The sequence below is a fragment of the Carassius auratus genome, chromosome 31 (assembly GCF_003368295.1).
Source record: "Carassius auratus strain Wakin chromosome 31, ASM336829v1, whole genome shotgun sequence".
In the NCBI taxonomy this organism is placed as follows: domain Eukaryota; kingdom Metazoa; phylum Chordata; class Actinopteri; order Cypriniformes; family Cyprinidae; genus Carassius; species Carassius auratus.
Genome location: NC_039273.1, coordinates 17,457,076 through 17,511,341, shown reverse-complemented (window position 1 = coordinate 17,511,341; position 54,266 = coordinate 17,457,076). Strand labels below are relative to the sequence as shown.

Below are 54,266 nucleotides of genomic sequence, written 5' to 3'. Positions count from 1 at the left end.
AATCTCATGTTAATCTTGATTAGCTATAGAGTAGAACTGCATCCTTCATATCTCCAAAAAGTCTTTAGTTTTATCATATTTATAAAAGAAAAATACAGCTTTCTGATTCTCTCTAGAAAAAGCCGAGCTCCTGGAGGCGTGCCGTGGGCGGAGCTATAATACTGATGTTTCGTGTTGTTTTTTCAGTTGTACTTACATGAATGGGGTCTTTTATCACTGGGATCGCTCCATGCTGTAATAGCTAATGATGTGCAAATCCGTTATCGACCTGGGCCTTGTTTATAAAACATTCATCACTAAAATGACCAGAACACACAAACGCACTTGCTACATTCTGTTGCTGCCCCGCAAAAACAAACTGCATCCACTGTTCATGTAACGCTGGGTTCTTTGGGAAGCTGAACATGGTAAACTTTCCCTCTCATTCAAAAACACACTTATTTGGAGACATTCTCGAACAAATCCTATGCAGCGCATCCAACGATTTCCTGATGAAGCGCATGGATGTACACGGTCTCGCTCTCCTCTGGTCGACATGTACGTGGGCAGACTGGGCACGCTTTTCCGAGAGAAATGCTCATATAAGGAGTTCCACAATCATCTACGTCATTAAATCCACAGTTGAAAAAACCAGCCGAAACTTGTACCAACCCGGAAGTAGGATTTTCGGCACAGAAATTCTCTGTCATTCTTCCAAATTATTTTTTTTAATTTGGCCATGTTTAGCATGAGAATTAATCTCTTTAACACTCTGAACAACTCTGAATACATGAAACACCATTGTAGCCCCCCTTTAAATGTTATGTCAATTAGCACTGCATTATTCATATACTATATTTATTACCTAGAAATGACATGATAGTACTTACAGCAAAAGTGGGATGCCTTTATCCATATTAGGGATTTCTTGCTTGTCATTAGTTACTATTCTACTGGGCCGTTTTGGACATCTTGTTGTCCTGGTCTCTGCTGACATTCAGGGCTGTAGAGGTCTGGTCTGGATACAGACTGGAACTGGTGGCTACGGTGACCTCTGAATAAGAAAGAAACAGACTAATATTAGCAGAGATATTTAGCATAATAGGTCCCCAATTTAAGCCCCAGGTTGAGCCGGAAGGCCTTTTTTATTAATTTTGTATATTCTCTTTGTATGTTTTTGACTTCAGGTTTCACAGTGCAAAGTCTAGCAGGTTAGATGAATTTGAGAATATGGATTGCCCTTCTTCGTGAATGTGTGTCTTTGTTTGTTAGTTCTTTGATTGACTGGTTACCTGTCAAGGGTTTATCCCTGCCTTCGGCCTGAGGCACTGGAATGTACTCCCGTGACCCTACATAGGGGAAACGATTATAGAAGGAACAGGCCAGTGAGCATCAGGGACCTTCTGGGAAAGGGTTTGAGTGATCATCAGATATTTAAGGTGGTTTTGACATTTTTAGAGGTTAAAGGACTAGACCACAGGATTTAATGTTTGAGGATGAGGATCTTGATGTTTCAGCCCATCTCAGGAGTTGAGAAGCCCAGTGTGGAAGCTGGAGAAACTGAACACGCAGCGCCAGCTGAAGCTTGCATGGACTCTGATCCTCTGGACGGGTAGGGCATAACAAAAGTTTTTTTTTGTTTTTTTGTTTTCTGATAGCAATACAGATTCATCACTCATGTGCGCAAGATATACAGCAGGTGGCGGTAATACTCCTAAGGAGTGAACGGCCATTGAACAAAGAAGAAAAAGAAGAAGAAGCAGATGACCCGGAAATGTAATTGACACGACACGAACTTGTTGTATACGGTCATGTTTAGTTGACGTTTTGCGCCGTAAGCTATTGTTGCAACAAATTAATTAAAACTATAAGCAGTATTTACAAGTAAACGGTTAAAAATAATCACATATCACAAATGACTTTATGCCAATTTGAGAGTGATAAAACGAAACAGTCGCTCGTGCAGAAGCTCACAGAGGGGATAATCGCTCGTGCAGTAGTGTAGTGAAGCAGGTAAGAGCCACTATCCACAACAGCCTAAACTACTGCTTTCAGTTAGATTGTTAAAAATGTCCAGAATGTGTGGCAATACTGGCATTATCAGCACACGCAGCTACAAACTGTGGTTAGCATGAAAATATGAATACATTTAAACCATATTCTGTTGATTTTATACGGATTTGGAGGTGTCGCAGTGAAATGAAAGCTTATTTATGTTTCAAGGAGCGTCAGTGAGCCCACCTATAATCCGAACAGGCTGCTTTCTTCAGTTAAAACATGACAGTATATCACTTACAGTCTATTAGAATACAGTATGTTAATACGGGAGTTATAATGTGCATGTCTGTGTTGTAGAAATGGAGTCCCAGCAGGAAGTGAACCCTGTATTCCTGCAGCAGCTCAGAGAGTTGGACATACCCGAGGAGGCCGCCAAGCAGGTACACAGCACTTTACAAAATACCATAAACCTGCTTACAATGAATGAAGTGGCAGGTCCACTCTACAGTGTTTATTTCTCAAAGTATATATAAAAATAAAGTGCACCCATTTTGAGAACCAGAACTGTTTGTTTACTCCTTATTGTTTGACGTATATTGATGAGTAAGTTAATTTTGCTATGCTAGCAGAATCTGACATGCATTAAAGCTGTTCATGTTATGTCATGGTTTTTGGCATGAGATGTTTTTATTGATCTTTTACAGGCACTCTTGCACACTCAAAATGTGTCTGCGGAGGAGGCTGCAATGTATTACTTCAACAAACTAGAGAACGAGGTACATTTCAAGTAGTTTAATGTTATGTTGAAAACAGCTTTGTCTGTAGGGCTTCTTCGATATGACAAACCACTGAATTAGGAGAGTTAATTCTGCAATTAAATGTTGTTACCATGACTGAAACTGTGCGATGTGTACATGGCAACTGGTTCTCTCAACAGCAAGAAAAAAACTTATTCAAACAGTGAATAGATTATATACAGATAGTAAGCAAAGAATCCCTGAAGCTATCACTCACGTGTTCTGTGCTCTCATGATAACTCCTGTTCATAATCAGTGAAGCTGTCTACACTACACATTAAAGTGTTTAAGCATCGATATCGCGATGTACAAATCCACAATAGTCACATCGCAGGATGTGTGATGTAGGCTGTCGTAGTTGATCCGTTATTCATTAACTGTACGGGCAGCTGCTCTCCGGCCCTTGACGTATGTGATTCATGGATTAATTGCACATCTTAACCATCACAGAGTGAAAGTTTATCATTTGCATGTGTTTTTAAGTCCTGTCATTTTAACAGGGCAGAGAGAGAGAGCGAGCGCGAGAGAGAGTGAAAGAGAGAGCAATATGAACATTTTGGACTTTTTTTTTTCTTTTTGACTACCTGTATTGTGGTCACACCCATGCGCATCGCAGCCGGTTCCTACAGTATAAAGCCTAGAATTTACTCCAGAAGAAGAGCGTGATGCTTGATTCAGCAAAAGATATCATTTCTAACAAGTAAATCAGATGAAAGTGGCCTATCAAGGCCACCTGTGAAACAATTATAGCATAAACATTTTTTATTTTTATTTACCCAATAACAAAAATGTACATTAATTCCCATTTTTTCTTCTTTTTCAAAAAGAAGTTGTATTAAGAAACTTTGGAAACAACAGCGATAGATCTAAATAGAACGCTGTGTAACTGCTGCAGTCATGATGGAAATCAATTTTTCTTTTTAATTTATTAATTGTGTTTTGTTTTGTTTTGCAGGAAGAGGGTGATGAGGACCTGATGTTTAAAATGGTGTTTGTTGTAAATATGGAGCTGTCCATGGGTGTGGGGAAGGTAGATATTGTTTATTCCAATTTTCAGATTTACAATGTACTTAATATAGAAATTAATTACAGAGAGGGATGAACAAAAGACCATTATGTTTGTTTTTTCCCCCTCACTGTTTTGTGATCTCATTCATCACTGGTCATCCATCGAAAGGTGTTCCCTGTCATGAAAAATGTGAAACCAATCACAATTCAGTGTTTATAACATCACATTCTGTTCTTTGAACTGACAGAATGCTTAATAAATAATATAATAATAGTACATTTAGCTTGTCTTACTATTCAAAGTAATATGATTTATAATTGTTTTGAAAGTGTATATCACTTTTTCCTAAGTGATTAATAAAACCAATCCATCCATAAACAATTTCTTCAGTGATTCAGTGATATAATTTTTTTTAACAAGTTATTGGAATTCAGAGCAGATATTTTAGATTGTGTTTTGTGTGTTTATTTATTTTTTCCACAGTTATAAACTGTCATCCTTTTAAGGGATACTCCACCCCAAAATGAAAACTGGGAGACTTGTGAATGTCCCATTAACTGCCAAGTAAGTTACACTGTCAAGGTCCAGAAAAGTATGAAAGACATCATCAGAATAGTCCATCTGCCATCAGTAGTTCAACCGTAACATTATGAAGCGATGAGGACACTTTTTGTTCACAAAGAAAAAAAAACAAAAACAACTTTATTCAACAATTTGTCTCCTCTGTGTCTCTCTGCATCACTGTAGTGCCATTTTGGAGAATATCCGCTGAATGCAAGCAGTGTGCGCTCTTCTGAGTCAGCCGCGCCACAAGGATACATTTTCTGCATGTATTTCTGCTTTTATTTGAATGTAAACAGTCGATCTGTGCAGCGCGGCTAACACAGAAGAGTGCACAGAGGAGACCAATTGTTGAAGTCATTATTTTTGTTTTCTTGGCGTACAAAAAGTACTTGCGTCGCTTCATAATGTTATGTTTGCACCAGTGATGGCAGATGGACTATTCTGATGATGTCTTTCGTACTTTTCTGGGTCTTGACAGTGTAATTTACCTGGCAGTCTATTGGACAGTCACAAGCCTCCCGGGTTTCATCCAAAATATCTTAAATTGTGTTCTGAAGATGAACAAAGCTTTTCCGGTTTAGGAACGACATGGGGGTAAGTGATTGATGACTAAATTTTAATTTTGGGGTGGAGCAACCCTTTAAGTCATAATGAGAAATTTTCTAATAAATATTAAATAAAATGTCAATTTTGAGGGAAAACCCCTCATAATTATGATTTGGTATTTCTTAATGAGACACTTTCTCATAATAATGATTTAAGATGTCCTAATGAGAGATCCATGTGCGTTGTGCCAATGTGCCTAAGCAAGCAAACATGAATATATGTGCGATGAGAGAAAAAAAAAAAAAAAGTTTTCCATATCTTTTAGTTTAATTGAGCTGTCATGTGTATAGGTGCTCTTACACATTTAAAGTGTTCACTAGCCCAAGAGGTTGCCATTGTGACAAACAATATTGCCTGCTTATGCTAATAAAATAAATCTAATAAAATGACCAATTAAGTAACATGCATTTATTAAGTTTAGGTGTAATGGCATTTATTTTTCCATGCAATGCAAATAAAAGCTGAAAGGTTAATAATAATGGCATTAATAGAAAGTGCCTTACTGTGTCCTTGTTGTTTTTATATGGCTCTGACCAGCGGATGTCGCCAGTGTGAGGATTTTTCAGGACTGAATCATTTTCTGAACCAATTCAGTTGTTTAGACGTTTTCTCCTATCTCTGCTTCCTCATCTGTTGCTTTTTGAATGCACACATTATGCCATAATTACGTGTAAAAAAAAAAAAAAAAAAAAAGTAATTACTGTTAGAAAGTTTCTCCTTATTATGACTTAATCACATTGTTCACTCAACTGTGGTGGAAATGGGCTTCCATACTCTACCACAACTTTTGCAGTTCAACTAATATTATTTTTTAGAGAACACTGTCGTGTGTGTGGTCCCTTTTTTGATAGATATGGGTTATGCATTGTGTCCCTGCAGGTTGCGGCACAGGTGGGTCATGCTGCAGTGGGTTTGTATCAGGCCTTGCAGGAGAAAAACAGTTGGAGGGAAATGGCCTGCAGATGGGACCATGCTGGGTAAGGGATAGCACTGTGGCCTCATCCTTCTGTTGTTATTTTAATAAATGGGGGTTTTTAAATAAGGGGTGGTTGATTGGGATTTCACTTTTTTAACGTTAGTGTGTAATGTTGCTGTTGCCGTGCTTGCACAGGTTCTGCGTGATCCTCTTCATTAATGTTCTGGGCTCAGACTGATAAGCAATATAAAGGATGTCATTGTTTACAACCGGAGCTACTTTTTTAGTGCTGCTTTTGTTATTTTAGACAGAAAAGGCTTGGCAGCTTCATTCCTCTACCTTGAGGGGTGGGATGTTTAGATGTGCTCGAGGCAGTTTAGCGAATCATAACACAATGAGCCAGCTGACCAATCACAGCCCATCGTGTATTTCTGAGGCAGGGGCTTCATAATAACAGGAAATAAATTGAGGCATTTGTCAGAGAAGGGACAGATCAGTGTGCAATAAAACTTTTTTTGTGCCTGTTTAGAGCTAAGAAGATAGTGTTACAAGGCACTAACGTGGCACACCTTTTGGAGCTGCAGGCTCTTGCTATGAGCCTCAGTCTTCCTACAAAGCTGGTACAGGATGCTGGACACACACAGGTTAGCGGCACATCTATGCAATGATGTATTGTTATAATTGTGGGAACATTGTACGTTTCTTTTTTATGTTTTAAATCTATACAATATACCTTAAATAACACACAATAAAAGAAGCATTATATATATTGCGTGTATGTGTGTATATATTTATGCTAATTACATATTTAACATGAAAATCTAAGGAGTAAAACTTTTCAAAGATATGTGATTCATTTTGTGTGATTTAAACTTTTGTGTAAATCGTGATAAAGCCTGGAAATAGATTTTGTACTGTTTGTGTGTGCAGGTGGAGCCAGGTTCATGCACTGTGCTTGCCATCATAGGAGAAGAGGAGATGGTGAATAATGTCACAGGCAGCCTCAAACTGCTTTGAGGAAACTACTGTAATGCTGAGGAAAACTCTTCAAGTGTAGGTTTGTTGTGTACCACAGAAAGAACAGGGGTCAGCGTTTCCCACAGTAGCATGTTTTCCCGCAAGATTATGGTGCACTCAGTAATTTTTTGTTTATGTTGTGATGACTTGCACTGACACCTAACAAGGAGGATGCATCTTTACACAAAAACAAACCGTTTCTGTTACTGCTACCTTGGGGTGGGTTATATACCGTTATAATTTTGTCAACCAGTATAACTATTTATGTATTGTTTCTATTGTGGTTATGCCAAAGTTTCCTGCAGGTCTGAAACTCCAGCACCACAACAAAAGAACCCATATTTTAATCCAGTTGTGAATTTGAGTTAGCAATTTGAATTGAATGTGATGTGAAAAGGCTGTGTATCACTAAATAACGACAAGAGAAACTTCATTTCTATTAAACTGTCATTGTAAACGGCACACAAAACAAACAACGCAGAATGCTCTGATTTACAAACAACATCCATTACAGCTTTCACTTAATCCTTATGAAAATAACACTGAGTAAATTCAGAAATTAAGAACTTGGATTAAATTAAACTAAATTAAAATGGGTAATTTTATGTAGTTGCTTAAAGGTTTTCAGTATTGTCATGGAAGGTTATCTGACTTGTAAAGTGGAGAAGAGGCTTCAAAAAAAAAAGTAATCATAATTAACATCGTACTTAACCTGTATTGTTTTTTTTTTCATTGCTTGCAGTAAAAACACAATACAAAGTTGATGTAATCAATAAAACACTATATTTAAAGTTCTATTGCAGTATTAATGATAAAAATCTACATTTTATAGATCGACCGTTACTTGGAAATTGGATTCACAAAGATTATCATTTTTAAGAAGTAGTTATCATAAAACTATATATTGTGAAGTATATCTCTATAATCAGATGTATGTCTCTATAATATTGTTACATTTTTGCTTCACATCCCTATCAATACTATTTTAGAAATGCACAGTAAGCTATGATTTGTGTATTAGTCCTTCAAAATGGGGATGGAGGTAAATTACTGAGATAAAATTAGTATAAATTGACTGGTAATGCAACCCACTTGGTGACCACTGAAATTACATCTCATGTGATTTTAAACTTTTTTTATATTACAACTAATTTATTTTGTATGTTTTAATGAAGGAAAAAATTACTGAGTGAAAACTGGAAAACACCTACATACAGTAGTTTAACACAACAGATATGTTGAAATAATTGCATTTTAAAGGTCTTAAGTTATGTGATAAAACAACTATTAGATATTATCAACAAGTCGCTTAATTTCTATAGAGCTAAAAAAAAAAAAAAACTTCCTCGAAGAGATGTCAATTAAATGGCAATGTAAAAAACTGTATAATCACATTAGTGTTATTCTTAATGTGCCTGTAGAACCCAGTGTTTTAATGATTGTGAAATCAAATAGCCATTGTCAAAGTATAATGTATAACATTTTTTTTTTATTGTGGGAATTTTTTATTGTTTACGATTAAATGTACTCAATCCCTTTGTGATGATAAAATTAGCCTGTGTGTAGATTCACTTCTGGACAAAGTAATTTGTGTCACTTCTTTTTCATTTACAATTCTTGTCCGGTTACCTCGTGGAATAGTAAGGTGTTAATTGCATACCCTCTTAAGATTCTCTGCAGGAATAGTAAGTTATGGGCACTTTTTGCCTACTGTAACTGTGAATTTGGACATGTTGTTTCATGTACTGCTGGGAGGTAGGCATATTCGGACATGGGATGTGACTTACTGTTACACTATATGGTACACTATATTACAGAAATCATGTCTCTTGTTTAGAACAGCAACATTAAACTGGCTTTCTACCATCACTTAATGCACATAAAACTGAGATGATTGCAAACATTGAGATGGACATGTAATTATGTAAATGCAACATAATCCGTATTTGACATTTCTGCAGGTGGATGTGGTGTAGTGTAGCCTAATTTTTATTTGATAGAACTTTGTCTGTGAGAGTTGACGATGAATGCAAACTCAAAATGATTCACTTAATTTATTCAGACAAAAAATTACAATGCAGCAACAGTAAGACAGTGGTAACAAACTTACAGCCTATATACTTACAGCCTTATGCTACTGGCAATTCAAATTTTACAACTATCATGCATTAATATTTTTTTTAAATGGTTCAAAATATGTGAATTAACGGGTTTCAATAATATAGAACAAATCAAAAAATGTGTTTCAAGGTATTGAAACCCTAATACATAGACAAGCTTGACGTACTAAATAAAAAATACAAGCGTCACCTAAATGGACTGAGGCTCTCGGTCCAAGACAAACATGGCGGTTAGACTAATAAATACACATTTTAGTAACTTTTAGTAAAAGTAAATAATGAAAAGTCATATGTAATGTCGGTTGATGTCCTGTGAAGTTGTCTTCTTCAGATAGAACTTAGGAACTCAGAAAAATACCCAATACCTACTTAATGACTATGTACTCGTATGTACAGATGTGTATACGAATACAATTATATAACATACATAATATTAACAAATATATATTTACATAAACGTATTACATCCTGAATAACACGCGTACGGATGGCCGCCCTCATCAGCTAAATTACATATTCAATCGTTTATATATATCTACTGTAAAATGTCATATAGTTTCATGTGTTTCACAAGAGACGTTTTCATTTAGCTAATTTTGTTCACCAGAACACATACAAGTCTATGAAGACTTCGGCGTTGTGAGTGGGCACTTTATTAATATTGAAACCTATAAAAACAGATCGAAACACAAAGGCTCCGATATTAACCATAACTTAGAAAAAAGTATGTTTTCCGGTAAGCCGTGGGGGTTTTGCTATTGAGTAATGCAAGTAACGTTACGCTTTTGTAGAGTCGCTGTTCAACAACGCCACAGAAACGGCTCAAGCCTTCCTTTGTTAGTTGTAGTATATACTAGATTAGCATTACCACGTCAAGTGTACATTTTTCAACAATCCTTAGGCAATCACTCTTAAAATAAATGTTTTATCATCTGACTTTAAAAAAAAAAAAAAAAGACAACGAAAATTGCATTTAAATCCTTTACGATTAGTGATTTAACGTTAATTGGTTTGTTGGTCGTCTAAACGTGGTTAATTATTTTGGCCCATGTTTGGTGTCCCTTGTCTTCCTCTTTTTAAATAAAAAACCACAGTTCGCCAACTTGATAAATATTTTGTATATAATTAAATCCTGCACAAAATCAAACGTCCAGTCCACTCCTGGATCCCTCATGTATTCTTCACAGTATTGTTGAGGCTCTAGTGTCGCGCTCCCTGCGACAGCGCCCAGGAAACCCCACGCTGCTACAGCTGTATAACACAACACTGTTATTCCCTTTTACACGGATACAAGAAAACAAAAATATTCCTTATTTGAAAAGACCATTGAACTCCACGGCGTGTGTATTTAGTAACACAACCTCTTTCCCCAAATCCTCCGTCCCTTCTTTTGAGAGTATCCATTTTAACTAGTCGTTAGTCTTCGAAGCTTACTCCAGCAGCCTTCTCAACGCCATCTCATGCTGCATGGAAATGCTGACTGGAGAAGTGAACCACCTCCGGAAAATACAGGGCTCTGCCTCTTTTCTGTCTACGACAACAGCAAGCTCCGCGATGATCCAACGACGAATGCGCGTTCCTGTTTGTTACAGTGATTGACACATTTCTACCCAATAGCATACCAGAGGGCGCGAGCTAGAGCTAAAAGCCCGCCCTCCTAATGAACCCCTGCTCCGCTGTGGAGGAAACCCTGTTCTATGGTCGTGTGTAGGCTTCGCTGGGAGCCGCGGTCGATGCCGGTGTACAGAGGGGGATGGGCAATACTGCAAATGTAAAGGACATGAGACTGAATCACAGTCTAGAATCACCAAGTGCTGTACATACCAATATAAATACCGACTATAATTATGTTAAATAACATTGTATATTGATGTATTCCTTGACAATTGAACGTGAACATTTGAAGACCGTGCAATGTCTTAAATTGGAGAAAATGTGAAACTTTCAACTCTTGCCTAAGGGACACTGAGAAGTTTGGAAGACAGCCTGAGAGCCTCGCGGTTTACAGTTCACAGGAAACACCGAGGTTGCAAGAGAAGGCCTGCTGCTCTGCCTCGCATTGATGTTGGGTTTTCTAAAAACACCAGACGTCTTTAATAGGCATCTGAATTTCAATTACGCCGGAAGGACGCTGTAGGTAAGGTTTTTTGTTATTTCCATGAAGGTTTTGATGGCAGTAGCTTATGTTTTTTTATGAACTAGGCAAAGTTGATGCAGAAGTTGGGAGCTCAGTTTATCAGCTCTTGTTTATCAACACGCATTGTAGCTTTTCTGTTTCAACTGTTCTTGGTTGATTGTTTCTGCTGTCACGTTAATGAATCAAATCAAATTATTTTTATGATGTAATACCGTGTTGGTTGGTTTGCATGTTAGCTTGATGTAACCTAGCCATAATCACAATCACACTTTGCCAAGAACCTCGTGCTAAGAACTGCTTTTTTGCTGTAATCATTCAGCGATCGACTTGTTATTATACTGTCTGTCTTATATTTCGCATATATATCAAGTTCATAGCATTCGTGCCACTCAACATAATTAATTCTCCATCAATGTGAGCAAAGGTATCCTTTTAGTTAGCAATTAGCTTAGCCGAAATTTGCTGTCTTAAAATCTAGTACGTTTAAAATAATGTATTAAAATGCTAAAAATCGTTTCTTTTGCCAGGGATTTTAATTTGAAAACAATAGAAGAAACGATTGATTAGGGTTGTGACAGAAACTGAGACTCTGTGCATTTTAGTGTTAGTTGACTTGTTTTCTGCTAAATCAAGTTTCTGTGTGAAAACAGACATGGCAGAGTTTGTATTTACAACATCCGTGCTTGTCAGAATTGAATTTTATCAACATATTTTTCAGAGAACATAGAGAATGATGTATTAAAGTGCTTAACTTTATTTTTTGCCTTCGTTTAATAACTTTATGGAGGCACTTTGTTGGACTTACCAAGTGGGTTTATTTATTTTTTGTCTGTTCTGAAAGAAGATAGTTTGTCGGGATAAGCAGGTATCCTGTTGAGAAGTGCTTTCTATTTGATAAGCATACATCTATTTTTGTATTATTTTTTTGACTGCTTCTATCTTGACTATGGGACAACTTTATTATGTGTTTATAATTTCCTGATCTGGCTTGTGTTTTCTTGTGGAAGCGAAAATAATGCGAACCCTGGCCCGAGAACCGTGACTTGCTTTTCTCATTCTTCACCTCCGCCTCCCCCATCAACCAACCCCCAACTCCATCCATGAGAAATGGGTGGTATTTCTAATGGGAACTCGCCTTTCCTTTTTTAGCCTCCATTTTTATTTCAACAACAAGTGAGTGGAAACGACAAGGAAGACCAGTCAACCGTTAATTCGCTCACGTTACTGCGGATGGCATATAAAAAACTTATTATTATATATTAGTTGTTATATTATATATAAGCTGTAAATATGTAACATTTGTTATGTTATTTCCAGCGTGTAAAATGAACCGTGAAGAAACGCCTGCCGTTGTGGCAAGGCGTACACCATACTCAGGGTTACTTTTACATATACACACATTATATTATTTAAGAGGTCCTCTGAGAGCGTACTGTCCTGTTTGTCTGTATGCTGATAAATTTGAAGTCACCAGGACCCGAAACACAGACTGTCTATAACAGTGCCTGATATAATTCACGCATTTTTGTATTCCTGGAGAGCTTGCTGGCAACAGTAAGCAGATGTTGGGCCTGTCCGACATTTTGCCAGTATGTTTTCAGGTTTTATTTTCGTCCGCCTTGAACTATGTGAAACCTGATCTTTCTGTGACTCACTCCTTATCTAAAGTCTACGTGTGTCTTTGTCCAGAGACAGAGGACAAACGTGGAGAGTTGAAACATTTTTTGAAGTTTAGCATATATGGAAATTTATTAAATGGCCTGGAGCATTTTAGTATCAAAATGTAGAACATAGTTGGGGTTTAGTGGGAATATGTGAATGGAGAGAAACTGTACCACAAATCAAGACCTAATGGCAAATATGCAATGCGTTTTATTATCACAACTGTTTTTTAATGCTTTATGTCCTCATTGCTTTGATTTGGAATTTTGTACATATTGCACACATTTTATATATATATATATATATATATATATATATATATATATATATAAAATGTGTGCAATATGTACAAAATTCCACAAAATACAGACAAACAATATATATATTATACAAATTCTCAAATCTGTGAGATCTCACAGCCTTTATTAGCAGTGTAAACCCTTTTTTTTATGTTTTCAAAAGTTGTGACTTAAAATAATTTAATAGTTTTGAAGAATCTGGCAACAGTCATATTGGTTTTATGACCTGCATTGCTTTTAAAAGAATTATAAGTATAGAAAATACATTGAGAAAACAGCTTTTGTGTTTGGTTTTCTGGGGCTTTTAGCTCTTCTTGTGCTATTACATGTACTGAGACTGAAAAATAGTTGCTGAGATGCCTGCTTCTCTTCTGCTTTTGATTGGGTGGTTTCAGAAACCCTCAGCCAATCAGATGCTTCTGAGTGTTGTTGGTTGGTCTCTCTCTCTCTCTCTCTCTCTCTCTCTCTCTCTCTCTTTCTCACCCCTCCCCCACACCCCTCCCTAACCCGTGCTTTGGAACGACTATAAGCACAATCTTAAAATGATAGTAGCATAAACATTGTTTTTATTTTACTTTTTGTATTGAAAGGCAGCTGAAGAACCTTGAATGTGGAATCCATACAAACTCTGCCACTCAAGCTTCTTTTTCATCTCTTGTTACTGTGAACCTTGTGCAGCCATTTTAGCTCCTGATCGGTTTTTTTTTCTCAGGTATTTGGCAAGGGTGGGTCGGTCGTCTTAAAAAAAACAAACTGGCAGAGAGAATATACTTAAAATTAATTTTCACATTTGTGTCTGGTGATAATGTCACAAACGGTCAGCATTGTTTATAGGTATAAAAGGGTTACATAATCATTGAAAAATAGTATTAATTGACCACAGCTTATCCCATTTGTGTAACTGCAATGTTTCTTGATGCAGTCCAGTCAAGAGAGAACAACCCCCTGCTCACCCGACAATCAGCCATTGGGTACCTGCGGCTTATAAAACACTGTTGTCCTATTGGATTGGAAAATTTAATTAGGGCAAGTCTGTATATATGCCTTAACATGATTTCATTGGCACAAATATATTTCTAGTGTTCCTGATAATAGGGTATTTCCTGCATTAACTATTTTTAGCCTATGCCAAATTTAGTCATGCTGCCATGTCCTGTTTTGTGCATTTATGTAGGCTCTATCTTGCCTTTGTGTTTTCCTGTTATTACAAAACAACTGACAAGTGGTCAATGGGTGTAGGAGTGGATATTATTTTCCAGATGAGCAATACTTTTGCTTTCAAAGAAAGTGAAATTGAGTTCTCACAAAAAAGCTAAATTGAATTTTCACCAACAATTGTGTCTTATTTAACAAGCACAGATTTTAAAAAAATCAAATATGACGAGTGTAGTACTTTTAGATGTTTTTTTTTTGCACAACTTGCATTTTACACTTGTGTTAGTGATTCATTGATACCGACACTATCAGTACCGTTCCAAATATTGTGCTCATGTGCTCGTTCTGCCAGAAATGTCGATAGCAAAGAAAGAAAATTATGCAATTATTACTAACATTACTTGAGAAGGAGAGAGTGTGTTGAACTGAAACTAATTTATATATGTGAAAATAAAACATTCGCTTTTATGTGATTTATGTATAATAACCAGTGGTTCTCTAAATTATTACAGGGAAACTTTCCCAACTCTCTCTCATTATTACCTGTCATTTCTGTTGTATATGATAAAAATCAAATGGCAAATGCTCAGTGTTACAAAAAAGACTGGCTATACTTGTTTGAACCATGCTATCTTGGCCCAAGAGACAGTGCAGAGGTTTGAATTTGATGCAGAATTCTCTGTGATTTAGGCTAGTGTTAAGCCCTTTGAAACACCTCTCTGACATTCTTAACAGCATTGACAGGGAAAATAGCATAAACATTGTGCCATGAATGATCCATTTACAAGGCTTTTACAGTCGACAAATCACCAAGATTTACTTTATATCTAATATAGCAGCACTAACTGTATCCATGTTATTTTGGCAGAAATGTGGTATATTCATATATATTCAGTGTTATTGTTCACGGATGCACAATATATTGGCCACCATATCGATATCAGTTGATAATTTCTAAATTGATAAATTCTGTTATCGTTATCGAACCGATAAGATAATTTGGACGTTATCTTAGAGCTGATAAATGCATTATTTCCTGCAAAAACACTTCAGATGCACGCTGTTTACCATGATGGTTTTTAATTGCTTGAAGTATAATTAGAAACAGTTCGAAAATGAAAAAAAGTTTGTCATATTCTAATGAGATTATTAGCTACTATAAAATAATGTAATGGAATCTTTGTTCGCCTATTTTTTAGCGCATTATTAAGAGAAGAGCACATCCACAATGGATCCACACGACTAGCAGTTAAGTTCACTTGTGTATTTACAGTCTTTTGTGCAATTGTACGTTGTAATATTGTTTATTTTATGCATATAAATCAGATTTCTTCTCATATAGAAAGAGTTTGGTTAAGATATATCCTATAGAGGGTTAATAGAGCGCTTCAGTTTGCTGGTGAATGGTGATCATCTTTAATTCAGCGCACGCAGCTTAAACAGTAGCTTACAACATTAATAACTATGATTAAGATTGTTATATAACATTATAATGAGAACACTATTATAATAAAACAATATGAATTCGTTTCGTTTCCGTTTTTCAGCGCATTGTTGCTGGAAGAGACCAGATCATCCACAACAGAATTTACACATTCTGATTAGCACGTAACTTGGTTCGAGTTCACGTGTGCATTTCTTATGCGGTCTTTTTGTATGTATATAAGCTCTAACATTATATTTGTATTGTATAAATACCTGAATTTATGATGCGTTTCCTTGTGTTGAATAAGCTGACAGTACTTCAGTTTAGCGTTGTTCATTCAGCTCTTCAGCTTCAGCACATGCAGCTTGTGCACAACAGCAATGCACAACATTAATAACAATAATTGCGAATGTAATAATATAAAGATAATTTTACCGTAATAAAAAGAAGTTGTGAATTATTTGAGTTTGTTGTGTTTGAGCACACTCAGAGCGTCCCAGATGTGTGTCCACATCTGACTATTCGGGTTGTAGCGCCGGTGCATTGCAATATTGGAAATAAGCTACTTATGAGCCAGTGGATATCATAGAAGCAACGTGCAAACTATGTGCAAGTCAAACTTATGCCAGTGAACGTCTTTCACAATGATAGTAAAAGTAAAAACTGACGACATCTGACAACACACACCTTAACAGTGCGTATTCAGAGACGACGAGAGACAAATTTCCTAATATGTGGTATATCTGTTTTAATTTATTTCTTTAATGTTTCTCCGATGGCCCGAACATAATGAAAAAAATTTGAAGAAACATTATTTGTGTTGAACAGGTTGTTTTTGAAAGCGGTGCATAAAATTGCATAAAAGTGTTACCGAAGTGTAACAATTTAATTTTGACTATAGGCCTATAATTCATTTCTAAGCTATAATAAAATACATTTTTAAAACATTTTATTGAGGAGTAGCCTAAGCTAATAGCCTATTTTGATTTAATATATTTTTATTTCAGTTATGCGGTGATGTGCTATGAAATTGTTGCGAAGCAAAGTTATATTAATATTAATTGAATAATAGAAGTAATTTAATTATAATAGTCAGAAAATAACAGGTCTACATTAATTGGAAATGCCAAATACTCTTAATAATGACAATATTTCATGATTTTGTGATATCTCTGGCCATAGTCCATGCTGGACCTCTTTCAACACACTCCATTGCCTTGGCAAACTGTGGCAATGTCTCCAGTAGGGCTGCACGATATTGGGAAAAAATGACATTGTGATATATTATCTTTCTGCGATATATTTTGCGATATGAAATATAATCAAATTTTTTCTTAAAAACAAAAATGGGGTGAGCACACTTACGTTCTCATTTTAAATGATTTAAACATTGGCCACATTGTGTCAATTGATTTAATATGCGCGAGGGAGAGAGAGCAAGACAGCGCTCGTGTTGTTTGAAGACAGTGAGTGTGCTGCCGGGGCACTCTCTCCCTCTCTCTCTCCCTCTCCCTCTCCCTCTCCCTCCCTCTCTCTCTCTCTCTCTCTCTCTCTCGCTCTCGCTCTCGCTCTCTCTCTCGCGCACGCGTGCTCTCTCTATTCGCCAAGGGCCGGGAGCAGCTGGCCCGTACAGTTAATGAATAACGGATAAACTACGACAGCCTACATCGCACATCCTGCGATGTGACTATCGTGGATTCGTACATCGCGATATCGATGCTTAAACCACACATCGTGCAGTCCTAGTCTCCCCGTTAGTGTTGTCAAAAGATCCGGTACTTCGGTACCAAGTCGGTACTGAATAAATGAAAATGTCACAGTACAAGGTTTCAGTACCGGTGCTACCGACTACCCATTAAACCCAGTTCTTGACGCATACAATGCTATGATTTCCGCAAAGCAGAAAATGCGGACAATCTCAAAATCCAGTCATAAAAAATTAAACCTACATTTTAATATGGTCAGTCAGGGAATTTGTCAAAGTTAGCATTTGATTAAATTAAACAAATCAAATCTCCATATGGACCAGTATCTGCAAATTTTAAGCTGCAAAAGTTGGTTGAAATATGAATCCTGCATGTTTTTACACGTCTCTGTGTGAATGAATGAATGATTTACCAAATAGACTGAAGTGCATGACGCTTGCAGAAATTTCAGCGGCTGCCGTCTCGAGGACATAAATATATAAACAACATCACCAGAACTGTTCTGAGGCAAGCATTTTACCATTTCATTTGAGTAAAACGTGTCAGTTTAATGGTATTCACTGCAACCCGCAAAAATTCAACCTGTCGTTGGGAGTAAATCACTCGCATATACGATAAAATTTTACTCTGGGCGACTAAATTGGGTTTATTGTTAGCCATTGGCTAATAAATTCTTAGACTTTACTCGCCAGTGTGTGTGTTCAAGATTAGCACATTTTCACTCGCTGAACACTGACTGAGTGCTTCAGAGTTTCGCTCTCCATCAAGTGATCTGTACTTTTCAATTCATGGACGCACAGCACACCTGTATTTGACGCACTGTAAACTCTCTGTGAAGGCGCACGACTTGCCGTCGCTTTGCTGATAGCGCTTTTTCTCACACATGCAGAGAGAGAGAGCAAGAGTCTTACCATGCTGAATTGACACACTAAATTTAAGTTATATTCTTTGTTGTCTTCTCCTGTCAAAATAATGGAGTTCATTTAGAATTATTCAACTTTTTTGATACGCCGGTTTCTCCGGTAGTGTGCTGAGCTAATGCGCAAATGGCAATTTCATTGGCTGGCGCTGATGTTTTACCATCCCTGTTTTGATTTCAGCAAATCAGTTTTCACCGAACGTAGACAACGTGATTAATATTCATGAACCCAGCAGCTCATCAATCCATAGCGCAGAATTAGTACTAGTATTATCTTTTAATAATAATTAATAAGATCTATTACTTTTTTATTTTACAGAAACCCTCAATGACCAAAAATATCTTAAGCATCACCACCAGTCTTAAGTTCAGTTAAAATGAAAAATATGCATTCATACATGGTTATCAAGTTTTAGTTCTAATCACTAAAGTTCTATCATTAAATAGTATAAATACCCTAATACAATGCTTGACTGACTGGTTAAAAAGCTAAGATTTAAGAAGCTGTGCCATTTTACAAAGATAAGCTGATTGGAATCGTGTGTGTGTGTGAAATAGAATATCAGTCTGGGGAGTAAACTAAAAACTTTACTAGCCAATGCCGATTATATTGCCAAGGTGTGCGTAGAGGGTTGCAAAATAAAAGTTCATTTTTACATAAAGGCATTGTGTTAGAAATATTATTTAGTATTCAGTGCTATCATAAAAATAGACTTACTTGTTTGATTATAATTGTAGCACTCCTATTTAATTGAGCTCTGTCTGTTTGACGCACATGTGAAAGGCGGTGCTCGTTCACTGAAGTTTAGCGGAGAATCCCAGAGCAGAAGGCTCATGAACTTCTGACAGAAAAATGTATGTAAATATTTTCTATGGCTTTCTAACATTTACAGATAGAGGATATACCTGTGAAATGTAAGTTATACAAGTTATGTGGAAATCAGTGAAGAAGATGCCCAATTATGCTGAAAGCTGTGTGTGTCTCAAATTTGCTTGTGTAAAAAATGTACTTCCTGTATGCTAAAGTTCGTCTCAACACCAACAGTTGGTCTTCAGTATAATAAAAAGTTGTCCTAACTCAGTATAAATACTAAAATGATTTTGGCAACAAATAAACTGCAATTTATATGCCTGATGAGAAATCTGCTACAGTGTTTCAAAATGAACAACACTTTTGGCTTGACTTCAACCTATGGTTTAGCTTGCCGGACACTTGTTCATTTCTGGGTCTTAACTCCTAGTATAGTATAATCTACAGCACTACTAATTGAGGGTGATGTGAATCATCTCAGATGGCCCACTTTAACTTGCACATATTACACTCAATGTTAAAAAACAAAGCGTATGGAATGAATGGAACTTTTAGTCTCAAAGACCTTTCCTTTTGTATTGTTCTTCTCCTCCTTCTCTTGCTGATTTTCCTCAGTAAGCAGAGTAAAGACATGTACCACAGTTTAGCAACAAGAGACAACATTTTACAGTAATCACTTTATACACTCGAGAGCTATACATACCAATTTGAATGGTGCATAAAAAGCCAATTTTTTTTTGTGTGTGCTATCAATTTAGCAAGATTTTAGGGCTGCATTGACACACATGACATGTAACTAATCCTCTCTCCCTCTCTGTTTTTGTGGTCTATGGTTTTAGGTCTCCTGATGTGCATGATGTGGTATAGCAGCGCCCCATCCGAGGAGTGCTTCACTGCTGCCATTAGGAGGCCTTGATTCTCCTCATCCCTCCCCTCTCCCTCCCCCCCTCCCCACCCCCCATCCCTATCCCCTTCTCTGCATTGCTGCGCTTGACGTCATGAGCATAGTAATCACACTGGGAGTCACCACACCTGAGACACCTTACACCGATATGGCCGCTGGATCAGAGTAAGTTTCTGTTCTGAGCCCCTTTTCCAAAAAAATGGTTCTGCTGTGGGTTCCTGGTTGGTGCCTATTCCTAACCTGAATCATGCGTTTCCACAGCAGAAAATTAGTTTCAGTATACTTTAGACTATAACACACTGCAACAAAACCTGTTATCAAGCCTGTGGAAACACTGAGCCGGCTGAGCACTGGCCAAGAATGGGTTCTGGCACCAGATCATGCACCATTTTGCTGAAAAAGGAGTAGTGAGGTTGTTTATTTATTGCATTTTTTTTCTCCATGGTTAAATATCTCCATAGTACTTGCATTAAGAAATATGCAATTTATGGTGGAATTCTGTGAAGGTAAATGCATTAGTTTAGACTAAGAAAAATAAATTGAATCATTTTGTCTTGCATGTTTACCTGTATAAATGGGCATACTGGATTCATTTAAAAAACGAATGGGGGGGGGGGGTGTTGGTGCAGTGGATAAGTCACATGCCTTTGGTGTGAGAGACCCGGGTTCGAAACCACTGTGAGACACCAATGTGTCCCTGTGTCCCTGAGCAAGACACTTAACCCCTAAGCCCCTTTCACACTGCACGTTGGACCCGGAAAGTTGCCGGGTCGACTTCTGTGTGAAAGCAAACACGTCCCGGGACTGATCCCGGAATGAGTGCTGTGTGAACAAAAGCCAGATCTAATGCAGTGTTGTAGTGATGACATACGCTATCGCGCGACTCTTTTACCAGGTTTTTTGAAGGAAGATCAACATTCGCGACGAAAATATATATATGCAAACTGTAATGTAATGAGTTTTCGTAATGCCAAAATTTTTGATCTAATTCTTGGTAACAATTCAGATGCGACAGCAATAACTATTATTATATTAATTTCAAGTCACTTTTTTTTTTTTTTTTTTGCTTTTCACAATACGTATAGTTTCAAAGCAGCTTTACATAAAATTTAATGTTTTTGAAAAAGTTAAATTACAGTTAAGATCCAAATCTTGCAGTTAGTTAACATCACATATTGATTTAATCAGAAACAATGAACACCTAACGATGAGAATCCTGAGGTAGAAACAGAAAAGAAAATTTAATGAACTGAATATGATTAATTACAATGGTTAATATGATTACCGTACTTTGATTACAATATGAATTGTATCACTTAAATCACTTGAGTCACTTAAAGGGAATTAATCACTTGTTTGTACTTTTTACTTAACAGATGCTGTTAAGGCAAAAAGAACCAAAAAAAATCAATATGAGATGTAAAATGTGCCTTACACACAGCAGGCTATCTAAAACACCAGGCTGTTTCTGTTCAAAAGCTGGGTCTATTTGTAAAAGAGACAAAGCATATTTATTGGGATACCTCTGATTTCTCTAACAATGTCTGTCATCAGCATGAAATCAGCATTTTACAGCTTCAATTCTGGTTTAGTGTGACTTTGCAGCACAGAATACTTCTACAGGCTATAGGGATACTGCATTGCCTTGATGTCCTGGTTCAGGTGTGTTTGATCAGTTGCAGTTAATAGGGAAGGTCACACTATAATTTTCATTCCATTGACTTACATATGCATGTGAATGCAGGAGACGCAAGATCTTAAGATCATGCAAATGCCTTCAAGTTTGGGTTTAATGAATTCTTATTTACGAATTCATATCACATGAAGACATATGACCAATATAAGAATTGTGCTCTCTTAGCTAAATTAAAAGAATGCAAACTTTGAATCTGCAAGAATTTGTGCATTGATGGTGGAAATAGTTGGAAATTCTGACAACCAGTGTCAAATAATCAGGTAGCAGATTCTCTTTCCAGAAATTAGTTTCAAACAGGAGAATTGAGGCTTCACTCAAATATAGTGCAGAGGTTCACTGAAGCAGATGTGGAACTTTGCATCCGAAGTGACCACTCAGTGTAGCTCATGGTTTGGAATGACAAAATAAGTCTAGCCATCTAAAGCAGGATTTGCTTTCCCTTAATTGACTAAATGCCATAATGTTACCCCATTTCCCACTTTATATTACACAGTATCTTCCTGCACAAGCACAGAGTACTCTGCAGCACCTTGATGGCCTGCTGATCCACATTTAGTTACCTCTGCTCCTAAAACTTGAGATATGGGTGAAATATGTGGCATTTTCATTTGTAAATTTCATCCTCTTTTAAATGGATGTGTGTGTTTTGGTTTTCTCTAACAATTTTGGTGTGGCTTTTTCAGTCCAGCCTTTTTTTAGTACTGTGGTTCTCAACCCTGTTCCTGGAGCCCCCATCCTCTTAATCTAGGTTCATTTTTTTTTTTGGAAAACGTGCTTTGGTGTAGTATCTAGTATCCACTAGTGTTAAGCAATGTCTCTGGCAGTCATCTGGAGATCACAAAATTACATTTATAACTAGCATTTTGTTTGCCAGCTTCTCAAAAATCTTTCTTTCTCTCAGTCCTGAGTCAGTTGAAGCGAGCCCAGCAGTAAATGAGAAAAACTACTCAAGTCGCAGCTGTGGGAATACACAGAGTCATGGATATGGGGGCCTTCCCTATGCTGTAAGTTGTTTTTTATTCTTGTTTTATTTTTACAAATTAAAGATGGACCTTTTTTAGCATTCCCAAATTGAAAAAGAAAAATGCTACAATAATGTTTTCATGACTTTCAAACAGAAGCAGAAAAAATGGAAAGAGAAACTGATAATGACAGAATAGAAAACTGTCAAATTTACCTTCTCTTCCATAGACGCTGTATTACAAACAACCTCACAGTAGTGGTAACTAGTTTTTTGTAATTTGATGCAATGGTAGTATAATACAAAGTGTTATGAATGTACTTAAATTTGTTTTGTAAAAAACTGCAGGATTTATGATGCTGATGACCATTAAAATGCACATTACAGTCTGTGAAAAGGGTCCATTAAGTGATAATGTCATTTAAAACAATGTGTAACCCAATAGCACCTCATTAATGCATGTAGGAGCTTAAATGTGTTTTAATAAGGTGATATGTTATTCACATTTTGACCATTGAGTGGTGCTGTGAACGATACAAGATTTTAGTAAATAGGTAGCCCTCCTTCAGCTGTAGGTAGGCGTTTGACCTGGAAAGGCAAAAGGTTTTTGGCCACATCGCAAAGCATAGCAACTTAGTGCAGGGAAACAGGCGCGAAACTGCTGGACATTGTAGACTTTGTTTTGGTGTATGTATTGGATATTGAATTTGACATTATTCAATTTGGTGTCGATGCAACAGAAGAATGGTCAACTCGTTCATTATGGAGACATGCAATAAGGAAGAAAACAACATTACATCAAACAAAGTAAGAGCGTAAAAAACCATGATTTGTTGAACTTGGCTTGTTGAACTTGTGTTTGGAAACTTTGACACGTTTGGATACAAAACAAAGAGGACGCGATGTTAATGGGAATCGATGGATTTCGTCTTTGGGAAGTAATTCTGCAGTTATGTAACACTGTAAAGGACATCGCGATGCTGGATTTATAACTTCTAAAGTTGACTGATGAACACAGTAACAGCGGATCATCTAATGGCGTCCAACACACTGAGGCTGAGGTACGTGAAGCGCTACACTGTTTAATGGCTTTATGTTGGGAGCACACACAATAAAAATGCATTAAAAGGTCTGTTCGCCGATTCAGGCAGATCATAGACTTTTTGTTTGTTTGTTGCAACAAACTATTAAAAACAGTCTATACCTTATGAAGATTTATGACGAAACATCAGATAAAATTGTGGGGTCTGGTGTGTCAGCTGCTAGTAAATCAAACCGTGTGGTTTCACAAACTGAAAAACGCGTGGTAAAACTTTAGTTTAAAACATTATCTGATAAATTAGATAAGTTGCAAGCTGTCAAAAAAGCCAAGCTGAATAATTCAAAGAATATAAGAAAATCCTTGCAAGGTTTTATTCAAAGGGGGACCAATTTCAGGTACAGAGTGCACTTGAAGAGCTCATTGAGGTATGTGATCAGCTTAAAGCATGCACGACCGTATTGGGTTTATTGCCACCCGATGAAAGAGAAGAACATGAAATGTTGTTTAAAGCAAAAATGGTGATTAGTGATGAGTGCATTGCTGATTGGTTTTGTTTGATGAAGGTAACGTGTTTGTAAGAGAATGAGATGTTAAAGGTACAATTTGTAAGATGTTTGCAGTAAAATATCCAAAGACCACTAGGCTAGTGTTATATATTTTGTCCAGCTGATTACTAACAATAGCTCTAATGTTTTCAACTACTTGTTATAAGAAAATTCCCATTCTAAACTGTGACATGGGGCAGTGCAGTCGCATGTCAATGACGTTAGTTACCCTTTGTGACCGCATTTACTGACGTAGAAACCACATGACAACAGTGTCGTGGACAAATGCGGAAGTAGTGTTTTGTGTCCAGCAAACCACTTAATTGCTTCAAGCAGTTCCTTATTTACTTATTCTTGCACATTTTATGGTGGATTGTGTTACTTATTTATGGAACATAATTACTGTTTACCATCTGCCGCTGGTTCTGTCAACAAGGACAGCTCCCGTAAACTTGTGTTTTACTTGACAGGTGAGTTGTTTTGATCCGTATCTTTACAGAAAACGAATGATTAGTATAATGGGCATAGAGGCCAAATGTGGGGCATCGCGTCTCTAGACCCGCGCGAGGACACGTCTGATCATATATTTGAACGTAATCTACTCGTGCAAATCGTTGAACTCGTGTTTGAAATTTATTACATCAAGCACAACATTTATAAAACGTGACCTCATCCATTAAATCCATGATTTATATTTCCGTCTGATTGATGGCCGTCAGCGGTTGGGTAGAAGACAACAAATCCGAACATCCCACGCTATCAAACCACGCGATTGTTAATTTTTTTGGTAGTGCACCCTCTCGTGGCAGGTCATACAACCTGTACCTTTAATGATGATGGCATTAATCCAAATGATAGTGTGTCTAATGTTGATAGTAGAAAATGAGCAACAGGAGCAGTAGTAGCTACATCCTCTGCAAGGATAAAAGCAAAGGCAAATAGAGCTGTAATTGTTGCTCTTGTTGCAGCTTTAAAGAACAGGCATGTCCTCAAGGAGCCAAGAGCAGCAGTTAAGGAGGAAAAGGGAGCAGCCTGATTTGGAGGCTGAACTAGCTGCATACATTGCTAAGCTGGCAGTGTTGGAGGCTTTTGAACAAAAAAATCTGTTCTCTGGGATCTCCATCTCCAAGTGTCATGAATTCCCACTAAGGTAATCTGGCCATGGGTTAAACCCTATGGCACAGAAATACAAAGCTGGAGCAGGGAAAGCAGTTCAACAAAGGTTCTGTTTACTACCACCTGGCCAAATAGTTGATGTGGGACCTAAAACTGGTGAGAGTTGGATTAACACTGCTACAAGCCAACAGTATGTGTTTAATAAACAACGACAAGCAACAATTGTACATGGAACATCAACACATACAACTTCTTAATTAAAGGACAAGCAATCTATATACTGTAATGCAACTGGTCAGAATCAATCTAATAATATGCTTACTGTCATGCACAGGCAAAATGAGATCACAACTGCCTTGATTCAAAAACAGCATTCAATGTCATTGCCATCAAGAGATATTCCCATATTTGATAGGAATTATCTTCAATACTGAACCTTTTTAATAAAAAGCCTTTGAGCACGGTGTGGAAGTAAAAGCCGGTAAGGCATGATTGTTTGTACTATTTAGAACAATTTTATGAGTGTTGGTGTGTAGTTGTCAGCATATGGCTCCTAAGCGTGGTTAAGAGTCTTTTACAGGAACATTTTGGAAATTAAAAAAATTGCTACTGCTAAAATTAAAAAACTTCTTGCTTGGAGAGCCGTGAAATGACTAAAAGCTTATGATTTATGTTTGTGTGGATGTTACAATGTAATGGAGGAGCTCCAGTACATGCAAGAACTGGATATGCTTGCTAACATGCAAAGTGTTATTTCCAAATTGCCATTCAACCTGAGGGATCAGTGGAGAATAACAGCTTATGACATAATGGAAACATGTCGCCGCAGAGCTTGTTTTATTGATCTGGTCACTTTCATTCACTGTCATGTCCGGATTCTTTCTGACCCTCTCTTTGCTGAGAGTCATTGTTTGGTGTCACTAGAATAAAGACATTGACCAGATTTAAGTCACAGGCTAAGGAAAGAATAAAGGGAGCTAATTTTGCTACTACAGTAGCAAACATAGATACCCTTTCAGTAATTGGGAGTTTACTGAAAGGCACTCAGGGAAAGGTTGATTGCTTATTCTGTTCTAATAATCACTCATTGGAGGAGTGTGGTCAGTTTAAAAAAAGCAATTTAAAGGGCGTTAATCCTGCAAAGTTTGTCATCAAAGTCACCCTATGGTGCTTCACATCAAAGGGCAATCAGCAGCTGTGAAACAGTCATCATCGGATAACAAGTTAGTTTCTTGCAATTCGCAAAAACGTGGCAGTCAGAGGTATGTCAAGATGGGAAGCATTGTTTGAATTTACCTTTTAAGACTAAAGAAGTCTATCTGCCTAACAACTTTGCTGTGGCAAAGCAACAGATCCTTGGTTTGAAGAAAAGGTTTCTCAACCATGGTTTTCACCAGGAATATGCAGGATCCATGAATGTCTTTAGCAAGGTCTATGCAGAAGACGTACCTCAAGAACAGCTGCACTGTGAAATTGGGAAAGTATGGTACATCCCTCATCATGGTGCCCGCCATCCAAGAAAATGATATTTTGTGTAGTGTTTGAATGTGGAGCAATGTTTCAGGGAACATTGTTGAACAACAAACTTCTGCAAGGTCCTAATCTTACCAGCTCATTTCTTGAAGTTCTCACTTGTTTCAGACAGTAACCCATAGCTTTTAGAGATGACATTCAGTCTATGTTCCATCAAGTGAAGGTTGCTGAAGAAGACAGACTTTTGCTTCATTTGCTTTGGTGGCCAGATGGAAACATCTCTGAAAACTTGTGGAGTATAGGCTGACTGTATGGTCTCTTTCAAATTCAAGTTGGAATTGGATCCTCTGTGTATGATCCTCTGGGGTTCCTATTGCTAGTCATTTTGTTTGCCAAGATGATGCAACAGGAACTCTGCAGGAGAAGTTGTGGTTAGGATGATGCCACACACAGGACAACTTAAGACAGTGGAAAAGATTGTTGGAAGATCTAAAGTTGTCCATTGCATTCACCATAGACAGGTGCATTAAGCCAGGGGATTAAAAAAAAACTGAATCACACTCAACTATACCATTTTACAGGATTCCAGTGAAAATGGATACGGCACAATGACATATGTCTAATCATGAGAACTACATAATGCAACAGAGTGACACCATCGAAGGCTGTAATCATTCCCCGTTTGGAGTTGATGGGAGTTGTTTGCTACCAAGGTGGACACAATGTTAAAAGCAGAATTGGAAATCCAGATTGTAGTTGCAGTCAACCATAAAGACAAGTGTTTCTGTACATTTGTGGCCAACAGGTTCAAAACCATTAGAGAAATAGTTGAACCCTCACAGTGGAGATGTCAGTTCTAAGGACAATCCAGCTGAAGATGCATCAAGAGGAAAGGTTGAAGAATTTCTGAAGAACATTTGGTGAAAAATGTTCCAATGGCTACTTTATAAAAGAATACATCAATTATCAATGGATTATAAATATTCTTAATTGTTATAATAAATATCAGAGATGGTTGGAATAAAACAGATAAACTGTATTGTTGCAGTCGAGTGTTTATTGTCTTAGTTTTATTATTCAAAACTTTTTTTATTTTCTATTTACTTAGTTACTTAGTAATTGATCTCAATATTGTCAATTTTGCCCTTAAAAAAAAGAAAAAAAGGATGATTAAACAGCTCATTTAAGCAGTTGAAATAAATCTAGACCAAGTGATCACTTTCTGCTTTTTATTAAATGAACACATGTAGGCCTATATGTAACTGAAGTAGTCAAAAGAACACAGACCGGTTGAACGTACTCTCATTAGATCACTAAACTCCAGCTTGTTAGTGTTTTCAGATCATCGGCGGGATACGAATCAAGTATCCTTGTAACAGCTCTGATTTAGGGATTTAATCTCTTGTAATCTGGCAACCGCTCTCATGAAAGCTCTCGTAGTAGAGGCGGGTAGAGCAGTTACATGTTCCTGTTTCGAATGTTCAGCGCGTTATCTTGGGAAAGTATACTTGGATTTGAAATATTCGATATTCCCGATATTTTCAAATTTTACATTGTTGTAAAAATTATTCCGATACTATCCCTAATATTCGATATATCGCCCAGCCCTAGACTGGATATGTGGATTTTCAGTGTGAGAGCGCCTTCTGGTGTCCAGTGTGAATGAAACACGTGTTTATAGTGCTAATGGCCAATCCATCATTTTTGGGGGAATTTTTGTTCATTTTATCATTTTTCTTTTATAAGTATCGGTTTAGGCACCTGAACTGTTTTAAAAGTATCAATTTGGCACCGGTATTAAAAAAAAAAGATAGTAGTAATTATGGACTATTCGACTCCTCGTGGTTACTTGGGCTCCTTCTTTTTATTGTATTTGAATTATGTTTGTCCACCATTAGCAATTAGGGGTCAGGGTGTAGGAGCCAAAATGTGTTTAATAAGGTGATATGTTGCTATCATTTTGACCACTGAGTGGCACTGTAAACATTACAATATTTTAGTATATTGGTTACCCTCCTACTGACCCAGAAGGGCAAAAAAAAATTTGACCATCGCAACGCATAGCAATGTAGTGCAGGGCCATGCAACAGGCGCAACACATGACAAGAGTGAAACTGCTGGACATTGTAAACTTTGTTTTGGTCTATGTGTTGGATATTGAATTGGACATTATTCGCGTTGGTGTTTTGTGGAACCAATAAACTGTGTATGTTGATGCAACAGAAGAATGGTCTTCTCGTTCCTTATGGAGACATGCAATAAGGAAGAAAACAACGGAACCTCAAACAAAGTAAGCGCGTCAACCTAATTATTCTGGGATCAGGCAACTCGGTAGCATAAATGATTAGACTTAGCTCCTACATGCATGGTGCTGAATCATATTAAATAACCTTGTGCATTATGTTTGAATATAAGTGATTTTACCATGGACCAAACAGAGTTTATTTTGACACCCAAAGCTAACAAGCTGACTTGAACAAAACTGCAGATCAAAGTTGACAAAAGTTGCACTAGCATTTAATCATTTAGCAAATGTTATTATCAAAGGCAACTTTCAAATAAGGAACATCACAAGCAATTTTGTCTTGAGCATTACTGTTCCTCAATTATTTTTTTTATAGTAAAGTTTACATAAATGAAGTTCATTTTGTTTTATGGTTGTAGTTTAAGATACTTTAGCCAAAACATTCTTAGCTATGTGAAAAATTTAATTTTGAATACCACATTTTTTAGTTTTTCATTTCCACCTCTTCTTTCTTCCTACCCCTTTTCCCTGCTCCCCACCTTTTATTCTCTCCCCCCTCTCTGTTTCCTTTTCCCTTTTGTTGTGCCTGAACACCGTTGTTTGAAGATGCAACAGTCTTCCGTTGTGTGTTGTCAGGATCATAACTATGGAGCTCCACCCCCTCCCACCCCTCCTGCCTCCCCACTCTCCCAGACCGTTTTCTCCCATATGGAACGCAATGGCACACTGGGACGATCGCGACCCTGTTTCTCCATCAATGATCCAGACAACTCTGCTGACAGTGAGAGCTCTTCGGAGGATGACGAGGTGGTGGAAGGCGCAAATCCACCTTCTTGGTGTCAGTGCCGTCCAATGCAAGATGGCTTCCTCATTAAGTGTGAGAGATGCAGGTGGGTGATTTGTATCTGAAATATTTAATTTCAGATGGTACTGTGCTTTAGTGGTATGTAAATCACATGCAGATTTTCCCACTGAGAATGACCATTTCGTCACTCTCTGAGAACACTTCACACACCCAAAAAAATACACATGCTTTAACCCTTCAGAAAATAGCGATTTCACTAGATTTAATGCCAAATACAGTCCATCATTGAAATATAACCGATGATTACAGGAAATGTCAAGATGTTCCCCTAAGCTTATATCTTAATGGTTGGTGAAGGTTTTATTTTTGATCTCACAATAACAAATAAATGGCCAATGTCTGAAGTCTCGTTAGTAAAATTTCAAATTTTTTCATTTTTTTATATCTCGTTGAGGCAAAAGTTAATGTCCAGCCTTAAATGCCTAGGCCTTAAATCAGCTTTCTGTCTATGTAAATTGGCTAAATTATGGTTCACAGTGGTTCACCTTTATAAGAACCAATAGCTTAACTCTGAGTTATGGCAATTAGTTATTGCTGTAATGGATAGAAAATGTGAACTGAAGGACTGGTCTTGTTGCAGGGGTCTGGAGAAGAACCAAGAGATGGATGGGCAGCGCAGAAAAGCAGAGAATGTTTCAGGTAAATCACTCTTATGATAATGAACATGCTTTTACTCACTCTGAATCACTTTGCTTCTTAGTTTTAGTTTCAAAGTACTTTTTCAAAAATATTGTTTAAAAATATTGCCAAATCATCAGTAAACACACAAACTGTGGAAAAATGTGTAAATAAGAATGTAAAATTAATTAAGGTACCAGTATTAGCAATAAAACTATGTAGTCAATTCACCTTTATTTAAATAGCACTTTATACAGTACAGATTCTTAAAAAAAAAGTAGCATCACAGTAATAAACAAGAATGGTAAGAGAATCAGTGATGCAAAGTTCATCAAATATGAGAGAAATTCAATATGCAAATTCTGTTGCAAAGCAGCTCTAACAAGACAATAGTGTCGTCATTCAGTCAGTTCAGTGTTTATTCAGTTCAGTTCAATGTCTGTGTAAAGCTCATTAAATTTGAAACCAGTTCAATTCATCTGTAAGCAGTTCCACAGAAGACCATGTGATCTTATTCAGCTTGAGTCAGTTTGATGTTGATTCAGTTTGGTTATATGCTTATATAGGTAAACTTTGTCATGGCATACTTTCATGTTGACTCGACAAAGCCTTGTCTCAGCATTTAAAGGGGACATCGGATGAAACTGTAACACTTTTTTTAGTTTTTATTTTATTAATATCATTTTGTTAGGTTTCTGGCATATCTGCCAGCTCAGAAAAGCTGAAAAGAAAACACACAGCCAGTTTGTTATGGGCTGTCTGAGTCTGAAACTGTCATCCGGCGAAGTGTTTTACTTTGCAGCCAATTTATGTAGATAACTATATATTTGAATATGACCATCTCCGAGCCATATATATGGGAGTCCATGGTGGCACTTCACCTGTAATGTTTTGACAAGCCCCATGGAAGAGACTGGTGGCGTGAGAAGTATTAGTATGATAATGATAGCTCATTATCATTAAAGGGACATGCACCGAAACGGGTCGCTGTGAACAGAGCTGTGCGTGAGAAGGTGAAAAGGGTGTTGTTTTACACTATAATAGAGGAATTTTATCTAAAGTATGTTACAGACATTTCATGAAGAGTCATACCAGCTTGTGGAAAATGGGCATCTGATGTGCCTTTTAAGTTTTAATATTTAACTGATAGTTTTAATTGTTTTAATGCATAGATAAAGAAAGATGATGTGTGAAAGTTAAAAAAACTCAATGTAAAAATTTGGAGAACCTCTAGCCCAAAATAATTTGGACAGGAAGATTTATCAACTGTACATAATCCAAATAACATCTGTCCGTTACTATTCAACACTAATAGTAACAATAAAACCAAACGCATTAACGTATTCAATACGGCCTCAACAACTGTTAAGAATATGGTTACAGATGTTCAGGGACAGCTCTTGAATATAATGATCAGAGCAGTGCCTGATTTCATTTGTTACATCTCTTCCCAGTAATACCTTTATTTCATCCGTTGTAATTTCTGCCAGTTTTTTTTTTAAATAAGGGTTGTTTTTCTAAATTTATCACAGTGAGGGATAAATTAATGTTTGGTTTTTGTGTGTTGTCAAGTCAAGTCACCTTTATTTATATCACGCTTTAAACAAAATACATTGCGTCAAAGCAACTTAACAACATTCATTAGGAAAACAGTGTGTCAGTAATGCAAAATGTTAAAGGCAGTTCATCATTGAATTCAGTGAGGTCATCTCTGTTTTCATTTAAATAGTGTCTGTCCAATCATTTGCAATAAAGTCAGTGATATCGATGTAAATGAAGTGACTCCAACTAAGCAAACCAGAGGTGACCATGGCAAGGAACCAAAACTCCATCAGTGACAGAATGGAGGAAAAAACCTTGGGAGAATGTTGTGTGTGTTTTTGTCTAAACCTTACCAGTGTCAGTGCTCTCTCATGTACGGGCTGATGGTTGGTCATGCTGATCTTGAGCTTAATTTATATCTGCCTTTACAGTTGGTGAGAGCAGTGCTACAGAGAGTGGAGATGAGGACATGTCAGCCTCTGCTGTGTCGTATACGGCCACTCAACACACACCCACTAGCATCACTCTCACTGTCAAAAGAGTTAAACCCAGCAAAGTTAAGAAGAGAAAGAAGAGCATAGAGAAAACACGCACTACTCCTAAAGCCAAGAAAGTTAAGGTAAAACACATACACGCACAATCCAGTTCACATGACATAGACGGCAAAAATGACTACTCTGAATTCTAGTTGAATAATCATTTTGTCAGAGCAAGTGAACATGTTCATGGAGTTTGAATCATGTGATCATGGGCATGTCTCACTTTTTATCAGTTTTTCCATCCTCTCTATTATATGATAATAAAAATTTAGATTTATATTCTAATTTCAGGCTTATTCTCATTATATTTATATTCTCATTTCAGGCTTACAGAGAGGGTTCCAGAAAATCCATGAGAATGAAGGTATGGACTCAAATATGCAGAAAAAAAAGTTGATCCCCCCCTCTTCTGCTCTGCAAATGACCTTTAGTACTATTCATTACCAAAGACTAAAGATAACCAAATGAATCTTTAATCAAATACACCCTGTGATTGTTGCAGAACTCTGCGTCTGAGGCTAATGTTCTGGATGAGAATACAACAGAAGGATGGGAGACACGAATCCGCCAGTGGACGGACCAGTACGAGGAAGCTCTGTCTAACCAGTACAGTGCTGATGTGCAGAAGCTCCTCAAACACTACTGTGCTAACGGCAACTTGTCCCCCAAGCCATCTACTGTCGCAATGGACACCATTAATAGAACAGAACTAGCCTGCAACAACACTGTGTTGGGCTCGCAAATGCAGGTATAGATGTTGTTTCATTTCTTAAATTGAGTAAGTCTGTATCATGTATCATATGTCATAGATGGTATTTATAAAACACATCTTCCATGAACTCACATAGTCAGACTCAGTAGTGTAAAAACTGTCACTGAAAAACATGGCTGGAGTGTTTTAATCTTGCAAAGAACACTATTTTACTGATAAGCAATAGTTAAGGACACAATCTGACAGTTGCTTCCTGGTTTTAGATAAGCCAGCTCAGTCATTTCCGGTCAACTGTCAAAATCAACTGTGCTATAAGAGGAAGCACACTTTCTGTACATAATCTATTCACAATTTGAAGAAAGGTTTTGTCCACATATACAGTTTCAGGAATGACAAAGATGAGTGTAAAAAAAATTACTCCAGTCATTGCTATGTTTCTGTGAGGGTCTCAAGAGTCTCTACCTATGAATTCCGCAACATTAAATGGCACTTCACTGGAAGTTTACAAGCTGTCTTCTCTTTATGTGGAAAATTCTAAAGAATTCTCCATGCATATGGTCATTTATGTGTCCCTGCCTGTTATTCTGTGATATTTTAAATGAATCCGTGATTTTATATATATTGTATGTATTCACAGTGTTCATCTTATTGTTTTTAAAAATGTATAAAACCTGTAAAATAATTTTTGTTTACTGAATTGAAACTGTTGTTTCCGAATGTACTGTTGTACTGCCATTTTCGTTTAAAGAAAAAACGCCACCGTTTTTCCACATTCCACTTTGTTCTTCCCTCAACTTTGACAAGTTGATATGTACCGCTCCCATCTCAGTGCACACACTGAGACGGGAGAGTTACATATCAGATCATCTAATTTGAGGGAAGAACATAGTGGAATATGGAAAAACGGTGGTGTTTTCAATTGCCAACAAGTATTTAATGTGTTTAGTTACAGCTGGGTCGTGTAACACGTGTGCAGAAACATAGGAAGATTCTCAGAGCTGCACGGAATTTGGACCCTGAAACACTCATCATTGAGTATAGAGGCAAAGTCATGCTCAGACAGCAGTTTGAAGTCAACGGACATTTTTTCAAAAAGTAAGAGTGTATTTGGTTGAACATTTAGTTGATCTTATCTTATCAATTAGATTAGAATCGGGGGAATTTTGTAAATGCACGGTAGGAAAATGTATATTGTTTATAAAACATCGTAGATTGAGTCTTTCCTAATTTCTTCTGTTGTCTCCTCTCAAGGCCATATCCATTTGTCCTGTTTTACTCCAAATTCAACGAAGTGGAGATGTGTGTGGATGCCCGAACATTTGGCAATGATGCACGGTTTATCAGAAGATCATGCACACCCAATGCTGAGGTGTGACTAATTTGTTGACTACTAACTGTTGACATAGTAGGGTTGCTTCACCTATATGTTCATTTATACAAACAGCAAAGAAACTATGAACAGACACACTCCAAGTAACAGTCTGGCTAAATTTGATTCATATTATATTACTTTTTATCTTGTATACACTAACTCGCAGGTGCGGCACATGATAGCAGAGGGGATGATTCACCTGTGTATCTATGCTGTTGCTCAAATCTCAAAAGATTCGGAAGTCACAATTGGCTTTGACTATGAGTTTAGCTGCTGGTTAGTCACTTATTAATTTATTGCCATCTATTATAAATTCCAAATAAACTGTGATATGAAGTTGTGGGTATTGACACTTTTTCTCTAATTTTTCCCACAGTAATTATAAAGTGGATTGTGCATGCCATAAGGGCAATCAGGACTGTCCTGTACAGAGACACAATCTCCGCCCCGTTCAACTGCCATCTCCCCAGTCTTCAAACTTTGCCCTGCCTGGAGCAGAAACACGGAGGAGAAGAGCCAGACGCAGAGAGATGGAAGGGGACAGGCTCATAAGCAGTGTTTCTGATGAGAGCAACCACCTGCTGGAAGATGCAAACGAGACACAGGGAGTCAGCGATACAGAGGTGTGTGTTTAAGGATAAACTCTGACTAGCTTTTTGCTGCAGTTTTGCGGCATAATGCTGATGATTATCTCACATGGTAATGAAGCTGATCTTGTTTTTGTGCTACAGGATGCTCTTATGGACGGAGTGAAGTTGGAGAATGGAGAAGAGGAGTTGGACGAGAATGGAGCTCTTACACCAAACAGACGTGTAAGCTTTCATCAGAGCAGAACAGTGTTGAATCGATACATGCTGTTTATTTATTTAAAAAAATGGGAATTACATTTTCACTTGATTATTTTTGGAAACATTAATTAAATTGTTGTTACAAAAAAAGTATTTCGGGAAAAAAGCGATATGATCTTCTCCCTTTTGCCCCCCTCAGTCTCGTGAAGAACGAAAGGCAGAGGACATAATGCACATGTTTGAGAACCTTGAGAGGAGAAAGAAACGTGGTCAGGGTACAGCGCAGGCTACACCTGAAGAAACCAAACTGGATGCAGGGGAGGCAGAAGAGCCCTCACTTACAGCAGGAAACAGTGTACCAAATACAGGAACAGGTGGAGGAGTCAGTACAAGGCGCACCTCCTTTGCTGCTGTGGTAGTTAATTTTCTCTCCTTTTTCTCAACTTTAGCTTTAGCTCATGATGGCTGTGCATTTTTACACACGTTCACTGTCTCATTGTCTTCATTAGGAAACAACAGATATTGACTCTGAAAAGCCCCCTGCTACACCCAGTCCTGCCCCTAAAGCACAAACCTCCCGCAGTTCCAAACCTCGTCCCAAGAGCCGAATCTCAAGGTACCGCTCCAGTTCAGCCCAGCGTGCTCGGAGACAGCGGCAGGCTCTTTCTCAGCAAGCAGCCGAGGGAGTTGTGGTGGGCGGTGAAGAAGGCAGTGCAGGGGCAGGCCTCAGGGAGCAGGGCCAGGGAGAGGGAGCTCCAAACTGTGGGAGTCTCCAGGATGGAGAGCTTTGTGGTGCCACCTCTTCAGGGATGGGTAATAAGACAAATATCAGATACCCAAAAACTAAAAAGGTGAGTTCATCTTATGATGTTAATCCTTTTTCCGTTTTTCTTGTCATAAGTCATGACAAGAGTTTTGCAGTGTTGTACACTTAAGCCAAATAAAGAATTATATCTGTTTTCAAAACTGCATGTCCTGTATAGGCTCAAGCAAAATCCTATTTTTATTTTATTTTTTGCCTGGCAAAGTATTTAACCCAGTATAATTTAAAGATGAGTGCTGGCAGGATTAAAATTTGGTCCATCAGGAATTGGTTGGACTGTTGTAATTTCCTATTGCTGCAATCTCATGTGATTGACAGGTTGTCCAACCCTTGCACCAAATCAAATTTTTCATAAAAAAATGTCTTCTTTAATTTGATGGTGACTTTAAGAAAATATTTATTTGTACTGGTACTGTTTATTCCTGTTTAACACTGTAAAACTGCTTTGGCATTATCTGTATCGTATAAAGCGCATTAGAAACATTGACTTGACTGTGGTCAACTATGTTTCAAAGCTGTTATGTTATGTTTATATTTACAGTACCTGGTAACAGAGTGGTTAAATGACAAGGTTCCAGAACGGGTTGAGGAGTCTGTGGAACGCCCCTTACGCATCACCACTGACCCTACAGTTCTGGCCACCACCCTCAACATGCTGCCCGGACTATCCCATTCACCTCTCATCTGTACTACCCCCAAACACTATGTTCGTTTTGGTTCACCCTTTAACCCTGAAAGACGCCGGCGACCTTTTATGATTGACCCTGCATATGGTTCTTGCAAGAAGGTTAGAATGAGTTGCTGAATAAATAAACTAACTTAAACACACAGATCTACAGTGTCAGTAGTATTTTGCCTGGAAATGAATTTGTAGATTTATTTATTTATTTTATTTTATTTTTTAAAATATTATATTAAGTTGTAGCTGAATTGTCCAAAGACTTGGTAGTCTCAATTTAAGTTTGTATTGTGGCTCCTATTGTTATTGCAGAGGTGGATGAAACAAGCGCTGGATGAAAGCATGGTATCTGGTCTGTTGGAGGATGGAACAGAATCCAATTCTTCCCACAAGAGTACCACCAGCAGCACCAGCAGCTCTCAACCGTTTAAACCTGGTAATGGCTCTTACTCCACTGCTTAGACAACAGAATGTGAATTACATGCCTTGGTATCACAGATTTGGGGTTTTAACTAGTTTACATAGTTTTAACTTTTTGATATTGCCCTTTGTTCAGAGCTGGCAGGACCAATTAAGAAGAGGAAATTGAAGTGTTCATCAGAAACGGCAGCTCCACCTTCTGAGCTCTTGTTACCACCGTTGTCCCCCATCACCCCACCTCTGCCCTCTGAACTTCCCACAACGCCTCTTCATTCGCTTATGACTCCCTGCTCGCTTTATTTAGGTGGGGAAGTAGAGAAGCTGAATGCTACCATGTTTTCCTACTCTCCTCTCACATCCCGGACCACCAGCCGCTGCAATACACCTCTACAGTTTGAGGTGAACAGATGAAAACACACACAAAAAATTTACTTATGTCTTAATAAAGCAGCTTGTAGAGATTCGCTGTAGTAACAGAAGACAGAATAGCTTTATACATGACTTTTTTTTTTTCTTTTTCTTTTTTAACAGAACATCTCTTCTCCTGAGGCCTCTCCTGTGCACAGATCAGAATCTCTGACTCCAGAAGTAAGTTTCAGTGTGCACATACATGCAAGTGTTATTGCTTGGTTGTATTATATCATGGTTAAGTTTGGAAGATTTGTTGATGATCTTGTTTGGCTAAAATTAAGAAGAAAACTGTGCCAAAAAGCATATATCTGTCATTTTTACTGCAAAGTAAGTCATACCAGGTTATATTATATTAATTAACATTAGTCAATCGTTCGTTCGTTATCTGGCTTGGCTCGGTGTTCATCTTCAGTTCTCTCTTCACAGCAGTTCAGTCAGTGTACTGTTTGAGTAAATGAATTACTCTGGGATATTGGTTTGTTTTAACTCAGAGGGAGTGTCAGCCACATTAAAAATTTAACAGCTTAAGTCATTTGTGGATTGATGCGTATTGGAGATGCGAACCGTTTCAAACGATTCAGTTCGATTTGGTGAACTGGTTCAAGAAGATCCGGTTACATCGAGTGATTCGTTCGCGAACCGGATATCACTACACTTCAGTGTTTTGAACTCATCATATTAGGCACGGAAGAGAAGACAATGCTAAATAAAGTCGTAGTTTTTGCTATTTTTGGACCAAAATTGATTTTTGATGCTTCAAAAAAATCTAAGTGACCCTCTGATGTCACATGGACTACTTTGATGATGTTTTTGGACAGTATACCGTACACACTGTTTCAATGCTGGGACAGATGAACTAACCCTTTAAGCTTAGTTAATGTCAATGTCACCTTTTAATAACTTATTTTTAAATCCTTAAAAATTAGCATCTCTTATACTGTTTAATGGAACTGAGCCAACATGATTAACTAAAACTGTAACAAATATTTTGGTCATTGTTAGATAATGTATTAACAATTATTAATAAGTGTAACTCATTAAAATACTAGAAGTGTTCATAAAGAAAGTTTTTCATTGTGTTTTAATCATTTCACTTTTTTTTTCTGTTCAGCCCTGTTTGCGACCTGATTTCACTTCACGGGTCACTGCCTTCCCTGACTTTTCCACAAGCCGGGGAAGCCCTGCTCCTGTGTCAGATGACTTCTCACTTGCTGCTCCAGACTCTCTGAATGGATCTGGTGGTGGGACTCCCCGTAGCTCAGCTGCTGTGTCCAGTCTATGTGACTCTTCCTTGGTTTCACATGCCAGTGAGGCACAGACCAGAGAACAGGCCTTTAGGACAGAATTTAACCTCATTTACACATGCTCTCCCCTCAATGCCAATCTACCCACTGGTCCTATAAGTGACAGACACTTCCCACAATCAGAGGGCGGTTTGTCCACGGCTGACTCCGACATAAGCACAATGTGCAGCCAGGGGCTTCTGATGGAGGCGGGGTCTGGCTCTCTCTCAATGTATCTAGACACACAGTTTGGAGGTGGATATTCAGAGAGCAGCACATCCCCCCAACCTAGCAATCCACCACAGAAGAAGAAGGCAAGTTCTACGGCCGCATCAATTTCTCCAATTTACAAGTTGTTTGTTTTTCCTTTAGCCTGTACAGGATGATGGTAATGTATCATCAATATAGTGTATAAATACATTGAAATAGATAAAAGGGGACCATCTTGCCCAACTACAGGTGTAAGATGACCCCCATGTTAACATATACTAACTGGGGCATCTTCCTCCAAGGGTCTATTTTTAAATTGTCACTTTAAAGTAAAACGTTTTCTTTTCTTTTTATTTTCCCCATACCATATATATCTAAATTAAATCTTTTGTTCAGAAATCCCCCATTAACAAATAATTCTAATTTAATATAATAATAATTTATAATAAATTCCCACATCATTATCCAGTGACAATGCATTTGTCTTTCACCTAAAAACTGTTCAGATGAAATGAATCTCACAAATATTGATGTGCAGTTTATTATTATTTGTAGGGACATCTGAGGACAGACAAATAATAATTAGCAGAGGATATTTCATGACTTGGTGTAATATAAAGTAATAATGCAATGCTGGAATATGAACTCAAACTGTTAATTCCAAAAGATCTCATCTAAAAGCTTGGGACAACTTCAGGTGTTTGCCTTTCTTTTTCTCACATACATTTAAATTGCTAAGGGTGGTCCTCTATCTTGCATGAAACTCTTACTCTGTCTTTGTTTCGCTCCGTTTTTCTCTTTCTCCTCTTTGCTCTTAAAACTTTTGCCAAATCTTTCTTTCCACCCCTTTCTCAAGGCAGAGGGTCATGGTGAGTGCTGGTAGTCAGCTGGCTGGCTTGCCTGGGTACCAGGCATTAGCTGTAAGGGGCCAGTTCAAGCCAGGGCAGAACATGGTGAATATCACATAAGTGGCCTCCATCTAGAAGTGTGCATGTCCATAAACATTTGCATCTCCAGATGATGTACTCCTTCATCTGTATTGAGCAAATTGATTTTGATTTGATTGAGAAAAAAGCAAAAACGTTAACTTCTGCAGAGTGGGTTGTATTCGTTCAAAGACACCAGTGCTTTCATTGTCTAATCTAAAAGCAGTTCTCATGGTGAATATGTCTGTATGTGTATGTGGGGTTTTCTTTGCCTTTGTTATGGAGTGTAGATTCCTGATTTAAAAACTTTTCCCATGGCCTGTTGTTAGTTTTGCAAGTTGTTCTAGCTCTGAAAGAAAAAGTGCATGTGTTTTTATTTTATTAAACTGCTTTTGATTGGGTTTAGATGAGTGTTTAATGTAGCAGCATTTAGTGTGGTGTTTCTCTGAATAGCAGCGTTGGGTAATAATGCATGTTGTATTTTTCTCATACTCACTGAAGTTATTGATGTCATTCTACATCAATTGGTCATGCATGTGTTGCTTTATGTGAACATGAATGTTACAATGCATGTGTGTACTAAGAAATTGTACTGAAGGACAGAACTGCTTGCATAATCATCCTTGTGCATCTCTTAATCATTCTTATACATATTCTTTCCATGTAGGTCTCTCTGCTGGAGTACAGGGAAAGAAAGAAAGGACCACGTGACCCAGCGACCCACGTCACAAACCTCAGCTCCATTTGCCCTCACACAGAGTCTCCAGGACAGCCGCGCACTCATTTTCAGCCTTCAGTCTCTCAGAGCAATTCATTTTCTCCAGAATGCCAAGCTTTTCCACACATAGAGGAGGTCAGTCCTCCTGGCATCAGGTCGGGAAACCACACACAGACCACAGCGCTGGGCGGACCAGAGTCCAACCACTGGTGAGAAGAAAACACAGAGATTCATACCAACCCATGTCAACAGTTCTGCTCAGTGTCATTGTTTTATTACTTTGACACCATTGGGAGTTTTGATTAAAGTTTTCTATTAGCTTTTGATTTTATATGATCAGTTTCAGTGTAATTAATTTTATTTTAGCTGAAAGTTTTCATTTGAATGTTTTTTTTTTCTAGTTATTGTACAGTTCCTTTTATATATGCGTGTGTGTGTGTGTGTATATATATATATATATATATACACCCACCCACTATATATAGTTTTAGTTAACAGTAACAAACCTGGTCCTGCTAAATTCTAGCTCTTTATTCGCATTCTCATAGATCCCTAATAAACGGTCATCGTGAATGTGACTCTGTCTTTCTGTGTGTCTATCAGGATGGTCTCTACATCAGTTGAGCGGTTGAGGGAGGGACAGGGTGCTCTGGAGCGTGTTCTGAGGGGTAATCTGAACATAGAGCTTGCCCTTAAAAGAGCAGATGTGGGAATCAATGACCAAATCAGCAGTCATGACAAGAGCTCTGGTATGATTTAAAAAACATTTTTTTAGCAGAACTGCGTATGCTATCAGCAGATTTTGATTAATTCTTTGTGTCTTGTCAGATGCTGTTGAGATGAACATGTTCGATCTTCAAAGCTCATCTCTGACATCTCCCTTAAAGAGTCCTTCTCTTCACCCACATCAGGTACATTTTAATTTAATAATAACAATTTTAATACATTTAAAAATGTAATCATTTCCTGTAATGGCAAAGCTGAATTTTCAGCAGCCATTTCTCCAGGCTGTAGTGTCACATGATCCTCTTTCCAATATGCTGATTTGGTGCTCAAGAAACATTTACTATTATTATCAATGTTAAAAATAGTTGTTTTGCTTGATATTTTTGTGGAAACCGTATGTTAAATCTGTCTTTTAATGAACATCCAGCAGATGCTGCCTCTCCAGCCAGAATCCCATCAGCATTTGGAAAGCCCGGCCTACGACCAGCAGAGCTCCTCCTCTCCGTTCTGTCCGTCTGTAAGCCCCTCCCCTCCTCGCTGCAGCTCTGGGGGCCCAGGTTACTATTCTTCAAAGCTGCCCACACACATCCCACTTTCTCAAGAAAGCCCGTCCTCTTCTACAGTATCGATCTCCTCAGTGGACTCATCATTGTGTGCGCCACATCCTCACAGCAGCAGTGGAGGTGGAATGGACACCTCAAGCCTTAAAGCTAAACTGTCGGACAGCACCCTGTCTGCTGCTCTCTCTCTACCCGCCAGAGGTCACTTTAAAATGGACAACGCAGCAGTACTGCACACACAAGGTGCTCATGGCTCCAGATTGGCCCAGTCATCCAGAGTGCACAGCCAGAGAACAGACAAACCCAGTCAGGCTAACTCGAGACATCACACGGCTTCTGGGGCACAGCACTATCCACAACGAAACCTACAGGGTTCAGGGGTATGGACACAGTCAGGGACCTTTTAGGACCCACAGTGTGTGTGTGTGTGTGTGTGTATGTATGTGTCAAAAAGAGAAGTGTGTAACATCCTCCTCACTTTTTCCTGTGGAGAAGCTATGTGTTGTTAAGAGGGAATTTGATGTATTGAGTTCTGTATGGATGGTCTACTTTTTTTCTCTTTACTTTCCCCAGTTCCTGTTATCTTTTTCCAAAAACTGAATTTCTGCAGTTACTTGTAACTTAGTGTGGACTTCATAACAATCAAATCAATGGAACATTAAAGTAACTCGTTTGGAGTATATAACCAGATTTAAATGTATTTTGAAAAGTCACCCAAATGCTACAAAGATGTTCACACTGAGGTATTTAAGAGTACGAAGAAAATTACGGAGTTAAGCAACAGTGTTGAAACAAAACCGTTTCTCTAAAATTAAGTGTTGTCATGTTTAAGACTACAAGTGATCATGCTGATCTTAGATGAGTTTCAACTTTCAAGTCTAATGAATTATACCCTGACCGTATGAAATGGCATTCTTTAAAATGCTTTGCAAGGTTGACTCGGATTGGACTCTCCAGTTATCAGTAGTCGGCATCAGAACAGTCAGGTAGTGTATTCACGGATGGCACGCTTGGCTCAGAGGAAAATATTTTTGAATGCACATGAAAGCAATTCTTAGTGAACAGTGAGTTATTTCCTTACTCTGAATCATTCCGGTGACTAGCGATCATTAGGAAGTCTCCTGTTAGTGTCATAAAATCACTACTCACTTGATATATAATACTTGATCTTGGTGCTTCAGTTGCTCCAGTTGAACGGTTTCGGTTTCCCAGTTTTCTGTTTTCTCTTAAGGTAAAAACATGCAATTGCCAGTTCAAACTGTGTTTTATAACTTTGTTCCAATGATTGTTAAAAAGCCTCAGTACAGGACTTTGCCGAAAAGATTTAGCAGAAATGTTTTCATTTATACTCTGTTAAACGTATGTGTACCCCTGCCCATGCCCTTTAATCGTAAGTGTATACTTTGCTTCTTTCACTTCATTCTCTTTAATTTTCTCAACTTGACCAGTCTTTGCATTCCAACCACCATTTTCAAACAGAGAGTAAAGAAATGCTGTGGCCAGATGGTTTGATCAGTAAAGAAGACAAAGCAAGTGTGCTGCTGCTGTGGTCTCTCAAATGTAATTGTTTTCCCCCTTTTTAATTACAAAAAGCTGCTCATGTTACAGCCTTTTTTTTTTACAGAATAGGCATAGTGTTGTTCTTCCCTTGGAGGACAAGTCATGTGCAATTATGATCACAGTAGTGGGATATTGACCCCACTTCAAACAAAACTGATACCCCTGTTGCATTTAAAGAATCAATGTTGTCTGCTTGGTGGATTTATTCTAATGTGGTCCAACAACTGAAAAGATTAAGTCTGTTTTTGTTTTGCCCTAATGTAAAAGGATCTTGAAATGATGAGAGGTAATGAGGTCAGCCTTAGCTCACTGGTTTATATGAATGTCTCTTGAAAAAAAAAAAAAAAAAAAAAGACTCTGTGACCTGAAATTTACCAGCACCTTAACTACAAGATCATGTGTACTCGGCTGAAGTGTCATTCTGTTCTCAGAGAAATATAGTACACCAAATTTGCTGCATGATATTTCTTTTATGTGTCATTGTTACAGTCTAGGGTTGGGTTTTTGGGATCAGGTTTTGATTGAGATTCACCTCTTCTTAACCCCACAAACAGTTGGCACTTTTCTAGCATCCATAGACATATTTTTGTTGTATTTTTTAACCAAATTTGAACCCTTCCCTTTTACATGACATAAATGCATCACATTTTGCTTTTTAAATAAAAGGTTTGTCAACATTTTTAAACTAGTTTTAGCATTTGCTGAATATTGGTTGCATGGAACGAGAGCTCAGAATGATTGAGAACAATGGTTTATTCTATTGATAACATTTCAAAACACCCTATGCAGTAGTTACAAAATAAGATCTATGAAGGGCCTTAAAGAAATTTAACCTCATTGTACTCATTAAAGCTCTTTTTAAACTGGCTATTAAAATGGGAGTTTGGGAAAGTGTAAAATGCTAAATACAAGTCTAAATGGAGTCCAAAATAGTCTGTCTGTCTACTTTCATTTGAAGGAGGTAGAAAATGCATGTGACCATATGGCAATCAAAGCACACGCTTATGTAGTCAAATGTGTTTGAACAGCAGTAAAAGAGCACCTACTCTCATGTCAGTTAATCACTGCACTAAAACAAGGGTTTAAACTTTGCTGGTTATGTGCATTTTTACCTGTTCAGTTGAAATAACTTGAAGTGTGTTTCCTACAAATACACACAGAAGGGTTCACACAACTGTATGTCTGATATCAACGTGTCATGCCATTTGCAGTTGGAGAGGTAAAGGAATGTTATTTAAGACTCGTTATTGAACTAAAATATAAAAGCCTCTACAAGTATTATGGTTTCTGACATCTAGAAGGCACTGGTACAAAGCTGAAGGGATGCACTCGGAACACGTTTGTAATGACACCAAGAGTCCAGGGCCTGTCTGTCACTTGCGGTCTTTGCACTTGACCACTTATCATATTTTCCGTATTTGACCCAGATGTTTAATTGGGCATGAAGACTGCAAAAGTGTGTGTGGGAAACTTTGGATTACCTCATGAGACACACAACATTTTAAAGATGCAAGAAAACATTTGATAAGACTTTTACACATTTTGATTCTCAATACATTGCACTTTAATGTAAACTTGTGATAAAACCGTTGCAGATGACGTACAAAATGCACATACTCATCTCTGCACCAATAAAACACACAACACTTTTACTACGAGATATGTAATATCCAATTAATTTAACTAACTGAAAAGTTTTCCTTGGACTCTTAAAAGATATCAGATGTTAGTTCCTGAACATGATGAATGATGGGATACGCTTAGGCTTAAATTTCATTCTTATTTGGTTTAATAATATGGATTTAGTGTGCATTAAGGTCACTATTTCTACCTTGGACAGTCTTGCGAACACTTACCTGTGATGCGCATGCACTCTCAAGTGGCAAAGACCGCAAATGGCCAGGCCAGGACACTCTTAAAAGATATTCTTAAAGGGTTAGTTCACCCAATAATCCGAATGATCTCCGTCAATCTGAAACACGGAGGTCTTACGGGTTTGGAACGACATGAGGGTGAGTTATTAATGACATAATTTTAATTATTGGGTGAACTAACCCTTTAATGTTAATGTGCTTCTTTCCTGGTAAAGTAAGGGTTATAATAAAATGTAGGTATTGGGTCAGGCCCAACGTTTCGGTGGTTATTATGGGCTACATCTGAAATCGCATCATTTTCTACCGTACAGAAGGCGAAAAACAGTAAGTGAAAATGGTATTTCTGAATTCACTATTTTTTAAACAGCAGGTGAAAAGTATGAAAATTACAAGTATGCTTGCTTGTGCATTTTTCTTGAGCACAGTGATTAGTGACATTTTTAGTGCCCACATTTTTAACTGCCACTGATATAGGTGATAGATAGCATTCATCTGGTATCACTGAGTTCCAACTTTTATTTCAGCTGGCCAAAGCATTGTCAAGATCCTGATTTCCTTAAGATGCACCACAACACTAACTATAAACCCTCTTTTTTTTGGCATGCCAGTGTGCTGTTACCAAACTTCAAGTGAAACGCTGCAGATTGATGGCATCTTTAACAGCTCTACCAGCTTGGTGGTCCAAGATAATGGGGTCAACCTCACTGATATTGGTAACACTCACCTGTTTCTGACAGTATATACTTTTAAAATATGCCTGCTCTGTTGATACTTTCAGGCCACAATGAAGCACAGGTAAACAAGCTTAGGACAGGCTAATGTTATTTGAAGATTATTTTTCATGCACTCTGCTATGTATGTGTATACAATATACTGCCCCAATCTCTCTCTTAACATCACAGCACATATCAATCTTTTAATATTGCCTAAACTCTCTAGTAAATAGCAAAGGGTTCATAGCTTCGTGTAATCCATAAAATTTGCAAGCCATGTTAACAAAATATGTATGTATGACAAAATAAAAATAGCAATAAAAGTAAACCTATATCAATACTTGGTGTACTGGAACACAATATGTATCTTTTTGGAACCCAACATCCCATTTTTGGATTTCTGGTGAAGCCAAACCTTTTAATTACTCCCAGAGTGGAGGTGCTTCTCTCTATAGCACAGATTGCTGTACCTGGCAGCAAAGAGGCCGTTTAATGCCTGCTGATATGTTGGCACCTATTCTGGCCATGGCCCATCCTGTCTGTGTTGGCCAGTGCCCAGCCTTTCTCTTTCCTCATCCCTCGCTCTTTTGATCTTGCTCTTCATTCTCCTGGTGCTGTTAATCAGCACTACAGGAAGTGGCTTTCTGCCGACAATTGCCAGACTGGACACACAGACATTTTTTTTTTTCATAATAGTTATGTAATTCGCAAGTAGGCTTCCAGCATTTTTTTCTTACTCAGATACAGCTAAATATAGCACACAAACACACACTCAAATTCATATTGAATCAAAACAAATAGTTAAATGGTTAAATGGGATGTTACTGTGTTTTTTTTTTTCTGATGACCATTTTACCCACATAATATTTTTGGGAAGTTGTATGTTAGATGTTTGGTTGTAATTTGTTCAGCCACGAATTACATATAATTTTATTTATTACTTTTTTCTGATCAGAAGCATTGATCAAGAATATTTCCAGCTTCCCTTGTTTTTTTTTTTTTTAATTGTTAAAAGCATACATATCATGCTTTGCAAAAAGTTTTTTTAATACCTGTATTCTCAAAATAAACCCATAACATGGTACTCAATGTTTTTATATATATATATATATATATATATATATATATATATATATATATATATATATATATATATATATATATATATGAAGAGTTCAGATGCAAAAGCCACTAAGTGCCATCTGAAATTTTCATCTAAAATTTAGATTTTAATCAAGCTCCTATGCTTAGGTTGAGTCATTTTACTTTAATGGCAATGTGCAGGTCCTTTTCCAGGCTATTAAAGTGAAATAACTGAACATAAATATAGGAGCCTGATAAAAATCGTAACTGTAGATGAAAATTTCAGATGGCACTTAGAGGCTTTTCATCTGAACTCTTCATATATATATATATATATATATATATATATATATATATATATATATATATATATATATATATATTAAACAACAACACCAACAATGTTTTAGTGATGGTGACGATGTCAGTTATGTTGTACTCCCCTATGACTTGCAGAAATATTTGTATACATTTTTGTTTAATTTAGAGATTACAGCATTCCAGAAAGATCAGAGGGGGAAACATTTACAACTAGAGCAAAAAGCAATAATCTTCCAACGAAAGGCATTAAACTTGAAGCACAAGAAAAGACAGTGTGAACTGCAGAAATCAACCTTTCTCATATCTTGCCACAGTAGTCTTGTTCTGTAATTTTGGCACATTTTAATTCTTTTTTTTTTTTTTTTTTTTTTTTTTTAACAGTAGATCAATAAAAAGTGTTGCAAGACAGAAGAGAAAGTAAAAACTAAAATGAAATTGAAACACTAAGCCTTCAGTAACATGGGCCTATCAAAGCTTGTTTTTTAAATTGAAATAAGGACTGGATGTTGGATGACAATGTTGTTTCACATGAGATTAACTGAATAGATGTTGTGTGGTAATGAAGCTGGCTATGACCAACACATAAATATCAAATTAGTTTTACACTTTGATCAGAATTCTGGCAGTCCAGTACATTTCTCTCAAAAGTTTCTTTCTACATCTAAACTGTGTCAAGATGACAATGTTGCATGAAACAGTTAACTTGTAAAAACAGCTGGGCGTCAGTAATGGTAATGTTTGGTGAATTTTAACAACCCATTATAAATAGTGCAGGGGTGGATGGTCTGGAATTACAAGATATGTACTGTTTGTTTGTGTATGTGAATCTATGCTTTGTGTTTTTCATGTCAAATAAAGATTGACCAGCACAGTTAACCAAGGATGAAATGACCAATAAATACATTTTTGTATGTCGTTTTACTGGGCAATGAATGATGTACTGTACAGTACGAAATATGAATGAGGAATGATGGATACAGAAATACACTAGCATGTTTGGCAAAACCAAGACATGTTGATGTTTTTGAAAGAAATTCATCCGTCTGTTTACCGATGTAGCATTTAATAAATCAAAACCAAATGTTATTAAACCGTGATATTGTAGATTACATGAAAATGTTTGGAAATAACTGGTTTCTATTTTTAGATACTTTAAAAGTACATTTTAGCAGTGATGAAAAAGTGCTATTTTCACAGACCATTGCGCCAGTCTATTAAGAAAACCTTTTAATGTGCCTGTATTGTACTCAAGAAACCTTTCTTATTATTAACACAAATCATTTTGCAGGTAATTATTTGGTTTGACATTTTTTTTTTTTTTCTAGAAATATCTGTCTGTTGTTCCTTCGAGAGATTAAGGCTATTCCACACATTAGTGTCTTAAAAGAAGAAAGTAAACCGGATCTATCTATCACATCAGAGAAGTGGACAGCTGAGATGCACAACTCATTTCTGGTTTGAGAAACAAACTGCTGCTCAGCTTGAAGCTTCAATGAATGGTAAACATTAAAGTCCAGCTTCAACACTGAGGAAAAGATGCTGTTGACCTTTATACAGAGTTTCAAAATGAATCTTGCAGAAGAAAATGCTTAAAAGGGAACATAAATAATGGATTGAAAATTATTAATGTGATTATTATTGTTATTATTTAAAAAGGTATTACAGATGGATGAATTTAAGTTTCAAGTGTTGAGCTGAGGTTCATGGGAAGTGCTGCAGAAAGCAGAAGAAAGTTCATTTGAATGTCTTAATAAGCTGCTTGAATACATGCTGCACATGTAAGACTCTATGATGAACAGAGTTTGAATAACGCAGCATTTATAATACAGCTGTATATAATACATCATTGATAACTGCATTGTACAGCATTGTAAATGGCTTTACGTAACTGAATTTCTGATCAATTTAATGCATCATAGGTGAGGAAAAGTCTCAAGTTCTTTAAAACAAACAAACAAACAAACAAAAATCTCTTAGCATTTCCTAAACTTTTAAGGGTAGAGTAGATGAACGATGGGATGCAGGGAGTTTATACAAAAGCTGTATTTTAAGATTATGGAATGGAAACCCATTAGCCTCAAAGTCCAATGCAGTCTGTTCTTCCTGCTCCTCATACCCCACTCTCCGTCTGATCTAGTATTCATTTCTAGCTTGTCTCACAGCGGAGTGTATCAAGAAAATAGAGTAGGAGGGGTTCAAGGCTGAGGTAGATGGGGAGCAGCAAAGCAGTCTTTATCTAAGGGTGAGGAGGGTTTAAGCACCATGGAGTACATCACATCTTATTTTCAGCTCTGAGTCCTTATCATGTCGCCTCCAAAATCCACCACTTAAGGGGCCGTAGAATAGGGGCTTGACCTACCCCAACGGGGCTTTCCTCTTTAGGAAGATCATAACTGGTGTTGTCCAGTACATCTTGCAGGTCTGTGTTCCTTCCCACCACTTAGCAGAAATCATGCCATAACAAGATTGTTTAACACAGAGTGGAGGGAGATGTTGATAAAAACACATTTGTAACAAAGTAAAACCTTCGACCAATATTGATTTTGCACACAAATTCAGATTTCGATGGTGCACCATGGTGCAGGTACAGTATTTAAGAAATCTTTAACAAAATATTAATATTTGTCTTATTCGCAATTGGTACCGTTGATATCATTGGTTGGTTCCATTTGTGAACAATTAAGCCACATCAGTCCATTGAATGTATGGTGAGTTTATGCTTGAATCATTGTGAATCATTGTGCTACACATCTTGCCTTGGAAACATAGAGGTCGTCACTTTCATGACTGTGTACCAAGTCTTAGTAGTCACCTCGAAGTGTTCCAGTTAACTTTGTGCTGTACCACTGTGCTCCAATGTGGGGAGATGGCAGATAAGAACATGTTGGGCCTGAGTAAAATGCAGCATGCAGGGCTTTTTCTCAAGACAAATGGTTAATGAAAACAATAAAACAAATTCTTGGTCTAAATGACCACAAAACTCTGCAGAAAATGAATAATTAGGAAATCAATGTAAAAGAATATCCAAAGAATATTTACATGCTAATCACTATTGATAAATGCGTCTCACTTTCTCCAAAAGGTTTAGTGAAAAAGGAAATATCAAGAGAGAACGTGTCTGTAAAAAAGAGATTTTCATGCCAAATTAGATGTCTGTGGGATAGTGGTGTATTTAACTGTTGTTAGCCTTTTCTGTTGCACAGTTGTAGAAGGGTTATTGGTACCTTTAGGTGAACTGAGAGATAAATCCACTCCAGTTTGTAGAAGGAATATGATGTGGGTGAATAAATGCTTAATGGCTGTACCCTGTATCCATATAAATATAGAATTTACAAATTAACTATTTAATTCCTCAATTAACTCTGATTGCTGACCACTTGTACAAAGGGGGGAATTCAAAATTTGTCAGAAAAAATGGCCTTCAAAATTACATCTTGTGTTGTACAAAATGTTTCTTTTTTTTTGTCTTTTTTTTTTTCAATTTAAATTTTTGGCTTGATGTTTTTCCTTTTCATCTGCGTGTCCAGAGTAGCACCCAATCTCTTGTACATATATGCATTGATTCATTATATTTTTTTAAAGCTACAAATATGTTCCCCATTTTAGATAAAATATGAAAGTCTGAACATAATATCGCTGTTGCAAGCGTAATCATGATTATCATCATAATTGTCATCAAAGCATTATTAAATAACAGTAGCAATATATGTAACTTGTTAATTTCCCAGAGTTGTTGGTTTGTGTAAAGCTGATCTTTTCTTCTTTTTATTGGTTTTAAATTCTCATGGTTTTAAATAGGTGTTGAATATGTTCTCTCTTGGAAGTGTATTCCAGTCTTTTTCAATATTACAAAAGCTGAACTAGCAGCATCCTGACTGAGTTTAGAGACGCAGGCCTGAGGACAAGGAGAGAGGGTTGGAGGAGAAGATAAAGGAGGGAGGATGCTGTCTCCTCACGGAAACTGCTGGACACCGAATCGAGGTCTTTAGCCCGGATCTCAATCTAAAATAGACAATAAAAAGAGAGGGGAAGAACAAGAAAATTATACAAAGAGCAAAGAACAGTAAAGACCTTAAAGATCAGAACTGACTGATTTAAAGGGGCAGTTCACCAAAAATGAAAATTCTGTCATCATGTATTTAATCCAAGACTCTATGACTTTTCCACGTTGAGCATAAGGAAAAGGTCTGAGAAATGTCTCAGTGTTTCAGTGTCGACACAATGAAAGTCCATGGTCACATAACATTTTCTTTTGAGTTTTATGAAAGAAAGTTATACAGGTTTGAAATGGTATGAGAGTGGGTAAATGATGACAGAATTTTTTTTATTTATGTGTGTGAACTATCCCATTAATTACCTTAATAAATTTGGAATTACTACAGCATAAAATTATTTACCTAATAAGCATCAATAATTCAGCACTACACTCAGTAATTGATAGGCATTTTTGTTTTGCGTTATATAAATTTTTTGTTTTTCAGTTGTCTGGGGACATTCAAGCAAAGGAGGAATCAGGGGAAAGAGGATAGGAGTAATATAGCATCCTGGATCAGCACAGACTGACAGAGGAAGGGAAAGGTTTCATTCAGACAAATAACACATCCTCCTACCGCCATACACACTTTGGTCCCTGTAAGGTACAGTTTTTTGAAGAACATGTGAAAACCACATATCAAACCATAACCAAAAAGAGACTCAATTGTTTTGAATACACAATACATCTATAGTTTATAGATATATAATATGTCTGTGAATATGGTAAAATGACAGTCTATGTGACTTAAGATCTACTTACGTAGGTATCCTACTTAGTCTCATGAGAAATATTTGACCCTACACATATTTTTTGCAAAGATTTTTTTTACTGCAGGTAGAAATCATTGCAGGTTCAAGCTGAACTGACCACTAGTGACCACTAAAAGCACTGTGATTTGCAATTCCATTAAGACAAATGAAGATTAGAGAGAGAGATTATAGTAAATAGCATTTTTTTGGCGTTCATCTCACAAGTCTGTCACAGAGCCTAATAACCTTTGGATAATATAATGCACATGTTATATGAAAATAAGCAGCTTGAGGAGAAAATGTTTTATTGTCTACATTTTAGAGCTATATTTTGTTGTAGCTCTAAATGTATAGCATGGCACTATCAATGATTCCAAGGGTACATGCAAAATAATAGAATGATAGAATGAAACTTGAATGCATTGTAAGTGGCTTAAATGCTTGGGAAATTTATGTGGATCTTTCTAAGGATTACATTTACATTTAATCATTTAGCAGATGCTTTTATCCAAAGCAACTTACAAATGATGACAATAGAAGCAATAAAACCAACTAGAGGAAAACAACAGTATACAAGTGCCATGACAAGTCTCAGTTAGTCTACCACAGAACCCGTAGCTGTTTTTTTCTTCCCAAAAATAGGATAGTCAAGAAAAGGTAAGTGCTAGTATTAGTTGGTCAAGACTCGGCTGTTCAAATTAAGATTGGGAGGTCATTCCACCAGCTGGGCACAGTCCAGGAAAAGGTCAGTGAGAGTGATTTTGAACCTCTTTGGGATGGCACCACAAGGCGTCATTCCCTCGCAGAATGCAAGCTTCTGGAGGGCCCACAAGTTTGAACTAATGGGTTTAGGTATATTGGTGCCATGCCAGTGGTTATCTTGTAGGCAAGCATCAGTACCTTGAATTTGATGGATCATCTGGTTGGAATGAGAAGTAGAGTTGAGTGTCATCAGTATAGCAAGTGATAAGAAAAGCCATGCTTCTGAATGACAGATCCTAATGAAATCATGTAGATGGAGAAGAGAAGTGGTCCAAGTACTGAGCCTTGAGGAACCCCAGTAGCAAGAAGTTGTGTCTTAGAAACTTCACCACTCCAAGACACCCTGAAGAATCTATCTGAGAGGTAGGACTTAAACCACAGGAGTGCGGTTCCAGAAATGCCCATCTTTATGAGGGTGAGACAGTAGAATCTGGTGATTAACTGTGTCAAAAGCAGCAGACAGATCCAGCAAGATGAGTACTGAGGATTTGGAAGCTGCTCTTGCCAGTCGCAGGGCTTCAGTAACCGAGAGCAGAGCAGTCTCAGTTGAGTGGACGCTTTTGAAGCCAGATTGGTTGCTGTCCAGGAGGTTGTTCTGTACAAGAAACATAGAGAGTTGGTTGAACATCAATTGCTTAAGTGTCTTTGCAATGAATGGAAGAAGGGATACCAGTCTGTAGTTTTCTAGAAGTGCTGGATTTAGAGATGTTTCTTAAGCAGCGGGCTTACCTGAGTGATGTACCAGAGTGATGAGAGGTGTCGATAATGTGAGAAAGTGAAGGCATGACTAAAGAAGAAATCGCTTGAAGGAGGTAAGTGGGGATAGAATCAAGTGGACAAGTGATAGGATGATTGCACAGGATAAGTTTGGAA

General features: G+C 37.4%; 2 protein-coding genes across 9 annotated transcripts; both read left to right on the top strand.

The window, feature by feature from the left end:
• Window positions 1–1,729: 1,729 nt before the first annotated feature.
• On the top strand, window positions 1,730–8,270 carry LOC113050703 (probable peptidyl-tRNA hydrolase 2). The gene is made up of 7 exons (XM_026213944.1): window positions 1,730–1,992; window positions 2,335–2,417; window positions 2,682–2,753; window positions 3,730–3,804; window positions 5,833–5,930; window positions 6,399–6,513; window positions 6,800–8,270. The coding sequence occupies exons 2-7, from the start codon at window positions 2,337–2,339 to the stop codon at window positions 6,884–6,886; spliced, it is 528 nt and encodes a 175-aa protein (XP_026069729.1). The 5' UTR covers window positions 1,730–1,992; window positions 2,335–2,336; the 3' UTR covers window positions 6,887–8,270.
• A 2,458-nt stretch (window positions 8,271–10,728) lies between these two features.
• Window positions 10,729–44,748, top strand: LOC113050702 (SET domain-containing protein 5-like). Of its 8 annotated transcripts, XM_026213936.1 has the most exons (26): window positions 10,729–10,777; window positions 10,967–11,143; window positions 19,961–20,190; window positions 22,623–22,725; window positions 29,710–29,993; window positions 30,549–30,607; window positions 32,560–32,747; window positions 32,993–33,031; window positions 33,170–33,415; window positions 34,326–34,474; window positions 34,631–34,748; window positions 34,918–35,027; window positions 35,128–35,374; window positions 35,483–35,563; window positions 35,739–35,954; window positions 36,049–36,390; window positions 36,904–37,149; window positions 37,354–37,477; window positions 37,598–37,860; window positions 37,993–38,049; window positions 38,984–39,469; window positions 40,226–40,318; window positions 40,959–41,218; window positions 41,613–41,758; window positions 41,838–41,920; window positions 42,163–42,702. In XM_026213936.1, exons 3-26 carry the CDS (start codon window positions 20,120–20,122, stop codon window positions 42,700–42,702), a joined length of 4,551 nt encoding a protein of 1,516 aa, XP_026069721.1. In that variant the 5' UTR covers window positions 10,729–10,777; window positions 10,967–11,143; window positions 19,961–20,119. The 8 variants fall into 8 exon arrangements, with proteins under 8 accessions (XP_026069721.1, XP_026069723.1, XP_026069724.1 ...); XM_026213938.1 differs by having other exon boundaries at window positions 10,732–11,143; window positions 42,166–44,543; XM_026213939.1 differs by having other exon boundaries at window positions 10,733–11,143; window positions 29,740–29,993; window positions 42,163–44,543.
• Window positions 44,749–54,266: the final 9,518 nt, after the last annotated feature.

Coding starts and splice junctions, on each gene's coding strand:
- LOC113050702 (XM_026213937.1), top strand. CDS start 20,120: ATGAGCATAGTAATCACACTGGGAGTCACCACACCTGAGACACCTTAC. Junction 35,564..35,738: donor CTCTTACACCAAACAGACGT/GTAAGCTTTCAT, acceptor TGCCCCCCTCAG/TCTCGTGAAGAACGAAAGGC. Junction 36,391..36,903: donor GATACCCAAAAACTAAAAAG/GTGAGTTCATCT, acceptor TTATATTTACAG/TACCTGGTAACAGAGTGGTT.
- LOC113050703 (XM_026213944.1), top strand. CDS start 2,337: ATGGAGTCCCAGCAGGAAGTGAACCCTGTATTCCTGCAGCAGCTCAGA. Junction 2,418..2,681: donor CCGAGGAGGCCGCCAAGCAG/GTACACAGCACT, acceptor GATCTTTTACAG/GCACTCTTGCACACTCAAAA. Junction 2,754..3,729: donor TCAACAAACTAGAGAACGAG/GTACATTTCAAG, acceptor TTTGTTTTGCAG/GAAGAGGGTGATGAGGACCT.